This window comes from Coregonus clupeaformis, chromosome 1 (genome assembly GCF_020615455.1).
Source record: "Coregonus clupeaformis isolate EN_2021a chromosome 1, ASM2061545v1, whole genome shotgun sequence".
In the NCBI taxonomy this organism is placed as follows: Eukaryota; Metazoa; Chordata; class Actinopteri; order Salmoniformes; family Salmonidae; genus Coregonus; species Coregonus clupeaformis.
In genome coordinates this window covers 31,844,980-31,899,815 of record NC_059192.1, presented here as the reverse complement: position 1 = coordinate 31,899,815, position 54,836 = coordinate 31,844,980, and the positions used below count along the sequence as shown (strand labels likewise).

Genomic DNA, 54,836 nt, shown 5'->3' with positions numbered 1-54,836 from the left:
TGGACAAAATTAGCTAACACTCCAGAGCAGGGTTCTAAATTAAAAATGTTCATTGGTAGTACTGGTGCTCCCAACTTAATAAAGTTAGGAGCGCAACATGAAATTTAGGAGCACCAGAAAATACGATTTTTTTAAATTGATTGAAATACTGTACACAGTATATGGACGAGCAATGACAGAGCGGCATGGACTAAGATACAGTAGAATATTATAGAATACAGTATATACATATGAGATGAGTAATGCAAGATATGTAAACATTATTAAAGTGACTAATGTTCCATTTCTTAAAGTGGCCAGTGATTTCTAGTTTATGTCTATAGGCAGCAGCCTCTAATGTGCTAGTGATGGCTATTTAACAGTATTTCAATCAATTAAAAAAATATTATTTTCTGGTGCTCCTAAATTTCATGTTGTGCTCCTAACTTTATTAAGATGGGAGCACCAGTACTACCAATGAAAATGTTTAGTACAGAACCAAAATAACAAAAAAATGGTCATTGTCCAATGACTTATGGAGCTCACTGTATGTATATATTCTTAATTCCATTCCTTACTTAGATTGTGTGTATTGGGTATATGTTGTGAAATTGTTAGATATTACTTGTTAGATATCACTGCAATGTCGGAGCTAGAAGCACAAGCATTTCGCTACACCTGCAATAACATCTGCTAAACACGTGTATGTGAAAAATAAAATTTGATTTGATTTGATTTACAGCCTACACTACCGTTCAAAAGTTTGGGGTCACTTAGAAATGTCCTTGTTTTCGAAAGAAAATACATTTTTTGGTCCATTAAAATAACATCAAATTGATCAGAAATACAGTGTAGACATTGTTAATGTTGTAAATGGCTATTGTAGCTGGAAACGGCTGATTTTTTATGGAATATCTACATAGGCGTACAGAGGCCCATTATCAGCAACCATCAGTCCTGTGTTCCAATAGTACGTTGTGTTTGCTAATCCAAGTTTATCATTTTAAAAGGCTAATTGATCATTAGAAAACCCTTTTGCAATTATGTTAGCACAGCTGAAAACTGTTTAGCTGATTAAAGAAGCAATAAAACTGGCCTTCTTGAGACTAGTTGAGTATCCCGAGCATCAGCAATTGTGTGTTCGATTACAGGATCAAAATGGCCAGAAACAAAGAACTTTCTTCTGAAACTCGTCAGTCTATTCTTGTTCTGAGAAATGAAGGCTATTCCATGCGAGAAATTGCCAAGAAACTGAAGATCTCATACAACGCTGTGTACTACTCCCTTCACAGAACAGTGCAAACTGGCTCTAACCAGAATAGAAAGAGGAGTGGGAGGCCCCGGTGCACAACTGAGCAAGGGGACAAATACATTAGAGTGTCTAGTTTGTGAAACAGATGCCTCACAGGTCCTCAACTGGAAGCTTCATTAAATAATACCCAGTCTCAATGTCAACAGTGAAGAGGTGACTCCGAGATGCTGACCTAGACAGAGTTGCAAAGAAAAAGCCATATCTTAGACTGGCCAATAAAAATAAAAGATTAAGATGGGCAAAAGAACACAGACACTGGACTTTTTCTTTGCAACTCTGCCTAGGTCAGCATTCCGGAGTCGCCTCTTCACTGTTGATGTTGAGACTTGTGTTTTGCGGGTACTACAAACTTTTGAACGGTAGTGTATATTAGGCCTATATGAATTCTAGCTACTTTTGAAGCACATGTTTTGCCCTAGAAACTAATATGTAACACTGTAAACACGTTAGTTTATTATAAAAGCTAAAATGTCGATACCAATACCTGTCATTGAAATTATAAAGTAATTTGTGTAATATTAGGGTTCTACATCGTGTAAAAGCCCTATTGTCCTATTGAGATGCATTACATTGAAAATTGTACACTGTTAGGTTGCTTAAGCTATCTCCACAGAACAATGAGGGTTAGTTATAAAAATCTCTGCTATCCCTTTTCCTTTCTTTCTGTGCCCTCAATGTTTGGATATACTGGTTAAGTTACCAGGTTGTTAGCTAGCTAGCGAATGAGGTAACATGACTGAACAAAGTGTTTACAAATAGTTAACGACGCAAGTAGTTTTAGAAAGGCCCACGACATGGTTGATAATGTAAAATGCGTCCTGGAAGATAGAAATGTTGCACCAGTAATATGGGTCAGATCTTTTGACCTGGTTGGGTTAGAAGCAAGACATTTTCACTGTAGTAATGGTGCAATCGTAGCTAGGTTTCCATCCAATTGGCGACAGATTTTCATGCAAATACAAACGCATAAAGAAAATATGTGCATTTCCCCACCAGTGGTGTTTCCACCCAATGGACCTGTTGTGGATAAAATCACTGCGTGATGACTTAGTGCACACAAAAATCTATCACATTTTCAACTCTACCGATAGTTTTGTCACAGAAACTGTTGCGTTAAATAGCAAATGTCCCTACTATGGTTTTGGCACATGCGCTCTAGCCAACAGCTTGCAGATAACAGTACGGGTAGGCTGTGCGTAGGCCAGTCTGCATGACTGAGATTATTATGAATAGCCTAGAAGCATCGATCAGTCAAGCATCGATCATCATGTAACTAGATTAAGACTCTAGATAATTATTGGAAAGGTGCATCAAGATCGCCGTGCACTTTCACCACCCTGTGAAGTTCATCCTAATAAACTGTATGGTTTCCTGAGTTATAGTGGGAGGACCACACACACCATATTATCGCGTGACTCCAAGTTTACTTCGATATGATGGTTATTATGTCAATATATGCGCGATAAGGAGTTTCCACTGGCATTTCTCACATTATACATTTTACCAACACAAAACGAACCCACCATGTCGAACAAACAAATTATCTGTTGGCATTTAAATAATTGTACCAAAACTTCCTGTTTCCATCATAGATGTCATGATTATTTTTTTTATACTGTGTGACTTTACTCGCAATAAAACTCCTGGTCGCACAGCAAAATATTTAGTCGCATGTAGCTAGGTTACCATCCAATTGGCGACAGATTTTCATGCAAATATTCTAAAATCTGCATAAATAAAATATGAATATTCTCAAATCCACATAAGAAAATATGTGCATTTCCCTCCAGTGGTGTGTTTCCACCAAACTGACTTGTTGCGGAGAAAAATCAGTGCGTGATGACATAGTGCACACAAAATGTAATTTTTCACAACAATTTTCATGCACCAATTAACAATCAAAAGTTCACTGTGTTTCCATCACTTTTTCAACTCTACTGATAGTTTTGTCACAGAAACTGTTGAGTTAAATAGTAAATGTGCCTACTCTGGTTTTAGCACATGCACTCTAGCCAACAGCTCGCAGATACAGTGTGGGTAGCCCGTGTGGGTAGGCTAGTCTACATGATGAGATTATGGATGAGCCAGAATATTTGTATTTGTCAAACGGCAGTCAAGAATCGATCATCATGTCACCAGAATAAGACCCTCGATATTTATTGGAAAGGAGCATTAAGCTCATAGCTTGCACTTTCAACACCCTGTGAAGTTAATCATAATTTACTTAATCTGTAGCCTAATAAATTGCATGGTTTCTTGAGTCATAGTGGGAGAACCACACACCATATCTTCGCGTGACTCCAAGTTTACTTAGATATGATGGTTATTAGGGTGAGTATTGGTAAAGTGGGACACGTAGCAAAGTGGGACACTTAAGCTTTGTAATGGATATCTTTAAATGTGTACAATTACATACACCAAAATCAATGCCTGTGTGTTAGTGAGGAAGTATGTGATGATAAACAATGGGTTCAATGGGTATGAAGTCATCATTGTGGGCGTGGCATCACGTGTAATGGCACATGTCTCTAGAGGCATAATGGTAAGTAAAATGACATAGGGTTCTGAGGAAAAGAATGTAAAGTTTATAAAAAACTAAGTAAGGATATTCAATATTTAATTACAACATACAGTATTTTGTAATGGGATGTAATTGTAAATGAAAATGACTGTAAATGGTTTGCATACTACTTTCACCTTTTTAGAATATTGACATTTTGACTGTGTCCCAGTATGCCAATCGTCTACTGTCAAACTGGGACACACTGTTACTGTTAAACTGGGACACTCCTCTAGGCCATTTTAATGCAGATTTATTTTATTCTGGGGGTTGTGAAATACATGTTTTCTTAACAGAAATCCATTTTCTAAATAGGATCAAATGTTCAATTTAATTTTCCTCAAATCTGACATCAGCTAGCTTGCTAGTAAAAGTTAGCATAGCTGCATTTTCTTAATAATATATTACCTAACCACCATAAAAAATCATAGCTAGCTACAGTATATTCCTCATAGGTATACAATGACAAAAACATTATATTTTGCTGTATTTGACTCTGGTGACAATAAAACAGTCATTGAAATTGTTGAGGGGCGAGGTCTTTCTGGTTTCATTCTATAACATGGGTAGTGTACAGTGTAGTGTTAAGAATGTTGAGCTGATAGGCCTAGATGAAGTTCATTTTATTTTATTTATAGGCTTTACAATTACATATAGGTTACATAATAAAATTATAATCAAGTATGATAATAATAATATATGATAATTCTTAATGTTCCACAAAAATACCTAAAGAATGTTTTAATACATTTAATTTGTAATAATAATTGAAGTTTATCATTAAAATATTGAAATTACTCATATACTCTCTAATTTATCCTTCTTTACAATAAAGAATGAAGTGTCCCACTTTGCCAATCAAGGTGTCCCAATTTGGCAGTATCGACTAAAGAAATTTGGTCTAAGGACAATTTGTGTTTAAAGTAGAGTCATTCATCCTGTGTTTAATTTTCATTTTTTATTTTGTATAGTGTAGTAGAGATCCTAAACTTTTTAGAATGGTATCATGCTGGGAGTTAAGACAATGGGATGATTCTGTAAGGTGTTCCGGAAAGTACATTTTCAGAAAGTGTCCCACTGTACCAATACTCCCACTATATCAGTATTTGTGCATAAAATCATTTCCACCACCATTTCTCACATAATACATTTTACTGCCACAAAATGATCACACCATGTCGAATGAACAAATTATCTGTCGGCATTTATAAAATTGTACCGAAACATCCTGTTTCCATATGTGGTTTATGTCGCACTTTAGAGCCATGCTCCCGAGGAGCTGATGTGCTGCCTCCGGGTGTTGTGAAATAGTTGTACTGGGGTGCAGTATGTGTCGATCCCTCTTGAACCCTTTTTTTCTGTGGCTCCCGGGTGCCTTGTCCTCAGGGCCCTTGCCTTGCGAGTGATGGGCAAGCGCAACACAAAGAAGCTTTGTGAGCCCGGTACATTTCACAACCGCACAGCAAAACTAGCAGCTAGTCAGCTAGCAATGACTAGCCATACTAGCCATAAGAGAGCAAGAGAGAGAGAGTGATTGATAGAGAGAGATATACAGTGCATTCGGAAAGTATTCAGACCCCTTCCCTTTTTCCACATTTTGGTACGTTACAGCCTTATTCTAAAAAGGATTAAATTACATTTTTTCCTCATCAATCTAAACACAATACCCCATAACAAATGACAAAGCGAAAACTGGTTTTTAGACATTTTTGCACAAAAAAATAAATAATAATAATACCTTATTTACATACAGTACCAGTCAAAAGTTTGGACACACCTACTCATTCTACATTCTAGAATAATAGTGAAGACATCAAAATTATGAAATTACACATATGGAATCATGTAGTAACCAAAAAAGTGTTAAACAAATCAAAATATATTTTATATTTGAGATTCTTCAAATAGCCACCCTTTTCCTTGATGACAGCTTTGTACACTCTTGGCATTCTCTCAACCAGCTTCACCTGGAATGCTTTTCCAACAGTCTTGAAGGAGTTCCAATATATGCTGAGCACTTGTTGGCTGCTTTCCCTTCACTCTGCCGTCCGACTCATCCCAAACCATCTCAATTGGGTTGAGGTCGGGGGATTGGGGAGGCCAGGTCATCTGATGCAGCACTCCATCACTCTCCTTTTTGGTCAAATAGCCCTTACACAGCATGGAGGTGTGTTGGGTCATTGTCCTGTTGAAAAACAAATGATAGTCCCACTAAGCCCAAACCAGATGGGATGGCGTATCACTGCAGAATGCTGTGGTAGCCATGCTGGTTAACTGTGAATTGAATTCTAAATAAATCACAGACAGTGTCACAAGCAAAGCACCCCCACACCATAACACCTCCTCCTCCATGCTTTACGGTGGGAACCACACATGCAGAGATAATCCGTTCACCCACACCGCGTCTCACAAAGACACGGCGGTTGGAACCAAAAATCTCAAATTTGGACTCCAGACCAAAGGACACATTTCCACCGGTCTAATGTCCATTGCTCGTGTTTCTTGGCCCAAGTAGGTCTCTTCTTCTTATTGGTGTCCTTAAGTAGTGGTTTCTTTGATTCACACAGTCCCCTCTGAACAGTTGATGTTGAGATGTGTCTGTGACTTGAACTCTGTGAAGCATTTATTTGGTCTGCAATTTCTGAGCCTGGTAACTCTAATGAACTTATCCTCTGCAGCAAAGGTAACTCTGGGTCTTCCTTTCCTGTGGCGGTCCTCATGAGAGCCAGTTTCATCATAGCGCTTGATGGTTTTTGCGACTGCACTTGAAGAAACGTTCAAAGTTCTTGAAATGTTCCGTATTGACTGACCTTCATGTCATTTCTCTTTGCTTATTTGAGCTGTTCTTGCCATAATATGAACTTGGTCTTTTACCAAATAGGGCTATCTGCTGTATACCCCCCTGCCTTGTAACAACACAACTGATTGGCTCAAATGCATTAAGAAGGAAATAAATGCCACACAAATTAACTTTTAAGAAGGCACACCTGTTAATTGAAATGCATTCCAGGTGACTACCTCATGAAGCTGGTTGAGAGAATGCCAAGAGTGTGCAAATCTGTCATCAAGGCAAAGGGTGTGTCACGATCGTCTGAGGAAACGGACCAATACGCAGCGCGTGGAGTGAACATGATGACTTTATTTAAATAAAAGCAACCACGAAAACAACAAACAAAAGACGAATGTGAAGTCCTACGGTACACTGACCAAAAAGAACAAAAACCCACAAAACCAACAAGAAAACATACAGATTAAATATGGCTCCCAATCAGAGATAACGAGCCGACAGCTGACACTCGTTACCTCCGATTGGGAGTCATAGACCAAACCTAGAAATGAACCCAACAGAAAGGCAAACCTAGAAATACACACAACAGAACTACCAACATCGAAATACACCCAAATACCCAACAAAACAAAATACACCCTGGCTCAAATATCAAAGTCCATGGAGCCAGAGTGTCACAGTACCCCCTAAAGGTGCGAACTCCGGGCGCACCAGCATACAGTCTAGGGGAGGGTCTGGGTGGGCGTCTGTCCATGGTGGCGGCTCTGGCCCAGGTCGTGGTCCCCACCCCACCTTAGTCACTATCCGCTTCCGTAGCCCCCCTCCACATGACCACCCCCCCAACTAAACCCCACTGGATTAAGGGGCGGCACCGGACTAAGGGGCAGCACCGGACTAAGGGGCAGCACCGGACTAAGGGACAGTACCTGACTAAGGGGCAGCACCGGCCTGAGGGGCAGCACCGGACTGAATGGCGGATCCTGGCTGGCTGGCTCTGGCGGATCCTGGCTGGACGGCTCTGGCGGATCCTGGCTGGACGGCTCTGGCGGATCCTGGCTGGCGGAAGGCTCTGGCTGATCCTGTCTGGCAGAAGGCTCTGGCTGATCCTGTCTGGCGGAAGGCTCTGGCTGATCCTGTCTGGCGGAAGGCTCTGGCTGATCCTGTCTGGCAGAAGGCTCTGGCTGATCCTGTCTGGCGGAAGGCTCTGGCTGATCCTGTCTGGCGGAAGGCTCTGGCTGATCCTGTCTGGCGGAAGGCTCTGGCTGATCCTGTCTGGCGGAAGGCTCTGGCTGATCCTGTCTGGCGGAAGGCTCTGGCTGATCCTGTCTGGCGGAAGGCTCTGGCTGCTCCTGTCTGGCGGAGAGCTCTAGCGGCTCCGGTCTGGCGGACGGCTCTGAAGGCTCATGGCAGACGGGCGGCTTTGCAGGCTCAGTACAGACGGGCAGTTCCTGCGGCGCTTGGCAGACGGACAGTTCAGACGGCGTTGGGCAGACGGGCAGTTCAGACGGCGTTGGGCAGACGGACAGTTCAGGCCCCGTTGGGCAGACGGCAGACTCTGGCCGTCTGAGGCGCATCGTAGGCCTGGTGCGTGGTGCCGGAACAGGAGGTACCGGGCTGAGGACACGCATCTCAGGGCTAGTGCGGGGAGAAGCAACAGGGCATGCTGGACCCTGGGGACGCACCGTAGGCCTGATGCGTGGTGCCGGAACTGGAGGTACCGGGCTGAGGACACGCATCTCAGGGCTAGTGCGGAGAGCAACAACAGGACGCACAGGACTCTGGGGACACACAGGAGGCTTGGTGCGTGGTGTATGCACTGGTGGTAAAGGCCTGGAGACACGCACCATAGAGCCAGTGCGTGGAGGAGACACAGGGCTCTGAAGACGCACTGGAAACCTGGTGCGTGGTGTAGGTACTGGTGGTACTGGGCTGGAGCGAGGAGGTGGTACCGGAAATACCGGACCGTGCAGGCGTACTGGCTCCCTTGAGCACTGAGCCTGCCCAACCTTCCCTGGGTTGATGCTCCCGTCGCCCGACCAGTACGGGGAGGTGTAATAACCCGCACCGGCCTATGTGGGCGAACCGGGAACACCATGCGCAAGGCTGGTGCCATGTACGCCCGGCCCGAGGAGACGCACTGGTGACCAGCTGCGTGGGACCGGCTTCATGACATCCGGCTCAACACTCAATCTAGCCCGGCCGATACGTGGAGCTGGACTGTACCGAACCCGGCTATGCCTGCGTACAGGAGACACCATGCGCTCAACTGCGTAACACGGTGTCTGCCCGTACTCTCGCTCTCCACGGTCAGTCCAGGGAGTAGGCGCAGGTCTCCTACCTGACTTCGCCACACTCCCTCTTAGCCCCCCCCCAAGAAATTCTTGGGTAGTACCCACAGGCTTCCAGTCTTGCCTCCGTGCTGCCTCCTCATATCGCCGCCTCTCGGCTTTAGCTGCCTCCAGCTCTTCACGAGGACGGCGATATTCTCCCGGTTGTGCCCAAGGCCCCTTACCATCCAGAATCTCCTCCCATGTCCATGAATCCTTTATGGGTGGATATAAATCCTGTGTAGGTGGATCCTGTTGCCGCTTGACACGCCGCTTGGTCCTTTTATGGTGGGTTTTTCTGTCACGATCGTCTGAGGAAACGGACCAATACGCAGCGCGTGGAGTGAACATGATGACTTTATTTAAATAAAAGCAACCACGAAAACAACAAACAAAAGACGAATGTGAAGTCCTACGGTACACTGACCAAAAAGAACAAAAACCCACAAAACCAACAAGAAAACATACAGATTAAATATGGCTCCCAATCAGAGATAACGAGCCGACAGCTGACACTCGTTACCTCCGATTGGGAGTCATAGACCAAACCTAGAAATGAACCCAACAGAAAGGCAAACCTAGAAATACACACAACAGAACTACCAACATCGAAATACACCCAAATACCCAACAAAACAAAATACACCCTGGCTCAAATATCAAAGTCCATGGAGCCAGAGTGTCACAGGGTGGCTATTTCAAGAATATCAAATATCAAATATGTTTTGTTTTGTTTAACACTTTTTTGGTTACTACATGATTCCATATGTGTTATTTCATAGTTTTGATGTAAATGGGTGAAACTCCACAAATACAGGTGTGCTAAGCTTGTAGCTTCATACCCAAGAAGACTCAAGGCTGTAATCGCTGCCAAAGGTGCTTCAACAAAGTACTGAGTAAAGGGTCTGAATACTTAAATGTGATATTTCAGTTTTTTAAAATATTTATTTAAAGATTTGTCATTATGGGGTATTGTGTGTAGATTGAAGAGGGAAAAAAACATTTAATACATTTTAGAATAAGGCTGTAACGTAACAAAATGTGGAAAAAGTCAAGCGGTCTGAATACTTTCCAAATGCACTGTAGCTGATAATATAACACTTGAAATGTCTTTATCTTTTTGAAACCTTTTTGAGTGCAATACTGTTAAATTCTAATAGTTTATTGTCAATGTTGTTTTGTGTCTTCTCACTTTCGTTTATTGTTCATTTCACTTGCTTTGGAAATGTAAACATGTTTCCCATGCCAATAAAGCCCCTTTGAATTGAACTGAGAGAGAGAGAGGACATCACAAGCTATTATGGTAAACAGACATTAGAAGAGGGGGAGAGGGGAAGAGGGAGGGATTAAAGGAAAATCCAGAGGCATGAGGTACTGTAGATATACCAGTGCGCATATTTTCAATCAACTACGTCAACTTCAGAGTAGGGAATTTTGTGTATATAGTGCAGTTTTTTTCTACAAGACATGTACATACATTTCACAGCACTATAATGGCTGCCTCCCACACAAGTGAAAGAAAACCGTTTCTGTGTCTTTGAGCAAACCAAGACCAACTGGAACAACTCATAAACGTAAAAATGTGACAACAATCACATTCTTTGCGTAATTCGCATAAACAAACTGCCTGTGAGGAAACAGTATTTTACATGATCACCAAAAATATGTTTAATCAATATCATCTCCAAGTGTGACCAGGCAAATTATTTTCATAATTCACATTAACAAACTGCCTGGGAGTGAACAGTAGCTTAGATACAGTATAGAGCAAATAATGATCAATATCACCAACAATATGTTTCAGTGATATCATCTCAACGCATGACTTGAAGTTTGAGAGGCCTCAATGTTACTTTTACATCCCGGTCGAGCCAAAGTCAACACAGACACCTAAGTTGCCCCATACTGTGAGAGTTTTACTGTTTTACCGTTAACTGTAGACACATACTGGAAGTGTCGACAGTGCAATGCTGACAAATTCTCTGCTGTGTGTACGGCGCACTTGTGTCTCAAGGCTTAAAAATCCTTTAACCTGTCTCCTACCCTTTATCTACACTGATTGAAGTGGATTTAACAAGTGACATCAATAAGGGATCTTAGATTTCGCCTGGATTCACTTGGTCAGTCTATGTCTTGGAAAGAGCAGGTATCCTTAACGTTCTTTATACTCAGTGTATGCTTGAATGATACAAATAAATAAAATACATACAACCTATCAAATCCTGCGACCCTGCAGGCATAATGTACACTACATGACCAAAGGTATGTGGACACCTGCTCGTCGAACATCTCATCCCATAATCATGGGCATTAATATGGAGTTGGTCCCCTCTTTGCTGCTATAACAGCCTCCACTCTTCTGTGAAGGCTTTCCACTAGATGTTGGAACATAGCTGCAGGGACTTTCTTCCATTCAGCTATAAGAGCATTAGTGAGGTCGGGCACTGATGTTGGGCGATTAGGCCTGGCTCGCAGTCGGTGTTCCAATTCATCCCAAAGGTGTTCGATGGGTTTGAGGTCAGGGCTCTGTGCAGGCCAGTCAAGTTCTTCCACACTGATCTCAACAAACCCTTTCTGTATGGACCTCACTTTGTGCACGGGGGCATTGTCATGCTGAAACAGTAAAGGGCCTTCCCCAACCTGTTGCCAATAAGTTGGAAGCACAGAATAATCTACAATGTAATTGTATGCTGTAGCGTTAAGATTTCCCGTCACTGGAACTAAGAGGCCTAACCCTAACCATGAAAAACAGCCCAAGACCATTATTCCTCCTCCACCAAACTTTACAGTTGGCACTATGCATTGGGGCAGGTAGTGTTCTCCTGGTATCTGCCAAACCCAGATTAATCTGTCGGACTGCCAGATGGTGAAGCGTGATTCATCACTCCAGAGAACGCGTTTCCACTGCTCCAGAGTCCAATGGCGGCGAGCTTTACACCACTCCAACCGACGTTTGGCATTGCGCATGGTGATTTTAGGCTTGTGTGCGGCTGCTCGGCCATGGAACCCATTTCATGAAGCTCCCGATGAACAGTTCTTGTGCTGACGTTGCTTCCAGAGGCAGTTTGGAACTCGGCAGTGAGTGTTGCAACCGAGGACAGACGTTTTTTTATGCGCTACAGTACTCACCGGTCCCGTTCTGTGAGCATGTGTGGCCTACCACTTCGCGGCTGAGCCATTGTTGCTCCTAGATGTTTCCACTTCACAATAACAGCACTTACAGTTGACCGGGGCAGCTCTAGCAGGGCAGAAATGTGACAAACTCACTTGTTGGAAACAGTGTCACGTTGAAAGTCACTGAGCTCTTCAGTAAGGCCATTCTACTGCCAATGTTTGTCTATGGAGATTGCATGGCTGTGGCTCGATTTAATACACCTGTCAGCAAAGGGTGTGGCTGAAATAGCCGAATCCACTAATTTGAAGGGGTGTCCACATACGTTTGTATATATAGTGTATGTACATATACAGTGCATTGATCGAAATATAGACCATTCATTTTCTGTCATTGTCAGTGTGGTATTTTTGCTGACAGGAAGGATGAGTTTCAAAAACAATTAGTGCAGGACCTTTCCTTGGCATTGTCTCTTAATTAGTTTTTTTTCCAACCCAAGTGATTTTCAGGTTGTCTGAGCAGCGTACGGCTGGCTGTATGTCTGCCTCAGGTCGACACTGATCGACTTCAGGAGATGAAGAGAAGATGGAGCATAGATTAGTGGTACAGCCATCAATTACAGGAGGGGTTAGAGGTCAGGGATGAGAGGTAATTTCAGAGCTGCTTTGTGGATGTGATTCTGAGGTAAGCCAGACTTCAGGAGCTTTGGGGGATATAGATGGCTATGTCGAAAATGCTTTCATGATGGGGGGATACCAGCTGTCAAAACAAGTCAAACAAAAAATGAAGATCAATGACTTGTTAAGAACAGTCGCAAGGGGTCTATTAGGACATTGAGAATGTTGTGTTGAATTGAAGGATCACTCATAACAGGGATATTGACTATTCACAATGACATAGGCACTACGATAAGCACAGACACTATGGCATAAGCACTGTGTAAAAGCACAGGCACTATGACATAAGCACTGTTTATACTCCCAGTCGGTATTAGATAGAACGTCCACTTTGGGGGAAAACCAATGACTGTATATATGAACGGACAAAGACATCGATCCCGTGACACCTTTCATTCCTATGTGAAGACTCAATAGCGCATTGAAGCCAAATGAAGTCAGTTAAGATGGCGTCTCATGGAGACATAACATGCGCAGTTTGAGCTACTCCTTGAAGTGACTTTGCAGGCTAGCTCAGTGCTGCTCCCTCTCAAGTTGAGGGCTGACTGGGGTACTGCAGGTACCATTAGCATAACTTCGTCTGAGTGTGATTTTAATATAATCGGTTCAAGGACATACAGTACATCTGGTGTATTAGAAGCAATTATTGGTACCATGAGTGTCTATGAATGTTTTTTTTTTTTTTACACGAAGAATGCCATTTTTCCATTCACTATAATGTGGGATCCTGTTTTCTTCTAACAATGCCTGCAGGGATTAACAATAGCAGGACCTAACCAAGATGGCGGACTGAACACAGCGGTGCAGATAGTCTCAAGATAAAAAAAGATTATTAAATATCTGTAAGTTAGACTAAATATTAGCACTTCACATACTCGTGGGTAATAACCTTCAATCTGGATAAGAACACAAAATAAATCATAAGGCTAGAGAAATGTATCAACAAATACTAAGAAAACAAGCAACACCCAAACATGACGGAGGGTAAACAAGGAGAACCAATCTCCAAAAGAAAACGCGACTCCTCGACGGACACAGACGATTTACAGTGAGGGAAAAAAGTGTTTGATCCCCTGCTGATTTTGTACATTTGCCCACTGACAAAGACATGAGCAATCTATAATTTTAATGGTAGGTTTATTTGAACAGTGAGAGACAGAATGTTATAAATTGATTTGCATTTCAATGAGGGAAATAAGTATTTGACCCCCTCTCAATCAGAAAGATTTCTGGCTCCCAGGTGTCTTTTATACAGGTAACGAGCTGAGATTAGGAGCACACTCTTAAAGGGAGTGCTCCTAATCTCAGTTTGTTATCTGTATAAAAGACTACTGTCCACAGAAGCAATCAATCAATCAGATTCCAAACTCTCCACCATGGCCAAGACCAAAGAGCTCTCCAAGGATGTCAGGGACAAGATTGTAGACCTACACAAGGCTGGAATGGGCTACAAGACCATCGCCAAGCAGCTTGGTGAGAAGGTGACAACAGTTGGTGCGATTATTCGCAAATGGAAGAAACACAAAAGAACTGTCAATCTCACTCGGCCTGGGGCTCCATGCAAGATCTCACCTCGTGGAGTTGTAATGATCATGAGAACGGTGAGGAATCAGCCCAGAACTACACGGGAGGATCTTGTCAATGATCTCAAGGCAGCTGGGACCATAGTCACCAAGAAAACAATTGGTAACACACTACGCCGTGAAGGACTGCAATCCTGCAGCGCCCGCAAGGTCCCCCTGCTCAAGAAAGCACATATACATGCCCGTCTGAAGTTTTCCAATGAACATCTGAATGATTCAGAGGAGAACTGGGTGTAAGTGTTGTGGTCAGATGAGACCAAAATGGAGCTCTTTGGCATCAACTCAACTCGCCGTGTTTGGAGGAGGAGGAATGCTGCCTATGACCCCAAGAACACCATCCCCACTGTCAAACATGGAGGTAGAAACATTATGCTTTAGGGGTGTTTTTCTGCTAAGGGGGCAGGACAACTTCACCGCATCAAAGGGACGATGGACGGGGCCATGTACCGTCAAATCTTGGGTGAGAACCTCCTTCCCTCAGCCAGAGCATTGAAAATGGGTCGTGGATGGGTATTCCAGCATGACAATGACCCAAAACACACGGCCAAGGCAACAAAGGAGTGGCTCAAGAAGAAGCACATTAAGGTCCTGGAGTGGCCTAGCCAGTCTCCAGACCTTAATCCCATAGAAAATCTGTGGTGGGAGCTGAAGGTTCGAGTTGCCAAATGTCAGCCTCGAAACCTTAATGACTTGGAGAAGATCTGCAAAGAGGAGTGGGACAAAATCCCTCCTGAGATGTGTGCAAACCTGGTAGCCAACTACAAGAAACGTCTGACCTCTGTGATTGCCAACAAGGGTTTTGCCACCAAGTACTAAGTCATGTTTTGCAGATGGGTCAAATACTTATTTCCCTCATTAAAATGCAAATCAATTTATAACATTTTTGACATCCGTTTTTCTGGATTTTGTTTGTTGTTATTCTGTCTCTCACTGTTCAAATAAACCTACCATTAAAATTATAGACTGATCATGTCTTTGTCAGTGGGCAAACGTACAAAATCAGCAGGGGATCAAATACTTTTTTCCCTCACTGTATATAAATTATAAATATAGTTTTTATTTACCCTAGACACCCACCTGATCGACCCATACACTATGGAGAAGTCCTTATCTGTTTTATGGGCCTACTGTAAGCCAAATCAGAAAGATGAATGTGGTCAGAGACCTACTAAAGCAGCAACACCAAGCCTGCCTGGCAGGGTTGGTCTTACAAAGCCAAAGCCCCCTGATGGGAGAGCATAATACACAAAGAAATTCTCAAAGCTGCTAATGAGAACCTTGACGACCTTGTACCTAGCCGGTGTGGATTCCGGTGGGGTGCCCCCACCCAGGTAGTGGCAGTGCTGGCAACACTAGCTGCAGTTACCCATGGGGAGGGGGTTACACTCAGACAATCAGAGAAGGGGCATATTATTGTGGCCCTGGTGGCACAAAAATAATCAAAGGTCTGACCTCACAGAGATGCTTGGGGAAATGGTCACAATGGGGGACCAGTGTGTGTGTGTTTCAGGGGAAGGGAGTGTATCTGATCTCCATCACCTAGGACGACAGTGGTTAATCAAATCTCACAAATGCTTCCAGTTTTTGCTCAATCTTGCATGCCTTCTCAAACAGCTGCAACTGTATATGCATTCGTAAATCAAGTCCTTTCTTGAGTTGGGCACAGGGATGGAGCAACTGTTGAGCATCTGAGCTTATGGTTGTTTGTGTGGGAAAGGGGTTGAGTGTGTATGAATGTGTGTGTGTGTGTGTATGTATCCCACATATGTTGCTAGGGGGTAAGGATGTTAGGGACAATATAGGATGAATCACAATAATTGTTTGCTAAAGCTTTCGTGGCTTCAATGAGAGCGGACAGTTATTCTCCCATGGGGAAAACAACCTGTGGTTCCCTTGGTTAAAACATCGGCTCATAGCAAAACACTTTTTCAAAAGCAATTTTCTTGTCGTCTGCTTGTTTTAGTCAATTACAACATTTCATTTAAGAAAAGTACAATGTCTAAAGATTACTTTTCAACATTGCCTGCTCCCAAGCGTTCTCGCTACATAGAAATTCTTAATATTGTTGGGCTACCCTGTTCCTGATTAACCATTTTCATGACGGCACTAGCCACGTGAATGAGTGCTAGCTAGCTACCGACCGCAACATTAGCAATCTAGCCATGGCCAACAACACAAACAAACAGACTATACAGCTTCAAGTAGTGAATATCTTACCTGTGATGAAATGTTTTCCACACACATAGCTACGTGTACTTGGACACCGGGTCCCATAATTTCCCACTCTCCCTCACTGAATAGCTTGATGCCACAGGGCTCTCCTTGCAGGCTCTATTTCCGTACATGGGAGCATTGCAAATTAGAGATTGAGATTTTTTACCTGATTTGACGTACACTGTACAACACAGCATCTTTTCGGCATGGTTTTTGATTTCTGTATAATTAAAAAAGTAAAAAAATTGGCTATTTTATAATGGGGGTCAATAGGGAAGACGGATTGTTTTCCCCCAAGGTGGGGAAAAAATGTACCTGTTTGCAATAAGGCATTAAAGTAATACTGCAAAAAATGTGGCAAATTTTTAAAATGTGGGTCCTGAATACAAAGCGTTATATTTGGGGCAAATACAACACAACACATCATTCATATTTTCAAGCAATATGGTGGCTACATCATGTTATGGGTATGTTTGTCATCGACAAGGACTATGGAGTTTTTTAGGATAAATATAAATGTAATTAGTGACTCCTTGTGGCGGGCCGGGTGCCTGCAGGCTGACATCAGTCAGCAGTTGAACAGTGTTTCTCCGACACATTGGTGCAGCTGGCTTCCGGGTTAAGCGGGTGTTAAGAATCGCGGTTTGGTGGGTCATGTTTCGGAGGACACATCACTCGACCTTCGCCTCTCCCGAGACCGTTGGGGAGTTGCAGCGATGAGACAAGATCGTAATTGGATCGCAATTGGATATCACGAAATTGGGGAGAAAAAGGGGGTAAAATACAAAAAGAAACACAAACCAAAAAAATAGTAGTAGAGCTAAGCACAGTCAAAATCCTAGAGGAAACCTGGTTCAGTCTGCTTTCCAACAGACACTGGGAGATAAATTCACCTTTCAGCAAGACAATAACCTAAAACACGAGGTCAAATATACACTGGAGTTTCTTACCAAGACGATATCGAGTGGCCTAATTAAAGTTGACTTAAATCAGCTTGAAAATCTATTGCAAGACATGAAAAAGTCTGTCTAGCAATGATCAACAACCAACTTGACAGAGCTTGAAGAATTGTTAAAACACAAATCGGCAAATATTGTACAATCCAGGTGTGCAAAGCTCTTAGAGACTTACCCAAAAAGACTCACAGCTGTAATCACTGCCAAAGGTGATTCTAACATGTATTAACTCAGGGGGTTGAATAATCAAGATATATTAGTGTTTTATTTTCCATAAATGTTTGAAGAATATTATACTTTTTCTTCCACTTTCACATTACAGATTATTGTGTGTAGATCGTTGACAAAAATGACAATTAAATCTATTTTAATTCCACTTTGTAACACAACAAAATTTGGAAAAATTCAAGGGGTGTGAATATTTTCTGACGGCACTGTATAAGAACAGACACTATATAACATAAACACTATGTATACGCACAGGCAACATGATTTTATACTTGTTTATGTATCATGATTGTGACTTCATAGAAGCTAAAGCAATGATTGGCAATGGACTAGCCTCGTGGCCAAATGTTAACATACTGTAGCAAATTTAGCTAATTGTAAGATACTGGAAATCCAGCCATTTCATTGTTATTCAAGATCATTATAGTTCCGTTCCAAGCCCCCATTTACACAGCTAGCCATGTAAATCATGTTGGATAAAGAAATATTAGCAATGTAAAAACTAGAGACTCAAGAGTGAATGCTGCACTTCAGGGATTTTTGGTCTGATTATAAAAAGTTATTTGCCACACGCAAACCTTTCCTTACGATAATCTGTGTGAAAATACACACTTCACTACAAATCTGTGTTTAGGCTTAGCACATAAAAGAGCTGCAGCACTCTCATTGTTTGCATGGGTAACTAACTAGTAAGTCAATTGACTATTTATTCTCATAGCAATCCACATAAATTATGTGAGTTATTGATTTCGTCTTATTGATGACTCCCTTCCCAGAACATATGACATACTCAGAAGATTAAATGCCTCAGCAACGGTATTACACAACATAAGTACATCAAATGTAATGTACTTATTATATTTTATGTAATTTCAACTTGGTCATTTACATTTTAGTCATTTAGCAGACGCTCTTATCCATAGCGTACATTTTCATACTGGTCCCCCGTGGGAATAAAACCCAAAACCCTGGCGTTGCTAGCGCAATGCTCTATCAACTGAGCCACACAGGCCATCAAAGGTAACGTAGCTACTTACCATTTTATGGCATTCAAACATTGTGTGAAATATGCATTATTTTTCATTAGTTGTGAATGGAAGAGGTAGGGTGATAACTTGAAAAGTCCTTTCATAAGAAATGTGTAAAAAGTGGAACAGCAGCAACGTGTAGCCTATGGCATAATACAGTATGATCACTGACTATATACTATATATATATGTTTCAACAATGAGCTACTTCTCAATTATACAGTGGCAGCTATCTGAATATTTGTAAAAGCATAGCCAACATAAGTATATCTCCATCTCATGTGTGTTGTAGATAATCAGTTAATATCACACTTACAGGAGAAATAAAAATTAGGCCTAATAAACTTAATTATTAATAAATATGTATTTCATTACTTGTAAACATTCATAAGCATTTGATGTGAGCATGTGATAATATATAAAGCATTTATAACGTCTTCCTCATATTATAAAGTGTTACCGAAATACATTGAATGCTTTCTTAAAAATTGCTAATATATTAATGAATGAATCGATCAATCAATTAAATTAATCAATCAACATTATTTTCACAGTTACGTGGATAGGATACTTACCACTGCACTGACATTCATCAATACGCAGCAGAGAACAATTCTGATTCTCCCCACAGATACCATGACTTCCTTGTGACCGTCAACCTGAACCAACACTTTTAATCACCAAGACACCCCCTGCTCACAACTCCTTATCCTCTCTAGGTTGCAGCGAAGGGAACCGTCCCCCGAAACATGTAGAGTGGTGGTCCTCGAGGCTGTGTCCCATTGCCGCTCCTATTACCTTGGTGCCTGCACACGTCTCACTGACAGTGATGATGAAGATGTCGTAACTTTGTTTCACAAGAGGGTAAAGCTTAGGTAGGAGGTGATCCTTCTATCCTTCTCATGAATGGCACCACATGAACCACGGCATTGTTGGATGGGAAGTTATTCAATCAAAACGTCCAGCTTCTCCTGCACCGCTGAGAGTGACAATAGAATCAGATGTGGAAGTTAAGTCAAGGATTCTCTATAACCACTGTTAGTCTTCCAATGCGCACTCTCTTCTTTTGTTTCAATCTTCTGTATGTAGTGCTTCTCTTGTGAACAATGAGCATTGGTAAGGTCAAGTTCCAGTGACTAGGTATGGAGTTCCTCATGTATCTCAGGGATGAGTACCTCTACTATGTTCCTTTGTGTGAACATGATGTTAGTTAGTAAGGGGAGGAGGGAAGAGTAGGAGAGCTGAGAGCTGCTCATCTACTGCAGCTCCTTCCACTGTTGACTGTGGGAATGGGCTGTCCTCTTGGCGTTCCACCTCAGTTAACTCTTTGCTGCCTGGTGCAGCCAACATTCCCCATCCTGTATCTCTCTCTGTGCTTCTGTGTTTCTCTCTCCCTCCACACCTCCCTTTTTGCTGTGTAGACTACTCCCCCTATCTGCATCTCCAGGTGACTCAGTATCTCAGGTTTATTCTCTATTCTCTCAGTATCTATTTTTCTCCTTCTCTAAATATGCTCTCTTCAACAGGCCATAATTATCTTTCAGAATGTATATCATCAGTACAGCCAAAGTCCATCAAAGAAGTGGGCCACACACCAAAGAAAATACACCATGGAGCAAATGCATCCCATAACATTTTCACATGCATAAAACAACAATGACATTCGATGAGAACAATGTGTTAATCTAGAAAATATTTGAAGTTATACAAATAATTTGCTTATAAAGTCCTACTACAATAAAAACATTAACAATGAAAAGGGTTCTTTGTTTTTTTTATATCACTCAAAATCAATGTATTTAATTGAAATGAAATCTTAGAAACTGGCTTTAACATGATTATAACAAAACAACGTGCATTACTTTACCTCCAATTCTATCACGAAGACATTTTGAGAGGCTGTAAGAAATGTTGGCTTGTTTTTTTTTACACCCAAAAGACACCCTTTAAATAATGTCTATCCAAATGCAGACAACAACATTTACCGTTGGAAATATTGTCTGTCGCCCTCTTGTGGAAACAGTAAAGTTTTAAATGACGGACTTTTATTTTGAAAGGTCTGTTTCTTTCGTCACTAGACAACCCGGAAGCGTCAATTTCACCTCAAAGGACAGGGGCATGACTCTGTTGCTCTCTTTATAAAGTGTAAGTTTACGGAAAATGTGTTACTTTCATTAATTCATACGTTTTCCATTAGGAACAGCCATTATAGCTAGTAAGCTAGCAGACAGACAGTTATGTGGTCTTCTTAGCAGCAAGTAGTAACGTTAGCTAGCTAGCTAAGCTTATCAAATGTAGGCATTTATTTTTGATTTTTTCATAATAGCGAGGCAACTGTCATAAGCCATTTGAGCATTTGCACATACGTCCACCTGTTTCTTCTGGTTCTCGCATGTATAGCAAACATATAATACTGTCTGTCAATGCAATGCACTTACACTTTCCTTTTCTGACTCAAGGGCAATGGCATGGGGAGTGGTGTTGAGGGGTTTCTTGCCTCTGTGTCTACGTCGACTTGCCTGCTTGACCACAAACACTTACATGGGCGCAAGGATTCGTCCAGTACGCACAGACCTGACGGTGCCATGTCGCTACCCACTTTGGACAACACATCCTGTAAGAACACTACATATGTGCCCTAACTTGTGTGCTGGCCATAATAAATGGTCAAAGGTGAAAAATATAAAAGGACCCAAAGATGCAGCCCGGAGTCGAATGTTCATGAAGTTTGGGATGATGATAAGAATTGCAGTCAAAGGTAAGCTTGACTGACAACTTGTTTGCTCCAATTCAATGCACTACATGTGAGCATTATGAGGAATGTTTTGACTGGTGCTGCATCAACCATTCCCATGTTTTGCTTGTTAATTCTGTCTTCTACAGAAGGGGGATCTAGTAACCCAGAATTCAATCTAGCATTGGCGAATGTAGTGGAGCAATGCCGAGGCAAGAACATGCCCAAAGTGTCCATAGAAGCTGCCATCAAAGGGGCGGTAAGTTGATGGCATGATCAAAGTTAAATGTTTAGGTAACACTTATATAACACTTGAATAAAATGCATTATGATGCAGTTACACTGAACACAAATATAAACGCAACATGCAACAATTTCAAAGATTTTACTGCGTTACAGTTCATATAAGGAAATCAGTCAATTTAATTGAATTCATTAGGCCCTAATCTATGGATTTCACATGAATGGAAATACAGATATGCATCTTTTGGTCACAGATACCTTTAAAAAAAGGTAGGGGCATGGACAGAAAACCAGTCAGTATCTGGTGTGACCACCATTTGCCTCAAGCAGTGTGACATCTCCTTCGCATAGAGTTGATCAGTCTGTTGATTGTGGCCTGTGAAATGTTGTCCCACTCCTCTTCAATGGCTGTGCGAAGTTGCTGGATATTGGTGGGAACTACCCCACCGCCACCATAGGGGACTCTGTTCACAGTGTTGACATCAGCAAACCGCTCGCCCACACGACAACATACACGCTGGCGTCATTGAAACCGGGATTCATCCGTCATGAAGAGCACACTTCTCCAGCGTGCCAGTGGCCATCAAAGGTGAGCATTTGCCCACTGAAGTCAGTTAAGACGCCGAACTGCAGTCAGGTCAAGACCCTGGTGTGTCACAGGTGATGAAGCCGTATGTGGAGGTCCTGGGCTGGCGTGGTTACACGTGGTCTGCTGTTGAGGCCAGTTGGACGTACTGCCAAATTCTCTAAAACGACGTTGGAGGCGGCTTATGGTAGAGAAATGAACATTCCATTTTCTGGCAACAGCTCTGGTGAACATTCCTGCAGTCAGCATGCCAATTGCACGCTCCCTCAAAACTTGAGACATATGTGGCATTGGGTTGTGTGACAAAACTGCACATTTTAGTGGCCTTTTATTTTCCCCAGCACAAGGTGCACCTGTGTAATGATCATAATGTTTAATCAGCTTCTTGATATGCCACACCTATCAGGTGGATGGATTATCTTGGCAAAGGAGAAATGCTCACTAACAGGGATGTAAACAAATTTGTGCACAAAATTAGAGAGAAATAAGCTTTTTGTGCATATGGAAAATGTCTGGGATCTTTTATTTCAGCTCATGAAACATGGGACCAACACTTTACATGTTGTATTTATATTTTTGTTCAGTGTAATGAATTGTAAGACTTGTCATGAGCATGTATGACAACCGTAGTGTTACGGATGTGTTCACTCAACTGTACCTTTTTACCCTGGTTACACGTGTCTGCTACATTGAATCTGCACGTTGTCTATCCCATAAGTACTTACATTATGTGAAACGCTTTTGTCCAGAGGTGGGACCAAGTCACTATTATTCGAATCACAAGCAAGTCACAAGGTCTGAGTATCAAGTCGAGTCCCAAGTAGAACGGGTCGAGTCTCAAGTCAAGTCCCGGTCGTGCATTCTAAGAGCAAGTCGAGTAAAAAAAGATCTATACATGCAATGACTTGTTCAACTACAAATATTTGTCTTTATTGAGGCTACCAGACAGCCCTTTTGATTATTATGTAATAATAAATGACAAACTCCAAATTCAAGCTTCATAAGTAAATGATCAATTTCGAGCAATTTTGACATACCAAAAGACCAGTAGGCCTATACTAGTAATTTTTGCTTGATGCCCCATTGCTGGTGAGCTTGCAAAGTAAACAGTTAATATTCTTGATCACCATTTTATTTTTGGAGCTGCATATTTCTTTATGCCAGTTTTTGACCTCTCTCCCTACAAAATGTTTTTGACCCGCAACCCCCAAAAAGGAGTGGTTCAATGCTGTTGACCCTGCGCCCGCACATGAACGCGCGCACATTCGCTGCACAAATGTAGCCTGTCATTACAGCCGTAAACGATGATGCATTTAAAAAATGCAAAATACAGAGATTAACTCAGTTTTACACCTGCATTTTGAGCTTAGTCATTCATGTTAGCAGTCAATATCAACGTCACTTCTCTGGAGTCAAGAGCAAGCAGGATCATACGGACTAGGGGTGTGCCTATATGGCCATACTCGTAATCGTAGCCTATCCGTAAATTAACAGTTGATAGTCAGATTGGAAAAAACTGAAGTGTTTTAATTTTACTAAGTAGATGTTAGCAAAATAACTCCCTTCGCATTCTCCCAGCAAAAATACCTGCAGATTAGCGACAGCGCGCGGAGGGGTGTGTATCTGTCTGTGTGTCCTCAACTTGCAGTGGGCAGCCAAGTTTGCTGTCACTCAGTCAGAATGCGAATCAGGGTTACATTTTTTGCCCTACCCTTGCCCCGCTTGTTAGATATTCTGAAACTAACTGCAGCTCTTTAAGTGTTGCTGTCATTTCAGTCGCTGTGGTAGCTGACGTGTATAGTGTTGAGTCATCCGCATACATAGACACACTGGCTTTACTCAAAGCCAGTGGCATGTCGTTAGTAAAGATTGAAAAAAGTAAGGGGCCTAGACAGCTGCCCTGGGGAATTCCTGATTATACCTGGATTTTGTTGGAGAGGCTGCCATTAAAGAACACCCTCTGTGTTCTGTTAGACAGGTAACTCTTTATCCACAATATAGCAGGGGGTGTAAAGCCATAACACATACGTTTTTCCAGCAGCAGACTATGATCGGTAATGTCAAAAGCCGCACTGAAGTCTAACAAAACAGCCCCCACAATCTTTTTATCATCAATTTCTCTCAGCCAATCAACAGTCATTTGTGTCAGTGCTGTGCTTGTTGAATGTCCTTCCCAATAAGCGTACTGAAAGTATGTTGTCAATTTGTTTACTGTAAAATAGCATTTTATCTGGTCAAACACCATTTTTTCAAAAGTTTACTAAGGGTTGGTAACAGGCTGATTGGTCGGCTATTTAAGCTTGTTAAGGGGGCTTTACTATTCTTAGGTAGGGGAATAACTTATGCTCCCCTCCAGGCCTGAGGGCACACACTTTCTAGTTGGCTTAAATTGAAGATATGGCAAACAGGAGTGGCAATATCGTCCACTATTATCCTCAGTAATTTTCCATCCAAGTTGTCAGACCCCAGTGGCTTGTCATTGTTGATCGACAATAATACTTTTTTCACCTCTTCCACACTTACTTTACGGAATTCAAAATTACAATGCTTGTCTTTCATAATTTGGTCAGATATACTTGGATGTGTAGTGTCAGCGTTTGTTGCTGGCATGTCATGCCTACATTTGCTAATCTTGCCAATGAAAAAATAATTAAAGTAGTTGGCAATATCAGTGGGTGTTGTGATGAATGAGCCTTCTGATTCAATGAATGATGGAGCGAAGTTTGCCTTTTTGCCCAACATTTCATTTAAGGCACTCCAAATCTTTGTACTATCATTCTTTGTCATTTATCTTTGTTTCATAGTGCAGTTTCTTCTTTTTATTCAGTTTAGTCACATGATTTCTCAATTTGCAGTATGTTTGATTATTTTTCTTGCTTTACTGGGAAGCTTAGCAGAGGTAGACATACTCTGGTTATTTTTATTAGTGCAGGGTGAGCTGCACACAATGGACTTCCTACTTGGGCACACCACCTCAGTGCTAACAATATTACTCTGGTTCATAGGCATACAGTGAGGGAAAAAAGTATTTGATCCCCTGCTGATTTTGTACGTTTGCCCACTGACAAAGAAATCATCAGTCTATAATTTTAATGGTAGGTTTATTTAAACTGTGAGAGACAGAATAACAACAAAAAAATCCAGAAAAACGCATGTCAAAAATGTTATCAATTGATTTGCATTTTAATGAGGGAAATAAGTATTTGACCCCTCTGCAAAACATGATTTAGTACTTGGTGGCAAAGCCTTCAGCTCCCTCCACAGATTTTCTATGGGATTAAGGTCTGGAGACTGGCTAGGCTACTCCAGGACCTTAATGTGCCTCTTCTTGAGCCACTCCTTTGTTTCCTTGGCCATGTGTTTTGGGTCATTGTCATGCTGGAATACCATCCACGACCATTTGCAATGCCCTGGCTGTATAAAAGACACCTGTCCACAGAAGCAATCAATCAATCAGATTCCAAACTCTCCAGGCAATACATTTATACAGGCAACGAGCTGAGATTAGGAGCACACTTTTAAAGGGAGTGCTCCTAATCTCAGTTTGTTACCTGTATAAAAGACACCTGTCCACAGAAGCAATCAATCAGATTCCAAACTCTCCACCATGGCCAAGAACAAAGAGCTCTCCAAGAATGTCAGGGACAAGATTGTAGACCTTCACAAGGCTGGAATGGGCTACAAGACCATCGCCAAGCAGCTTGGTGAGAAGGTGAAAATAGTTGGTGCGATTATTCGCAAATGGAAGAAACACAAAAGAACAGTCAATCTCCCTCGGCCTGGGGCTCCATGCAAGATCTCACCTCGTGGAGTTGCAATGATCATGAGAACAGTGAGGAATCAGCCCAGAACTACACGGGAGGATCTTGTCAATGCTCTCAAGGCAGCTGGGACCATAGTCACCAAGAAAACAATTGGTAACGCACTACGCCGTGAAGGACTGAAATCCTGCAGCGCCTGCAAGGTCACCCTGCTCAAGAAAGCACATATACAGGCCCGTCTGAAGTTTGCCAATAAACATCTGAATGATTCAGAGGAGAACTGGGTGAGAATGTTGTGGTCAGATGAGACCAAAATCGAGCTCTTTGGCATCAACTCAACTCGCCGTGTTTGGAGGAGGAGGAATGCTGCCTATGATCCCAAGAACACCATCCTCACTGTCAAACATGGAGGTGGAAACATTATGCTTTGGGGGTGTTTTTCTGCTAAGGGGACAGGGCAACTTCACCGCATCAAAGGGACGATGGACGGGGCCATGTACCGTCAAATCTTGGGTGAGAACCTCCTTCCCTCAGCCAAGGCATTGAAAATGGGTCGTGGATGGGTATTCCAGCATGACAATGACCCAAAACACATGGCCAAGGCAACAAAGGAGTGGCTCAAGAAGAAGCACATGAAGGTCCTGGAGTGGCCTAGCCAGTCTCCAGACCTTAATCCCATAGAATATCTGTGGAGGGAGCTGAAGGTTTGAGGTTATAGACTGATCATGTCTTTGTCAGTGGGCAAACGTACAAAATCAGCAGGGGATCAAATACTTTTTTCCCTCACTGTATGAGTACTGCACACAATAGCTATAGGATCAGCAGAGGCATTCCGGGCAGTAAGAGGGACATAAATTAGGTTATTTACATTTTGTCTTTCAACGCCCCTAGGATAATGTACATTTTCTGAATCATTATGACAACTCAGCGACACAATGGTAGGGATTAAATGAGCTGGACTTGGGTCATTGATAAGTCATTGCCTCAACGCAGCCTTATAATGCTGTGAAAGGATCCAGGAACCCAAATGATTTGGGTGGATCCCATCCTCCTTATAATTATCTCCACCTCGTGTTGAGATTCAAAGTTCCAATCATTTTAAACGTGTAGCAGCCGCTTTCACATTTTCTGGTCTGATGTGTTCATTTATAATCCGTCCTTTATACATTGCTCGAAAAGGGGCGGTTCCGTCAGGCTGACACTCTCTCTGACCTCACTCGAGGCGTGACTTGTCCCTGTGCAAAGCTCATGGAAAACAATTATCTCTTATAGCGTTCTCAAATCACATCCCTCTCTTAACAAAAATACTTTCATAATTTTTCATATTACATGCACAACGTATAGGATGGAAACTTCCAACATGTAGTGGGTATACTTTCCAAGTTACAGTATTTCCTTTATAACATTTTTAATGACATCACAAAATAACAAACAATATGACATTAGTGTTCTATAGATCTCCTCCGACCATTCCCCACGTTCTACGTTAGGAATATTATTCCAGTATTCGCTTTTGATCGTGCTAAAGTTTCAGCGGGAAAAGGTTTGTTGAAACAAAGACATTCCTTTGGGGGATCTTGAAAGGGAGAGCCTGGCCTTCTTTGTTGATTTACAACAGGGTGTGAGCTGTTAATCCTACTGCAGGAATAATACGCTCATCCGGCTCCAGAGACGTGCTCCGACCACCAACTGTATCATATGTGCTCGCAGGAAAATAGATCACATGCTGCATAGCGAAGAAAAATACATGTTTAGAACTGATAATTGATCTCATGGTGCAAGAATGAATGTAATGTAATGTAATATTTTATGTTCTTGATGGACACTTGCCTGGCTACCAAGACTCCTTGCTCTGGCCAAACACTACGCCACGCCCACGGACGTTAGTTTCTTCTCCACAATGAGTCTTGATCTGAGCACCGCCCCGACCCTTCACCGAATATGAACAAATTGAGGGCCATCTGATTGGTCCAGAAACCGATGGGTTGAGCCAGAGCCAGAACACACGTGGGTAAATCTGCGGTTTGAAAATTCATCATTGGCTTTGATACTCTGATTGGTTAGACGATCCAATCGTTGATGTCTTTGTTTTGTACAACACTCCTCGTGCCCCTCGTCACCACAAACGACATCAATGATGGCCAGTCTCAGATTAAAGTATGTAGCGAATGACAGAGCAGCAGAATCATTTAGTTTATCCTCAGGCTAGATGGATACATCTTTCTAGAAACAAAACAGCCTACACAGCCTCCATCTGCTCAACAAACTCAAACTACTTGTTTTGGGGAGCTGCTACAGTTTACAAATCTCCCTCGTGGCAGTCAAGTCATTCTGTCAAGAGTCGTTCACAATCTAGTCCGGTTGTGGCCGCAACTAGACCTCGTTTCAAAGGTATCAAGAAATAATCGTATTTGTCTGCCTAGCAATCACAAATGTACATTGTTTGAGGCACACTTTTGTAAGTCTCAGTCAGAAATGACAGCTCCAATAAGCCCCCTATGGTGAACGAGAGGCTTGTAGAATCATGAGTCTTTCAAGTTTTTATCTCATTGTTCACAAGTAGGGGGTCCTGCGTGCTCTGGGGCATTACTGAATAAAATAAACAAAGATTTGTTCATTTTACTGAACAAGTTGAAAAGATCTCTCAGTAAAAAGATTCAAACTTCCCATCACTACTGGATATGTGTGCCCGCCTTTGCGTGCCAGTGCTGATGACTGGTCATTGGTCAACAGTCAAGCACAGATTAGATGTTCGAGACAAGAATTTGGTGCAATGCCGTAGGCCTATGTTAGTGACCACATCGAATAGGCAAAGGTATAACTATACTGTTTCAAAGATTTTACTGAGTTACAGTTCATATAAGGAAATCAGTCAATTGAAATAAATAAATGTATCTATGGATTTCACTTTACTGGGAATACAGATATGCATCTGTTGGTCACAGATACCTTAAAAATAATGGGCCTCAGGATCTCGTCACGGAATCTCTGTGCATTCATATTGCCATTGATAAAATGCAATTGTGTTCATTGTCCATAGCTTATGCCTGCCCATACCATAACCCCACCGCCACCATGGGGCACTCTGTTCACAACGTTGACATCAGCAAACCGCTTGCCCACACGACGCCACACACGTGGTCTGCGGTTGTGAGGCCAGTTGGACGTACTGCCAAATTCTCTAAAACGACATTGGAGGCAGCTTATGGTATAGAGAAATTAATATTACATTCTATGGCAACAGCTCTGGTGGACATTCCTGCAGTCAGCATGCCAATTGCACGCTCCCTCAACTTGACACTTCTGTGGCATTGTGTGACAAAACTGCACATTTGAGTGGCCTTTTATTTTCCCCAGCACAAGGTGCACCTTTGTAATGATCATGCTATTTAATCAGCTTCTTGATATGCCACACCTGTCAGGTGTATAGATTATCTTGGCAAAGGAGAAATGCTCACTAACAGGGACGTAAACAAATTTGTGAACAGAATTTGAGAGAAATAAGCATTTTGTATATGGAAAATTTCAGGGATATTTTATTTCAGCTCATGAAACATGGGACCAACACTTTACATGTTGCGTTTATATTATTGCTCAGTGTATAAAATACAAATGGTAGTAGGCTATATGTAGCCTATTAAAATATTTATGCATAAAACGAATCCCCATTCAGTTTCACACTCACAACCCTGTAAAAAACGTTTGATTGACAGTTTGCTGGTCCAATCAGAGGGCTGAGTGTGCGTTTCACTAGCCAATCTGTTGCACTTTATTTATTTATTTTTTGCATGTGTGATGCTGCGGCTACTGTCTCTGGCTGCGTGGAAAGTAATAAACAGAGACTCTGTGCCACAAAATGAGTGACAAAACATTACAAAACCTGGCCAGGCAATTTCAAGTCATCAGATCAAGTCGAGTCCCAAGTCTTGAGGCTCCAAGTTATTTTATTTTCTATCAAGCCAAGTCATCAAATTTGTGATTTGAGTCAGACTCGAGTCTAAGTCATGTGACTCGAGTCCACACCTCATCTTTTGTCCTCTTCTCAGGAAAAGTCAAAGACAGGAACCCAGCACACGTATGAAGCCAGGGGCCCTGGTGGCTGCATGCTGCTCATCGATATACTAACTGACAACAACACCCGAAGTCTCCAGGACCTCAGACATCTGCTCAACAAACACGGGTCAGACCAGGGGGAGGGGGTTGGTAAATGTTTTAAGTGTTTCTTATGTTCAGTTCAGATAGTTTTCATTATGTTGTGAATAATTGCATTATGTCAGAGAGCCAGAGTCTGTGTAGGTTTACTGATCCATAGTTTGTTATTGATGCATATTTCTGTGTTTGTCCACAGGGCAGCGCTGTGCGACGGGGTGCGTCATAACTTCAGCAGGAAGGGGGTGGTGGTGACGCAGGGGGAGGGTGTGTCGTCCGAGCGAGCTCTGGAACTGGCCATCGAGGCGGGGGCCGAGGACTTCCAGGAGACCGAGGATGAGGATGAGAAGCCCCTCCTACAGGTAAGACGTGGGTAGGGTCAATACATGCAGGAGTGCACTGCTTTGGTCCTCGAGGGCTGCAGACATGCAAAACATTTTAAAACACCCTAATGAACACGACCCAGGGGTTTTCACGTCAATGTGTAACATGAGTTGAACAAGAAAAAGCAGTTGTGCCAGGGACAAATGAAAACCTGACCTTGAGGGTCTGAGTTGTACACCCTTGAACTAGTGTCCTATCCAGCATCAATACATTACTTTCTCTCTCTCTGTTGTCAGTTTGTGTGTGACATGACAGAGCTGAAGAAGGTGCGGACCTCGCTGGAAGAACTGGGGGTGCGCACTGTGTCCGCCGGCCTGGAGTTTGTTTCCCACACCCCCACGCAGCTTCCACAAGCTCAGCTGGAGGCAGCCTTATCTCTGATAGAAGCCCTGAGCGACTGCCTAGACGTGGTGCGGGTCTGGGACAACATCCAGGCCCAGAGCTGACAGTCATTATGTATTATTGTCATGTTACATATTATGGACATCTCACGTTAGACAATATTGCACGTTTGGACATTGAATTGAACAGACAAATCTTAACACCAGATCTGCTCATCTATGTACTGTACAAAAGTCATGGTTGCAGTTATTTTAAGAAGACACATTGCACTTGTCAGTGCTAAAAAAAAAAAATTCTCTGGAAGCTCGGGAGCAAGAGAAGTTGGACAGGATTCAGACTTGAGATCTGTGTGCTTAACTCAAATTTTCATGCAAGTCTCCTATTGACAACAACAAATAAGGATTTACGTGAAAGTCTGAGTTGCAGGTGCTTATTTCAACTCTGAATCGGCCCGATTGTGACTAGCAAGGATTTTGTGTCAGGAAACCATGTGACACTCATGTGAACCTGCTTAAAGTCAAAACAACTATCATGTCCAAATAAAACTATTTAATTTCTCATCTGCACAAGAGTGTTTACTGCTCAGAACTCTGGAGGGACTTGGCTACAATGTCACTGCATGAATGTGATGTTATCAAACATGCATTATCTGATACGGTTTGTTTCGGCACTGTTGATATAGTCAATCATCTCAACACTTAATAATTTCAACCTTTCTTGGAACAAATATGATGGGAAAACTATTTCTAAACAAAATGCATTTGATAAATGTTAAAGATCAACAATGTCAGTTTGGTTTGTTTTCCTTTCCATGATAAATGTTACATCAGGAAGGAAAAGGCGCAACTCTCGCTCAATTAAAAACATACTTTATTTATCTAAATATTACAAATCGTGACATTTTGGCAGTCAATTGCCTTCATCAGACTCATATAAATGTTACAGAAGTCTTTGCTCAAACAATATAGAACATAAAACCCATCTATAATGTTCTCAATCATAAAGGGTGTTTAATTTATTTTTCATATTTCTATTTAACATTTAATATCATCAACATATATGATCTGGCAAAAAAGACTTATTTTAACCTTTACTTTATTTTGTGACAGGAAATGCCCTGACCTTTACAAAGCCTTCTCCCAGATCTGTTTGGGCTCTTTCCCACTCCATTGCTGTCCTTGTCAAGCCAAACATGACAAGGACTTGGCATGATGGCCTCAGTTCCAGTCTGTTTGTGCTAAGTCCTCCATCCAGCTCAGCGGCTTATCTTGTACACCACATCTCCAACCTGCAGGATCCCAATCTTGCTGACGGTGTACATCTGTCCAAACAGTGGCGATGTCTTATAGATGTGCTTCTCAGCTTCATCACACAGTCGGTAGTTTTTTAGCGTCTCCAGTGGCTGTTTCCTACTGATGACTCCTGTTTCAGGGTCGACCGTGGTGAAGATGCACCTTCCGCATGCCATCACGCGGTGCATCCGCACATCGCCAATCTGGATGTCTTCCCAAGAATCCTCATCAAACGCTTCGCAACTGCTAATGATGATATTTGGTCGAAAGCGTGCCACTGTGACGTCATTCTCCAGCCTGCTGCTTAGATCCTTCACAGAGGCTTCAGACAGCAACATTATCGGGCCACAATCAGAGTACGCAATCTTTTCACTCTGAGGATAGAGAGACTCTGTCTCTGCTGGCCTCCTGGGCTTCATGTGGGGCTCAAAGTGCACCAGGCGAAAGGTTTTCTCAGCAGCCAGGTAGCTGGTGAGCCAGCTAGACACTTCGTTGCCACAGTCCCTGCCTTGAATGTCGCTGCTAAACACCCTGCAGTTGATGATGGGATTGTCAGGCTGCAGAACGGGGAACCTCAGCTGCTCCATGTCGGGTCCATTCAGACACATCTGTCCCCCCTCACTGGTCAACGACACCAGCACTAGGCGAGGCTCCTGCCTCCCCGTCACCATGTGGCCATCCTCAGTGATCACCAGCCAGTGCCTACATTAAAACACAATTAATGGGGGGGAACAAGCTACATTTACTCCAGCCATTATCACCTTGTTTCTGTAGCTTCAGTCACCTCAGTCAATAGGGGACTTTATTTTCTATGCACACTCACATACTACACTGACACTCCAACACACTACATACGCTCACACACAAAACACACTTTCACAGTCAAATACACTGCTGCTACTCTGTTTATTATATATCCTGATTGCCTAGTTACAGTATTTACATGTGGGTAGGAGGAAAAGTATTACCTCAACTACCTCGTAACCCTGCACATTGACTTGGTACTGGTACTCCTTGTATATAGCCTTGTTATTGTGTTACTATTTCCTTTTTTATTTAGCAAATATTTGTCTTACCTTTTAATTCTGCATTGTTGGGATGGGCACTGTAAAGTCTACACCTGTTGTATTCGGCGCATGTGACCAATAAAATGTTATTTGACTTAACGTTCTACAAATACATGTTATACAAGAATTAACTGCTATGCACGAGCTCAGTACGGGATTAAAACTCTAGTTTAGTTTAATGTCAAGTCAAACAGAAGTTACCAAGCCAAAGCCCTCTACTACAGCCATCTTTACCTCTGCACTATTTTGAGAAAAAGTTACACTGTTCCCTGCAGCTGCATCAATGTGCTCTCCACAATGATTTATACACTAGATGACTTACGGGACGCTGTTTTGAAGCTACCGCACCTCAATCTTGGCATTCCCCACCATTGTAAAGAAAATATTTGGGAGGCTAAAGAAATGCATTTATGAATGTCTACATTTGTTTTTGCCACATGTATTATATTACAGACACCTTAATGCATACTTTTACATTATATTATGTGAGCTAAACTAAAATAATATATATATACAAACTATTTCTTTAAAGTATATATTTTTTAAAGTATTAATGTTACTGTCCCCACTACAACAAAAAAATACTTAAATACATATCATTTGTCCTTGAAACATTTAAATGAAATCCTATAGAATTACATGTAGGGGGTTCGATTACTCTTGCCTGGGGCCCGTGTAGGCATGTTTTGCAATGGGTGAAAGTTGATTGCATTCGTTTTGGAACCGGGCTGCCTCCCAGGCGTGAGCCAGGTGCCCCGTTCAAAACAATGTGACACAGGAGCATGTAGAGTAATGAGTAGGATTCTGTGTTTTCACATGGAAAAGTGATTACTTTTAAGCTTTATCTGCATTCTCAATGAAAACGAGTTAGAAAATTCTAACATTTATTTTATGGAAAAGATATGCATGTTTCTGGACGATGCACTATGCTACCTTGTTGACAAAATGACAGAGCAGCACAGATGACTGTTCGATTTGAGAAGGGTGCTCCACCCTCCCTGCTTTTGTCCGATGACGTAACGGGCCTTTGCCCGGTGGCACAGCATAATCGAATCCGCCCATTCATTCCTATGGAGGACTGCTTTTCTGAGGAATGCCAATATGGCCGACCGGTGGCTTCAAAGCCGCTCCCGTCAGCAAACCATATGACTCTCCCTAAAACCAGCCAACCATACAAACAGCCTTCCCTCACGCTCCCAGGCATTCACATGGTCCCAAAGTAAGCCAAATAATGCCACTAAACTGCATTTGCCTTTTAATCAGGATTGGAATGATTTTAGTAGCCTATTTTACAGAACATTATGCTCCATTGACCTCCATTGAAAAAGTGCAAGGTGCCAATATATTTGATCGGATCTGTACATTGTTGAGTGGTATCTCATCAGAATGACCACCACAACATTTCCCTGACATGTTCTGATCTTTCACTTAAATAATTCACTTGAATAATTGATAAACATACTATTTGTTATTGTTGTTATTAGGGTTAGGCAACATGCAATTACTTCGATCAATAGTTGTGAGAAAGGATGACAACATAAAATACAGTAGCTATGTTGACACGGCTTATGTAACGTTTGGGACCAATTCAAGCAGTGCATTAGCTACTTGTAAAAAACATATTGCAATAATTTATTCGGAAAAGGTCAGAATAAAATGTTACAAACCGATCTCTAAGTTCACCGTACTTCAAACCGATCTGTTTACATTCTGCAAGAGCCACGGAGACAGCTCTACCCGACTTCAGTGGGTGAATGAGTATCTGTGACACAACTCCCACGCGGGTAACTTTCTTCGGCCTTAGTAAAAACGTATATCCAAGTCCAAGTACGACAACAGTAATACCACCACCTACAGTCCAGAGCTGGGCTTTCTTATATATAAATGTAAACGCATTTCTCAACACCTCTACTAAATCCATCTTTACTTTTAGAAGGCGCAGCAGATTGAATTTGGCAAAAATAACGCCAGTAGAGGGGGCTGGTCTATGATGACGTCGGAGAACGGCTAGTTCCAGGGCATATTGCTGCGTTCAAAACTGGGAACTGGGAAATCGGAAATCTCCGACTTTTGACTTCAGTGCATTCAAAACAACAGGGAACTCGGATAAAAACGAGCTCCATCTGGGAAAATCGATTTGAATGGTCATCTAACTCGGAATTCCAACTCGGGAACTCAGAACTGGGCAATCGGAAATCTCTGACTTTTGACTTCAGTGCTTTCAAACAACTCGGAATTCTAACTCTGGAACTCGGCTTCTTTCTAGAACTCCAACTTTCCGACCTGAAGATCACTGACGTCATGATTTGACCTTGTATTTTTCAGAGGTATGAAAGTCGGAGCTCTAGAAAGTGGCCCAAGTTCCCAAGTTGGAATTCTGAGTTGGATGACCGTTCAAAACTATTTTTCCCAGTCGGAGCAAGTTTATTTTTTCTCCAGAGTTTTCAATTGTTTCGCCCGCACTGAAGTCGGAAGTAGGAGATTTCAGAGTTCCCAGTTGTTTTGAACGCAGCATTAATGCCGTGTTCAAGTGCTAGTCAGAACTAGGAAACTCTGGGATGTCCGACTTATAATAATAATAATATGCCATTTAGCAGACACTTTTATCCAAAGCGACTTACAGTCATGCGTGCATACATTTTTTTGTGTATGGGTGGTCCCGGGGATCGAACCCACTACCTTGGCGTTACAAGCGCCGTGCTCTACCAGCTGAGCTACAGAGGACCACCATTCTCTATGGTTGAATTTAATATGTTAATGGTAAGTTCGAGCAGATCACTTTTGTCACCTTTCAAAGTGTGTTGCATTATGGGGATGAAAATTGGCCGACATGTCGAGTGCATGAACTTTACAAAAATCAAGTGATCAAAGGTCATGACATTTTGACTGCCAGTTTCAGTAGTTGCTCTTCACCAACTTTATCCTGCAGCCATCGCCTGCATTGTGGGAGGCTCTACTGTCAACATTTTTACATTTACATTTTAGCAGACGTTCTTATCCAGAGCGACTTACAGTTAGTGAGTGCATACATTTTCATACTGGCCCCCCGTGGGAAACGAACCCACAACCCTGGCGTTGCAAGCGCCATGCTCTACCAACTGAGCTACAGGGGGGGTACCAATTATTAGGGTGTTTTTAATTGACCCACGCGAACATGACTGAAACAGGAACCAATGTTAATTTCGACATTATAAAGAATAACTTTTATAAACAACACTGCCATGTTGATCTGAGCCTTGTTGTTGGAAAACCACATTAGTGTCTGACTTTGGGCTGTCACAGATGCACCTCTCCCGACTTCACTCCTCGACTTTTGTCTACAGTTGGTTGCTTTCGCCCCATGCACACAGTAGATTGACTGGTAAGCTTAATGTGGCTCATTTCACAGTGGTTTCAGAGTCCTGCAATAAGAACTATGATGCTAATATTTGTGTATACTCTACATAGTTGTGTTCTGTGGGTGTCACTGAGTAGGCTGATACCCCATTTCATGAGTGCACACTCTATAGGTAAGGCTGTACAGTACAAAATGAATTTCCAATAGACATAGGTTGACATCCAGGCTCTGTCGTAGCCGGCCGCGACCGGGAGACCCATGGGGCGGCGCATAATTGGCCCTGCGTCGTCCAGGGTAGGGGAGGGAATGACCAGCAGGGATGTAGCTCAGTTGGTAGAGCATGGTGTTTGCAACGCCAGGGTTGTGGGTTCAATTCCCACGGGGGGCCAGTATGAAAAATAAAATAATGTATGCACTCACGAACTGTAAGCCGCTCTGGATAAGAGCGTCTGCTAAATTACTAAAATGTAAAAAATGTTGACTGGTAGGCTTAATGTGGTAATTTCACAGTGGTTTCAGAGTCCTGCAGTAAGAGCTAAAATGCTAATATTAGTGTAAACTCTACATAGTTGTGTTCTGTGGGTGTCACTGTGTAGTCTGAGTAGGCTGTTCAATACGCACAATAGACTGGGAAGGAGATTTCCAACAGTCAAAGTCCTGCAATAAGAGCTAAGACACCAATATTTGTGTAAACTCTTGACAATTGTTTTCTGTGTGTGTCACTGAGTAAGCTTATACCCGTTTCGTGGGTGCACAATCCATAGGTAAGGCTGCATAGTGCATATACAGTGCCTTCTGAAAGTATTCACTCCCCTTGACTTTTTCCACATTCTGTTGTGTTACAGCCTAAATTTAAAATTGATTAAATTGAGATTTTGTGTCACTGACCTACACACAATACCCAAAATGTCAACGTGAAATAATGTTTTTATACATTTTTACAAATTAATTACAAATGAAAAGCTGACATATCTTGAGTCAATAAGTATTCAACCCCTTTGTTATGGCAAGCCTAAATAAGTTCAGGAGTAAAAATGTGCTTAACAAGTCACATAGTAAGTTGCATGGTTTAACATGATTTTTGAATGACTACCTCCTCTCTGTACCCCACACATACAATTACAGTGGGGGAAAAAAGTATTTAGTCAGGCACCAATTGTGCAAGTTCTCCCACTTAAAAAGATGAGAGAGACCTGTAATTTTCATCATAGGTACACGTCAACTATGACAGACAAATTGAGAAGAAAAAAATCCAGAAAATCACATTGTAGAATTTTTTATGAATTTATTTGCAAATTATTACTACGCCGCCAGGGACTCAAATCCTGCAGTGCCAGACGTGTCCCCCTGCTTAAGCCAGTACATGTCCAGGCCCGTCTGAAGTTTGCTAGAGTGCATTTGGATGATCCAGAAGAGGATTGGGAGAATGTCATATGGTCAGATGAAACCAAAATAGAACTTTTTGGTAAAAACTCAACTCGTCTTGTTTGGAGGACAAAGAATGCTGAGTTGCATCCAAAGAACACCATACCTACTGTGAAGCATTGGGGTGGAAACATCATTCTTTGGGGCTGTTTTTCTGCAAAGGGACCAGGACGACTGATCCGTGTAAAGGAAAGAATGAATGGGGCCATGTATCGTGAGATTTTGAGTGAAAACCTCCTTCCATCAGCAAGGGCATTGAAGATGAAACGTGGCTGGGTCTTTCAGCATGACAATGATCCCAAACACACCGCCCGGGCAACGAAGGAGTGGCTTCGTAAGAAGCATTTCAAGGTCCTGGAGTGGCCTAGCCAGTCTCCAGATCTCAACCCCATATAAAATCTTTGGAGGGAGTTGAAAGTCTGTGTTGCCCAGCGACAGCCCCAAAACATCACTGCTCTAGAGGAGATCTGCATGGAGGAATGGGCCAAAATACCAGCAACAGTGTGTGAAAACCTTGTGAAGACTTACAGAAAACGTTTGACCTGTGTCATTGCCAACAAAGGGTATATAACAAAGTATTGAGAAACTTTTGTTATTGACCAAATACTTATTTTCCACCATAATTTGCAAATAAATTCATAAAAAATCCTACAATGTGATTTTCTGGAAAAAAAATTCTCATTTTGTCTCTCATAGTTGACGTGTACCTATGATGAAAATTACAGGCCTCTCTCATATTTTTAAGTGGGAGAACTTGCACAATTGGTGGCTGACTAAATACTTTTTTCCCCCACTGTATATGTAAGGTCCCTCAGATAATTACACTTTGGATGGTGTATCAATACAACCAGTCACTACAAAGATACAGGAGTCCTTCCTAACTTAGTTGCCGGAGAGGAAGGAAACCACTCAGGGATTTCACCATGAGGCATTATCAATACATTTGCTAAAATATATATATGTTTTCACTTTGTCATTATGGGGTATTGTGTGTAGATGGGTGAGGGGGAAAAAAGATTCAATCCATTTAGAATTCAGCCTGTAACACAACAAAATGTAGAATAAGTCAAGGGGTGCCATCTAGGACCGCTATACCAGGCGGTGTCAGAGGAAAGCCCAAAAAATCATCCAAGACTCCAGCCACCCAAGCTATAGACTGTTCTCTCTGCTACCACATGACAGGCGGTACCAGTGCACCAAGTCTGGAACCAACAGGACCCTGAACAGCTTATACCCCCAAGCCATAAGACTGCTAAACAAGGCTGCTAAATAGCTAATCAAATGGTTAACTGGACTATCTGCATTGACCCTTTTTTGAACTAACTCTCTTGCACTGACTCTATGCACACACACTGGACTCTACCCACACATACACATGCTTACACCCCCACACACACACACACACACACACACACACACACACACACAGACACACACACACACACACACACACACACACAGTGGAGGCTGCTGAGGGGAGGACAGCGAGTGGTACTTGCGGCCGGCGTCAGTTAAACTGCAATACCGAAGCAAGACTTTAGGAGCAGTCGAAAGCATTCTTTCTAGACCGGAACCCTGGCTCCTTGACAGGAAATTTGACAATTTTTTTCGATAGAGAGCAATGGCGTCTTTTTGTAGGCACTAACTCCGCCATGGCTAGTTGAAACTCTGCCATGGCTAGTTTGCCAAAGCCTATGGGAAAATTAATGGGGGTTTTGGAGGGTTTTTGGATAAACGCCAAAAATAAGGTCTGTGGTATGCACAGGCTTAGGAGATCTTAAACGTTTTGTTCTATGAGATCGTCTTCATCAGCTAACGTCAGTTTTTGTGTATTTTGAAGCATTGATGTAATCAAAAAAAGCACAGAAAGCACATACAGGCTTCATAATTCATAAAGGCCATGTTAGCTGACTGATATTATCTCATTGTAGAACAGGGCTCTAATTCTTCTCACATTTCTTTGTTAACTGTCCCTTTAATTGCACCTTTTAGTTAACTGTCCCTTTAATTGCAGGCACCTCTGAGCCATAGAGATGTATAGAGATCACAACGTATCAGTCCACAATGGTGCTGCGTCTAGTAATATAGGCTTTTGGGTACTATAGATCTCTCTATATCTCTATGCTCTGAGCAAACCTGCAACCAATTTAATTAGTTAAATACCTGAGTTTCTTTTAGTTTCAGTGCCAGGCAGTAGTACAAACCTCTCCAGCATTCATCCTTTTATTGACGTTTGTGTCCAATACCCAAATGTGAGTAACCCACCATATTGTTTTTATTTTACTTTATTTTTCATGTCTGTGTAGATGTGTATTTTATGATGCACTGTTGTATAATTAGTGGTAACATGTTTGAATGTTGCTGCGTGTGGATATATTTTGTTCATGCATTGAAATGGTCAAATGTACACATTTTTATAGTGAATCTATTTGTAAATGCTTTGGAGAGAATTATAATTATGGTTTGGCTTCTGGCTCTCTGAGATTGTGTTACTATGTGTATGACAATTAATATTATTATGTTTATGATGCAAATATGTTTTTGTTTATTTTAGCACATACACAAGTCAATGGAATTAAGATGGATTATGTTTGATTGGAGAAAACTCTCCCTAAAACGGAACCTCAAGTCTCTCTCCCTATCCTTGTCCTCTAACTGGGACACCTGCATCTGTATCACCTCCAACCTCTCCCAGTGCATTCAAAATAGGCAACCTGCCATGAAAAAGTGGTCATTTGGCCAGAAATGGAGTGGAATACAGGTGTTCCCATGGACGGGGACCTTAATTCCTCCACCCTCAGTGGCGAACCTCAACCTGACTCCGCCATAGCTGGGCCCGGCACATATAAGATGCAAGCAAGTGGAACTTCCACTGTCTCACAGCCAAGTGCACAACCAGCAGGAGCTAAAGAGAAGCCTGTTTTGGGTGGAAAGAGCCGGAAGGGGAAAAAGCCCCCAGCCCATTTGAGAGCCTATGAGGTTTCCCCCACATAACCTGATCTCATAAGAGATGATCCACACAACCACAGCAGCTATCTGTGGCAGCCTACCTGGCTCAACACTCTCCATCCAAGCCCTCTTCCTCAGAGCCTATGGAGGCCCCAACACATAAAGGCCTGCCATTTCACCACTCTGTGGATGATACCTCACGGAGGACGCACACTGGGGGATCAGAGCAACATTCTGTTGAATCTCTCAGATCCACTAAATCATCTCATTTAATGAGAACAGAGGGCCACTCATCATACTGGTCATCTCAGAGCCGTGGGAGCGGATAGAGTGGAGTCCCATCAATAGGAAGTGTATGGAGACTGTCTCTGAAATCAGGCACTAAAATTACTTAAACGTATATGTTTACATGACTTATTTGATTTGATTTCCCACTGTTCTATAAGTCAGACAGCCACCCAGAGCTTCCTAGGACAATGTAAACGTCCTGTCACAAACGTGTATTTGCCTCCCTCTGGTGGTCGGCTTCATCATTACATCAATTTATCACTTCACTTCAACGTTACGTCAAACGGGCGGTCCTTACAAACACTTTTTTATCCAGCTCGACTGCTTCACGGCAAAGACATGGCATAGACATGGGAAAGCAATCGCTGAATTTGTCTTGAGCAGGCGGATCTAAATACATCACTTTCATAGCTCTACGATAAAGAACGCGACCTACACACTTCCTTAAACGTAAAATAAGTAGAGGTGATTTTGTGTGGAAGTCAAACATTTTGTTTTACGTCGGAAGCAGACACATCGCAAATGCTCAGAACGAAAAAATCGATCCCGTTACATAGCCATTATCCTACTTGTCTATAGGAGGGACGCATGCTGTTTAAATGGCCCAAATGTTGAATTTAGAAGTGAACAGTTTTTGACTCCCTAATGTCATGTTTGGTAAAGTAATAAAGGTGAAATATTTTGGGTAGATGTTCCGTGTGTATGAAAAGGGATTTATTCATTCACACTTATTTTAAATCATATTTGTATGTTTATTATACCTTTATTGTGTACTAGCTCAGATGTGTTAGTGTTTTTTTTTTTTTCTCAGAAAAACAATTCCAGGCGAAAGCTAAAAGTAATAAAATATTGCCCTCTTGCGAAATTCACTAAAATCATAGCGAAACAGTGCAAAACGTCTGTCAGCTCAACTGGTTCAACTAGAATAGTTCAAATGCCAAATCATAGAGGTGGGTCCAAGTCTCAAGTCAAGCCCCAAGTAGAACGTGTGGCGTCAAGGCCGAGTCATGCATTCTAAGAGCAAGTCAAGTAAATACAATTCTATACAGGCAATGACTTGTTTAACTACAAATATAAATATACTGTCTTTGTATTTATTGAGGCTACCAGACAGCCCTTTTCATTATGTAGTCTATAAGTGCTATACAGAAACCCAGCCTAAAACCCCAAACCGCAAGCTATGCAGATGTAGAAGCAAGGTGGCTAGGAAAAACTCCCTAGAAAGGTAGGAACCTAGGAAGAAACCTAGAGAGGAACCAGGCTCTGAGGGGTGGCAAGCCCTCTTCTGGCTGTGCCAGGTGGAGATTATAAGAGTACATGGCCATTAAGGCCAGATTGTTCTAAAATATGTTCATAGATGACCAGCAGGGTCAAATAATAATCACAGTGGTTGTAAAGGGTGCAACAAGTCAGTACTTCAGGAGTAAATGTCAGTTGGCTTTTCATAGCCGAACATTCAGAGGTCGAGACAGCAGGTGTGGTAGAGAGCGAGTCGAAAACAGCAGGTCTGGGTAGCACGTCCGGTGAACAGGTCAGGGTTCCATAGAGCAGTTGAAAATGGAGTAGCAGCACGACCAGGTGGACTGGGGATAGCCAGGAGTCATCAGGCCAGGTAGTCCTGAGGCATGGTCCTAGGGCTCAGGTCCTCTGGGAGGGGAGAGAGAGAGAGAGAGAATTAGAGGGAGCATACTTAAATGCACACGACACCAGATAAGACAGAAGAATTCCACCAGATATAACAGACTGACCCTAGCCCCCCGGCACATAGACTATTGTTGCATAGATACTGGAGGCTAAGACGGGGGGTCGGGGTACACTGTGGCCCCGTCCAACAATACCCCCGGACAGGGCCAACCAGGCAGGATATAACCCCACCCACCTTGCCAAAGCACAGCCCCCACACCACTAGAGGGATAAACAGACCACCAACTTACTACTGAGACAAGGCTGAGTATAGCCCACGAAGAGCTCCTCCACCGCACAAGCCCGAGGGGGCGCAAAACCGGACAGGAAGATCACGTCAGTGACTCAACCCACTCAAGTGACGCACCCCTCCAAGGGACAGCATGGAAGAGCACTAGTAAGCCAGTGACTCAGCCCCCATAATAGGGTCAGAGGCAGAGAATCCCAGTGGAGAGAGGGGAGCCGGCCAGGCAGAGACAACAAGAGCGGTTCGTCGCTCCAGTACCTTGCTGTTCACCTTCGCACCCCTGGGCCAGACTACACTCAATCATAGGACCTACTGAAGAGATGAGACTTCTGTAAAGACTTAAAGACCAAGTCTGTGTCTCTCACATGGCTCCAGCTGTTTGCTTAGAAATTCTAGGGAAAATAAGGAGGCCTGCGTCTTGTGAAAGTAGCGTAGGTGTAGGTATGTACGGCAGGACCAAATCGGAGCGATACGTAGGCGCAACCCATGTAATGCTTTGTAGGTTAGCATTAAAACCTTGAAATCAGTCCTAGCCTTAACAGAAAGCCAGTGTAGAGATGCTAGCACTGGAGTAATATGATCAAATGTTTTGGTTCTATTCAAGATTCTAGCTGTGTTTAGCATTAACTGAAGTTTATTTTGTGCTTTATCTGGGTAGCCGGAGAGTAGAGCAATGCAGTAGTCTAATCTAGAAGTGACAAAGCATGGATTAGATTAGTTCCTGATTTTTGCAATGTTCAATTCTTGATTGTTCATCAAAAGAAAGATCAGGGTCCAGAGTAACGCCGAGGTCCTTCACAGTTTTATTTGAGACTACTGTACAACCATCAATATTAATTGTCAGATCCAATAGCATATCTCTTAGTTTCTTGGGACCTAGCACTAGTTTTGTCCGAGTTTAAAAGTAAAACATTTGCCGCCATCCACTTCCTTATGTCTGAAACACAGGTTTCCAGGGTAGGCAATTTTGGGGTTTAGATCGATATATGTTTCATCGAAATGTACAGCTGTGTCGTCCGCATAGCAGTGAAAGTTGACATTGTGTTTCCGAATGACATTACCACGATGTAGAACCTCCAACACACAATATCCCATAATGACAAAACAAAAACATGTTTTTAGACATTTTTGCAAATGTATTACATAAAAAACCCCGGAAATATCACATTTACAGATTGTGGATATGTACTTTTTTCATCTTTCTATCTGTAAAATACTGAAGACGTACGGAAACTGCATTTTTAGTGCATATTTCTAAAGAAAATGTTATGTTGAATCAAAATTTGACATATCAACAATTCCCTCTATATAAGTCTGGAGAATATATCTATGGGTAACACACAACATTTTGTGAGTGCAGATGCTTTTGAAGCTGAGTCTGCCTTTTGGGAAATGGCAGTTAGAGAAGTTAAATTAATTTAGCCTACCAATTGCCAATTTAGACCCAATCACTATCTATTTTAATGTAAGTTACTACATATAGTCCAGTTTGTAACATTCTCTACGAAATGGGCTTTTAAGCTTTTTAAATGATGTATGATTACATGTAGTGAGCTTTGAAATGATTGATTTATGGCATTTGAATGTAGTTAAAATTCATGAAATTTCTAACAGTATGATAAACAATGAAAAGCACGTAGCTAGCTAGCTTTGAATATATTGTGCATCTTCAATTATTTACTGTAGCTATTTAACATTCGCTAGCGTAGGTGATAGTTTTATTTTCTTTAGATTTTGCAATAAAGGCAGATTGCCACATTCACCTCCACAAAAATGCTGTTTAGATCGATATTTGTACTGTATAAAGCAGTTACGGGACCTCATGTGCACCCATTTTCACTTAATTTAACCTTTTACTGCAATGGGGTAAATCAGGGTCTTGGTAGTGTTTCTTGGTAGTCAAACAAATCTACTTTGAAACAGAAGGATACACCTCACACACATGGTTATTGGCTTATAAAAAAGACACCTGTAACATGTCAGATATAGAGTTGAAATGTATTCAACTTTGAGTTTGCATCCCAATTTTATACTTTTTATACATCACAGAAGACTGAAATATAACAAAACCATTTGACACAGAAACAACATTTTCTACAGGAATGTTTATTAAATATGAAATTATGAAAAATATTAACATTCCACCCATGAGGCAACTACATTTGACATGTTGTGACATTTAGCAGACGCTCTTATCCGCTCTTATTACAGGAGCAATTAGGGTTCAGTGCCTTGCTCAAGGGCACATCGACAGATTTTTCAACTAGTCGGTTCGGGGATTCGAACCAGCGACCTTTCGGTTACAGGCCCAACACTCTTAACCGCTAGGCTGGGTGATTTGGTCATTTGACTGCAGGAGATATATATATATATATATACTGCTAAAAAAAAGGGAACACTTAAACAACACAATGTAACTCCAAGTCAATCACACTTCTGTGAAATCAAACTGTCCACTTAGGAAGCAACACTGATTGACAATACATTTCACATGCTGTTGTGCAAATGGAATAGACAACAGGTGGAAATTATAGGCAATTAGCAAGACACCCCCAATAAAGGACTGGTTTTGCAGGTGGTGACAACAGACAACTTCTCAGTTCCTATGCTTCCTGGCTGACGTTTTGGTCACTTTTGAATGCTGGCGGTGCTTTCACTCTAGTGGTAGCATGAGACGGAGTCTACAACCCACACAAGTGGCTCAGGTAGTGCAGCTCATCCAGGATGGCACATCAATGCGAGCTGTGGCAAGAAGGTTTGCTGTGTCTGTCAGCGTAGTGTCCAGAGCATGGAGGCGCTACCAGGAGACAGGCCAGTTCATCAGGAGTCGTGGAGGAGGCCGTAGGAGGGCAACAACCCAGCAGCAGGACTGCTACCTCCGCCTTTGTGCAAGGAAGAGCAGGAGGAGCACTGCCAGAGCCCTGCAAAATGACCTCCAGCAGGCCACAAATGTGCATGTGTCTGCTGAAACGGTCAGAAACATACTCCATGAGGGTGGTATGAGGGCCCGACGTCCACAGGTGGGGGTTGTGCTTACAGCCCAACACCGTGCAGGACGTTTGGCATTTGCCAGAGAACACCAAGATTGGCAAATTCGCCACTGGCGCCCTGTGCTCTTCACAGATGAAAGCAGGTTCACACTGGGCACATGTGACAGACGTGACAGAGTCTGGAGACGCCGTGGAGAACGTTCTGCTGTCTGCAACATCCTCCAGCATGACCGGTTTGGCGGTGGGTCAGTCATGGTGTGGGGTGGCATTTCTTTGGGGGGCCACACAGCTCTCCATGTGCTCGCCAGAGGTAGCCTGACTGCCATTAGGTACCGAGATGAGATCCTCAGACCCCTTGTGAGACCATATGCTGGTGCGGTTGGCCCTGGGTTCCTCCTAATGCAAGTCAATGCTAGACCTCATGTGGCTGGAGTGTGTCAGCAGTTCCTGCAAGAGGAAGGCATTGATGCTATGGACTGGCCCGCCCGTTCCCAGACCTGAATCCAATTGAGCACATCTGGGACATCATGTCTCGCTCCATCCACCAACGCCACGTTGCACCACAGACTGTCCAGGAGTTGGCGGATGCTTTAGTCCAGGTCTGGGAGGAGATCCCTCAGGAGACCATCCGCCACGTCATCAGGAGCATGCCCAGGCGTTGTAGGGAGGTCATACAGGCACGTGGAGGCCACACACACTACTGAGCCTCATTTTGACTTGTTTTAAGGACATTACATCAAAGTTGGATCAGCCTGTAGTGTGGTTTTCCACTTTAATTTTGAGGGTGACTCCAAATCCAGACCTCCATGGGTTGATACATTTGATTTCCATTGATAGTTTTTGTGTGATTTTGTTGTCAGTACATTCAACTATGTAAAGAAAAAAGTATTTAATAAGATTATTTCATTCATTCAGATCTAGGATGTGTTATTTTAGTGTTCCCTTTATTTTTTTGAGCAGTGTATATATCTCACAGTACCAGTCAAATGTTTGGAATCACCTACTCATTCCAGGGTTTTTCTTTATTTTTACTATTTTCTACATTGTAGAATAATAGTGAAGACATCAATACTATGAAATAACACATATGGAATCATGTAGTAACCAAAAAAGTGTTAAACAAATCAAAATATATTTGAGATTCTTCAAAGTAGCCACCCTTTGCCTTGATGACAGCTTTGCACACGCTTGGCATTCTCTCAACCAGCTTCATGCTCCAGTTTGGTTTATAAATTACCTATCAAATCGTACACAATGTGTATTGGTGGATGGTTGTAAATCTGAGTCCATACAGTTGTGCTCAGGTGTTCCGCAAGGTTCTATTTTGGGCACACTGTTGTTCATTTCGTATATCAACAACATTGGGGATTATATTGAAATAGCGGATGTTCATTTTTATGCAGATGATACTGTTCTTTATTCAAGTGGTAATAGTTTATCTTTAGCTTTTGAAAATGGCCAAATAGCTTTTAACACCATACAACAGAATCTGTATGATTTGAAGCTGGTTCTGATTTCAGGTAAAACAAAATGCATAGCATTTTCAAATTTGCTTCATTGGATGTGTACAAATATTTGGGAGTGTGGGTGGATGACAAGCTGAGCTTCACTGTTCATGTGGAGAATTTGATAAGGAAGCTCAAACCGAGAATAGGCTTTTATTACCGGCATATGGCTTGTTTTTCTCTGGAGGCCAGGAAGGAGCTGGTATGATGTACATTACTGGCGGTTTTCAATTTTAGTGATGTTATAAATATATACAGTGAGGGAAAAAAGTAATTGATCCCCTGCTGATTTTGTACGTTTGCCCACTGACAAAGACATAATTTTAATGGTAGGTTTATTTGAACAGTGAGAGACAGAATAACAACATAAAAATCCAGAAAAACGCATGTTAAAAATGTTATAAATTGATTTGCATTTTAATGAGGGAAATAAGTATTTGACCCCTCTGCAAAACATGACTTAGTACTTGGTGGCAAAACCCTTGTTGGCAATCACAGAGGTCAGACGTTTCTTGTAGTTGGCCACCAGGTTTCCACACATCTCAGGAGGGATTTTGTCCCACTCCTCTTTGCAGATCTTCTCCAAGTCATTAAGGTTTCGAGCCTGATGTTTGGCAACTCGAACCTTCAGCTCCCTCCACAGATTTTCTATGGGATTAAGGTCTGGAGACTGGCTAGGCCACTCCTGGACCTTAATGTGCTTCTTCTTGAGCCACTCCTTTGTTGCCTTGGCCATGTGTTTTGGGTCATTGTCATGCTGGAATACCCATCCACGACCCATTTTCAAAGCCCTGGCTGAGGGAAGGAGGTTCTCACACAAGATTTGACGGTACATGGCCCCGTCCATCGTCCCTTTGATGCGGTGAAGTTGTCCTGTCCCCTTAGCAGAAAAACACCCCCAAAGCATAATGTTTCCACCTCCATGTTTGACAGTGGGGATGGTGTTCTTGGGGTCATAGGCAGCATTCCTCCTCCTCCAAACACGGCGAGTTGAGTTGATGCCAAAGAGCTCCATTTTGGTCTCATCTGACCACAACACTTTCCCCCAGTTCTCCTCTGAATCATTCAGATGTTCATTGGCAAACTTCAGACGGGCCTGTATATGTGCTTTCTTGAGCAGGGGGGACCTTGCGGGCGCTGCAGGATTTCAGTCCTTCACGGCGTAGTGTGTTACCAATTGTTTTCTTGGTGACTATGGTCCCAACTGCCTTGAGATCATTGACAAGATCCTCCCGTGTAGTTCTGGGCTGATTCCTCACCGTTCTCATGATCATTGCAACTCCACGAGGTGAGATCTTGCATGGAGCCCCAGGCCGAGGGAGATTGACAGTTATTTTGTGTTTCTTCCATTTGCGAATAATCGCACCAACTATTTTCACCTTCTCACCAAGCTGCTTGGCGATGGTCTTGTAGCCCATTCCAGCCTTGTGAAGGTCTACAATCTTGTCCCTGACATTCTTGGAGAGCTCTTTGTTCTTGGCCATGGTGGAGAGTTTGGAATCTGATTGATTGCTTCTGTGGACAGGTGTCTTTTATACAGGTAACAAACTGAGATTAGGAGCACTCCCTTTAAAAGTGTGCTCCTAATCTCAGCTCGTTGCCTGTATAAAATACACCTCGGAGCCAAAAATCTTTCTGATTGAGAGGGGGTCAAATACTTATTTCCCTCATTAAAATGCAAATCAATTTAAAACATTTTTGACATGCGTTTTTCTGGATTTTTGTTTTGTTATTCTGTCTCTCACTGTTCAGATAAACCTACCATTAAAATTATAGACTTAGTATTTCTTTGTCAGTGGTGAAAGTACAAAATCAGCAGGGGATCAAATACTTTTTTCCCTCACTGTATGTAGGCCTCAATCACTACCCTGAGAGCACTTGATTCAGTATATCATGCGGCCCTCAGGTTCATTACCAATCAAAAACGTCTAACACATCATTGTGATCTCTACAGCGCCGTTGGCTGGTCGTCATTGACCTTGCGTAGGCTTAAACACTGGTATACACTGATTTATAAGGCCATACTGGGTAAAATGCCACTTTATCTCTTATTTTTTTAATCCGGTCAGTAAATAAATATAAATTATGGTCCCATTCTCATTTGCTTTTAACAGTACCAAGAATTAGAACGATGTCATGGTAGAAATAGTGTTAGTTACTCAGCTCCGTGGTCCTGGAATTATCTCCTGAACATTTTAAAATTTGATGATCTAGTCACGTTGGTGGAGTTTAAAAACTTGGTCGATGTACATTTCATAGAGTGTAATTGTCTTTAGGACAGCTGATTTTTAGATATGACATTCGTGTTTCTTTACGTAATATGTAATTGTTGTACTGTATGTGTGTCTATAGTTTTGTTCAATATTGTGTTAATGTATGTAAGTTGTTTTGTCAGAAGACAGAAGATAGCCCTATTTGGTAAAAGACCAAGTCCATATTATGTCAAGAAAAGCTCAAATAAGCAAAGAAAAATGACAGTCCATCATTACTTTCCTTTAAATAAAAAGCTGAAATATCACATTTACAAAAGTATTCAGACCCTTTACTCAGTACTTTGAAGCACCTTTGGCAGCGATTACAGCCTTGAGTCTTCTTGGGTATGACGCTACAAGCTTGGCACGCCTGTATTTGGGGAGTTTCTCCCATTCTTCTCTGCAGATCCTCTCAAGCTCTGTCAGGTTGGATGGGGAGCATTGCGGCACAGCTATTTTCAGGTCTCTCCAGAGATGTTTGATCGGGTTCAAGTCCGAGCTCTTGCTGGGCCACTCAAGGACATTCAGAGACTTTTCCCGAAGCCACTTCTGTGTGCTTAGGGTCGTTGTCCTTTTGGAAGGTGAACCTTCGCCCCAGTCTGAGGTCCTGAGCACTGGAGCAGGTTTTCATCAAGGATCTCTCTGTACTTTGCTCAGTTCTTCTTTGCCTCGACTAGTCTCCCAGTCCCTGCCACTGAAAAACATCCCCACAGCATGATGCTGCCACCACCATGCTTTACCGTAGGGATGGTGCCAGGTTTCCTCCAGACGTGAGTCTTGGCATTCAGGCCAAAGAGTTCAATCTTGGTTTCATCAGACCAGAGAATCTTGTTTCTTATGGTCTGAGAGTCTTAAGGTGCCTTTTGGCAAACTCCAAGTGGGCTGTCATGTGCCTTTTACTGAGGAGTGGCTTCCGTTTGGCCAATCTACCATAAAGGCCTGATTGGTGGAGTGCTGCAGAGATGGTTGTCCTTCTGGAAGTTTCTCCCATCTCCACAGAGGAACTCTAGAGCTTTGTCAGAGTGACCATTGGGTTCTTGTTCACCTCCCTGACCAAGGCTCTTCTCCCCCGATTGCTCAGTTTGCCCGGGCGGCCAGCTCTAGGAAGAGTCTTGGTGGTTCCAAACTTCTGTGTTCTTGGGGACCTTCAATGCTGCAGACATCTTTTGGTACCCTTCCCCAGATCTGTGCCTTGACACAATCCTGTCTCGGAGCTCTACGGACAATTCCTTCGACCTCATTACTTGGTTTTTTGTTCTGACATGCACTGCTGCTGTGGGACATTATATAGACAGGTGTGTGCCTTTCCAAATCATGTCCAATCAATTGTATTAAACACAGGTGGACTCCAATCAAGTTGTAGAAACATCTCAAGGATGATCAATGGATGCACCTGAGCTCAATTTTGAGTCTCATAGCAAAGGGTCCGAATACTTATGTAAATAAGGTATTTCTGGTTTTTATTTTTAATACATTTGCAAAAAATATGTTTTTTTCGCTTTGTCATTATGGGGGATTGTGTGTAGATTGCTGAGGATTTTTATTTATTTCATCTATTTTAGAATAAGGCTAATGTAACAAAGTGGAAAAAGTCAAGGGGTCTGAATATTTTCCTGAAGGCACTATATATACTACCGTTCAAAAGTTTGGGGTCACTTAGAAATGTCCTTGTTTTCGAAAGAAAATACTTTTTTTGTCCATTTAAAATAACATCAAATTGATCAGAAATACAGTGTAGACATTGTTAATGTTGTAAATGGCTATTGTAGCTGGAAACGGCTGATTTTTAATGGAATATCAACATGGGCGTACAGAGGCCCATTATCAGCAACCATCAGTCTTGTGTTCCAATGGCACGTTGTGTTTGCTAATCCAAGTTTATAATTTTAAAAGGCTAATTGATTGATCAAATGTTATAAATTGATTTGCATTATAATGAGGGAAATAAGTATTTGACCCCCTCTCAATCAGCAAGATTTCTGGCTCCCAGGTGTCTTTTATACAGGTAACGAGCTGAGATTAGGAGCACACTCTTTAAAGGGAGTGCACCTAATCTCAGCTTGTTACCTGTATAAAAGATACCATCCACAGAAGCAATCAATCAATCAGATTCCAAACTCCCCACCATGGCCAAGACCAAAGAGCTCTCCAAGGATGTCAGGGACAAGATTGTAGACCTACACAAGGCAGGAATGGGCTACAAGACCATCGCCAAGCAGCTTGGTGAGAAGGTGACAACAGTTGGTGTGATTATTCGCAAATGGAAGAAACACAAAATAACCGTCAATCTCCCTCGGCCTGGGGCTCCATGCAAGATCTCACTTCGTGGAGTTGCAATGGATCATGAGAACAGTGAGGAATCAGCCCAGAACTACACGGGAGGATCTTGTCAATGATCTCAAGGCAGCTGGGACCATAGTCACCAAGAAAACAATTGGTAACACACTACGCCGTGAAGGACTGAAATCCTGCAGTGCCCGCAAGGTCCCCCTGCTCAAGAAAGCACATATATAGGCCCGTCTGAAGTTTGCCAGTGAACATCTGAATGATTCAGAGGATAACTGGGGGAAAGTGTTGTGGTCAGATGAGACAAATCGAGCTCTTTGGCATCAACTCAACTCGCCGTGTTTGGAGGAGTGGGAATGCAAACCTGGTGGCCAACTACAAGAAACGTCTGACCTCTGATTGCCAACAAGGGTTTTGCCACCAAGTACTAAGTCATGTTTTGCAGAGGGGTCAAATACTTATTTCCCTCATTAAAATGCAAATCAATTCATAACATTTTTGACATACGTTTTTCTGGATTTTTTTCATGTTATTCTGTCTCTCACTGTTCAAATAAACCTACCATTAAAATTATAGACTGATCATGTCTTTGTCAGTGGGTAAACGTACAAAATCAGCAGGGGATCAAATACTTTTTTCCCTCACTGTATGTGTGTGTGTGTGTGTGTGTGTGTGTGTGTGTGTATATATATATATATATATATATATATATACACACACAGTGGGGAGAACAAGTATTTGATACACTGCCGATTTTGCAGGTTTTCCTACTTACAAAGCATGTAGAGGTCTGTAATATTTATCATAGGTACACTTCAACTGTGAGAGATGTAATCTAAAACAAAAATCCAGAAAATCACATTGTATGATTTTTAAGTAATTAATTTGCATTTTATTGCATGACATAAGTATTTGACCACCTACCAACCAGTAAGAATTCCGGCTCTCACAGACCTGTTAGTTTTTCTTTAAGAAGCCCTCCTGTTCTCCACTCATTACCTGTATTAACTGCACCTGTTTGAACTCGTTACCTGTATAAAAGACACCTGTCCACACACTCAATCAAACAGACTCCAACCTCTCCACAATGGCCAAGACCAGAGAGCTGTGTAAGGACATCAGGGATATAATTGTAGACCTGCACAAGGCTGGGATGGGCTACAGGACAATAGGCAAGCAGCTTGGTGAGAAGGCAACAACTGTTGGCGCAATTATTAGAAAAAGGAAGAAGTTCAAGATGACGGTCAATCACCCTCGGTCTGGGGCTCCACGCAAGATCTCACCTCGTGGGGCATCAATGATAATGAGGAAGGTGAGGGATCAGCCCAGAACTACATGGCAGGACCTGGTCAATGACCTGAAGAGAGCTGGGACCACAGTCTCAAAGAAAACCATTAGTAACACACTACGCCGTCATGGATTAAAATCCTGCAGCGCACGCAAGGTCCCCCTGCTCAAGCCAGCGCATGTCCAGGCCCGTCTGAAGTTTGCCAATGACTATCTGGATGATCCAGAGGAGGAATGGGAGAAGGTCATGTGGTCTGATGAGACAGAAATATAGCTTTTTGGTCTAAAACCCACTCGCCGTGTTTGGAGGAAGAAGAAGGATGAGTACAACCCCAAGAACACCATCCCAACCGTGAAGCATGGAGGTGGAAACATCATTCTTTGGGGATGCTTTTCTGCAAAGGGGACAGGACGACTGCACCGTATTGAGGGGAGGATGGATGGGGCCATGTATCGCGAGATTTTGGACAACAACCTCCTTCCCTCAGTAAGAGCATTGAAGATGGGACGTGGCTGGGTCTTCCAGCATGACAACGACCCAAAACACACAGCCAGGAAAACTAAGGAGTGGCACCGTAAGAAGCATCTCAAGGTCCTTGAGTGGCCTAGCCAGTCTCCAGACCTGAACCCAATAGAAAATCTTTGGAGGGAGCTGAAAGTCCGTATTGCCCAGCGACAGCCCTGAAACCTGAAGGATCTGGAGAAGGTCTGTATGGAGGAGTGGGCCAAAATCCCTGCTGCAGTGTGTGCAAACCTGGTCAAGACCTACAGGAAACGTATGATCTCTGTAATTGCAAACAAAGGTTTCTGTACCAAATATTAAGTTCTGCTTTTCTGATGTATCAAATACTTATGTCATGCAATAAAATGCAAATTAATTACTTAAAAATCATATAATGTGATTTTATGGATTTTTGTTTTAGATTCCGTCTCTCAGTTTAAGTGTACCTATGATAAAAATTACAGACCTCTACATGCTTTGTAAGTAGGAAACACTGCCGATTTTGCAGGTTATCAAATACTTGTTCTCCCCACTGTATATATATTAGTGCCTTTGGAAAGTATTCAAAGTATTTTCCACATTAGTCAGGATCGAGGGAAAGATGAAAGATGAATGGAGCAAAGTACAGAGAGATGAAAACCTGCTCCGGAGTGCTCAGGGCCTCAGACTGGGGTGAAGGTTCATCTTCTAACAGGACAACGACTCTAAGCACAAAGCCAAGACAACACAGGAGTGGCTTCGGGACAATTCTGTGCAATGTCCT

At 42.4% G+C, this 54,836-nt stretch overlaps 2 protein-coding genes and 1 long non-coding RNA gene across 3 annotated transcripts; 2 read left to right on the top strand and 1 right to left on the bottom strand.

Annotated features, from left to right (window-relative positions):
• Positions 1-20,833: 20,833 nt before the first annotated feature.
• LOC121566920 (translational activator of cytochrome c oxidase 1) lies at positions 20,834-31,521 on the top strand. The gene is made up of 6 exons (XM_041876844.1): positions 20,834-20,909; positions 21,224-21,522; positions 21,648-21,757; positions 30,135-30,268; positions 30,437-30,599; positions 30,858-31,521. The coding sequence occupies exons 2-6, from the start codon at positions 21,228-21,230 to the stop codon at positions 31,065-31,067; spliced, it is 912 nt and encodes a 303-aa protein (XP_041732778.1). The 5' UTR covers positions 20,834-20,909; positions 21,224-21,227; the 3' UTR covers positions 31,068-31,521.
• Positions 31,522-31,816: 295 nt separating this feature from the next.
• Positions 31,817-35,323, bottom strand: LOC121566914 (mitochondrial amidoxime-reducing component 1). The gene is made up of 2 exons (XM_041876834.2): positions 34,990-35,323; positions 31,817-32,957 (listed from the first exon to the last, which is right to left on the bottom strand). The coding sequence occupies exons 1-2, from the start codon at positions 35,241-35,243 to the stop codon at positions 32,219-32,221; spliced, it is 993 nt and encodes a 330-aa protein (XP_041732768.1). The 5' UTR covers positions 35,244-35,323; the 3' UTR covers positions 31,817-32,218.
• Positions 35,324-40,257: 4,934 nt separating this feature from the next.
• LOC121582318 lies at positions 40,258-42,009 on the top strand. Its single transcript, XR_006003345.1, has 2 exons — positions 40,258-40,336; positions 40,639-42,009. It is a non-coding gene; the product is annotated as an uncharacterized LOC121582318 (long non-coding RNA).
• Positions 42,010-54,836: the final 12,827 nt, after the last annotated feature.

Coding starts and splice junctions, on each gene's coding strand:
- LOC121566920 (XM_041876844.1), top strand. CDS start 21,228: ATGGCATGGGGAGTGGTGTTGAGGGGTTTCTTGCCTCTGTGTCTACGT. Junction 21,523..21,647: donor GATAAGAATTGCAGTCAAAG/GTAAGCTTGACT, acceptor TGTCTTCTACAG/AAGGGGGATCTAGTAACCCA. Junction 30,269..30,436: donor CATCTGCTCAACAAACACGG/GTCAGACCAGGG, acceptor GTTTGTCCACAG/GGCAGCGCTGTGCGACGGGG.
- LOC121566914 (XM_041876834.2), bottom strand. CDS start 35,243: ATGGATTTAGTAGAGGTGTTGAGAAATGCGTTTACATTTATATATAAG. Junction 32,958..34,989: donor TACGGTGAACTTAGAGATCG/GTTTGTAACATT, acceptor GTTTTAATGTAG/GCACTGGCTGGTGATCACTG.